We start from the raw sequence: 72,089 nt of genomic DNA, 5'->3' as shown, positions 1-72,089 counted from the left end.
TTTATATAGTGCCAACAGTTTGCGCAGCGCTTTACAACATGAAGGCAGACAGTACAGATATAATTCAATACAGGAGGAATCAGAGAGCTTACAATCTAGGAGGGAGGGTCAAGTGATACAAAATGTAATAACTGTGGGGAATGAGATGATGGAGAAAAACAAAGTACAGTTGTTAGATGGGGGCAGAATAGGCTTCTCGAAAGAGGATGGTTTTTAAGGATCGTTTAAAAGCAAGCAGAGTAGGAGATAATCGGACAGATTGGGGTAGGGAGTTTCATAGGATGGGAGTGTCTTGGGAAAAGTCCTGGAGGCGAGCATGGGAGGTGATAACGAGGGAGCTAGAGGGCAGGAGGTCTTGGGAGGAATGAAGAGAATGATTAGGTTGGTATTTTGAATAAAGGTTAGTGATGTAGCCTGGGGTTTAATTGTGGATGACTTTGTAAGTTGTTAGTATTTTGAAGGTAATTAATTTGGTGAGCGAGAGCCAATGGAGGGATTGACAGAGAGGAGCATTCATGATACACTGAAGAGGGATATCCTATGTAAAGGCAATCCAATAAAGAGGGAGCTGCAGTAGTCGATTTGTGAAATGACCAGAGAGTGAATTAGGAGCTTGGTGGGGTTATTGGTTAGAAAGGGACATATTCTGGAGATGTTGCGGAGGTTGAGATAAGATTTAGACAGTGATTGGATGTGAGGTCTAAAGGATAGATCAGAGTCCAGGATTACACCTAGCATCTTGGCATGCAGGGAAGGGTTGATAGCTGTGCCATCGATCTTGACAGAAAGATCAGGGGAAGGGGCACATGGGGGAGGAAATACAAGGAGTTTGATTTTGATAGATTGAGTTTGAGGAAGTGGTGTTATGTTTAGACTGATGTGTCTGTTAGTAAATTAGTGATACGTGAGGCGACTGAAGGAGATGGGGTGGTAGAGAGATACATTTATATATAGATATAAGTAATTAATTATACAATGTAATTTATACGTTTCTTGTAAATCAATAACTATTAAAAACCTACACTACACAGACAATTCAAAATATTGCAAACTAAGGGGATGATATGAAAACTACAGTAGAAACACAGTAGTTAACTATATAATTATAATTTCTCCAAAAGATTCCAACAATCTGATTACTAATGGTTGCACTTTTGCTCTAGAAAGCAGGGACATGTGCGGACACTGAGGAGGTGGCTGGGACATGTGCGGACACTGAGGAGGTGGCTGGGACATGTGCGGACACTGAGTAGGTGGCGGGGACATGTGCGGACACTGAGGAGGTGGCTGGGACATGTGCGGACACTGAGAAGGTGGCTGGGACATGTGCGGACACTGAGAAGGTGGCTGGGACATGTGCGGACACTGAGAAGGTGGCTGGGACATGTGCGGACACTGAGAAGGTGGCTGGGACATGTGCGGACACTGAGAAGGTGGCTGGGACATGTGCGGACACTGAGGAGGTGGCTGGGACATGTGCGGACACTGAGGAGGTGGCTGGGACATGTGCGGACACTGAGGAGGTGGCTGGGACATGTGTGGACACTGAGGAGGTGGCTGAGACATGTGCGGACACTGAGGAGGTGGCTGGGACATGTGGAGACACTGAGGAGGTGGCTGGGACATGTGCGGACACTGAGGAGGTGGCTGGGACATGTGCGGACACTGAGGAGGTAGCTGGGACATGTGGATGGTTCAGACTCAGCTTTAACAAAAAACAGTTTTCTCATCTTGCCCCATATCACATAATTCGCATGATCCCTACAAAAATTAGATATGAATAATTGTATTATTAAAGATTTCAGGGCTGTATACATGCAGTATTTTTATAGCATCTTCAACTGTCAAACTGTGGGAAGTCATATTTAATTATACCTCACCTTTCTGGCCACAAAACTCTGTACTCCATTATCTTCTCGACAAGGAGAAAGTAGCATTACTTATAATATAAATTTATATTATGAAGCCATACCTAGGCTATAAAATTTACTGTGCTTACCTGATATTTTATACTTTCTGCAACACAATAAATGTAAGTGCTCTGCTACATTCCTCTAGAAGCCTATTGACTCAACATGATTGACTGTATAACAGCAGTGGATATAATGTATTGTGCCAGCTTTACAATACCCAAAATGCGGCTTAATATTGAAAAATCCATTCCTTTTTAGGTATAAGCTAGGAGGACATCATGTTCTACTGTATAGTTAGCAAAATGTTGTTTCTTCAGCCTTTTTCCTGTGGCGTTTAGGTTACACGTGTCAAGTTTAACAATGATTTGCATTTCGGAAACAGTCACTGCTATGTAGCATAACTGTGTGAGCCAACTCTAAGCAGCCGCAGGACAAAAGCCAATTGCACCGCTTGCTTATTTGTAAGCTCTGTGATTGGACACGTGACAATGTTTTGCTTCAGTCAGTCCATTTGTGCTGTGAGAGCCAGGATACTGCAACATTTCTATTCATATGTCCAACCATGAGGTGAAAAGTAAAACCCAGCTAGGAAAGGTGGTATTCTCAACACACAAGTGACATCTTAGCTGAAGATCATACATGTATTCATCCACTGAATGGCAATGTACAGGCCAATCCATGAAGACAGAACCCGTGCTGTGGGAATGGTTAATAAGTCTGATTATGGTGAAGTAGCCAAAAGAAACCAAGAAGACCTCCACCAAAGCACTTACAAACACCACCATTTCTGTAATAGGACTGGGGTAGTAAGACAGGATAACCTTTCTGCCTATGTTGAGGGTGAATATGAATAGAAGGACGTATGTTTTTAGATTTATGAAAACAGACATGTATATACCTACTGTTTCAGTAACCCAACCTTTTATCCTACAACAGTAAGCTGACCAATCTAGGTCATTCCCAATGCCAATTCCACTAATATACCATGTTCTACATCTTGCACAGATGACTAGCAAAAAGTCAGAGGGCCCATTCACACTTTGTTGTCCTGTTGTGTCATGTGCTAAAGTGTGTTTCATTAGGGTGTAGCTATTCACATATGGTGCCCTGAAAAGGTATTCACCCCCTTGGCATTTTTTGTGCTTGGTTACCTCACAACCTAGAAGTTAACATGGATTGTTTGAGGATTTGCTTCATTTAATTTACAGAACATGCACACAACTTTGACTATGTATTTTTTTTATTGTGAAGCAAACAACAAATAGGACAAAATAACAGAAAAAGTCAATGTGCATAACTATTCCCCCCCCCTAAAGTCAATACTTTGTAGAGCCACCTTGTGCAGCTATCACAGCTCCAAGTCGCTTTGGATAAGTCTCTATGAGCTTGCCATATCTTACCACTGGGATTTTTTTCCCATTCCTCCTTGCAAAACTGCTCCAGCTCCTTCAAGTTGGAATGCTTGCACTTGTGAACAGCAATCTTTAAGACTGACCACAGATTTTCTATTGGATTGAGGTCTGGGCTTTGACTAGGCCATTCCAACACATTTACATGTTTCCCCTTAAACCACTCAAGTGTTGCTTTAGCAATGTGTTTGGGGTCCTTGTCCTGTTGGAAGTTGAACCTCTGCCATAGCCTTAAATCACACACAGAGTGGTACAGGTTTTGCTCAAGAATATCCCTGTATTTAGCACAATCCATCTTTCCCTCAACTCTGACCAGTTTCCCAGTCCCAACTGCTGAAAAACATCCCCACAGCATGCTGTTCCTTGGGTGATGTGATGTGTTGGGTTTGCACCAGACATTTTCTTTGATGGCCAAAAAGTTAGATTTTAGTCTGATCAGACCAGAACACCTTCCTCCATACATTTTGGGAGTTTCCCACATGCCTTTTTGCAAACTCAAAACGTGCCATTTTGTTTTTTGCTGAAAGTAATGGTTTTCTTCTGGCCACGCTACCATAAAGCCCAACTCTGTGGAGCGTACGGCTTATTGTCGTCCTATGTACAGATACTCCAGTCTCTGCTGTGGAACTCTGCAGCTCCTCCAGGGTTACCTTAGGTCTCTGTGCTGCCTCTCTGATTAATGCCCTCCTTGCCCGGTCCGTGAGATTTGGTGCGCGGCCTTCTCTTGGCAGGTTTGCTGTTGTGCCATTTGTCTATGACAGATTGGACGGTGCTCCTAGGGATCAGGGGTACTTCTCAACAACATTGTCTCTTACTTGTTCGGAGAATTCCTTGGTCTTCATGGCAGTGTTTGGTAACTGGTGCCTCTTGCTTAGGTGTTGCAGCCTCTGGGGCTTTTCAAAAAGGTGTGTATATGTAATGACAGATCATGTGGCACTTACATTGTACACAGGTGCACATCATTTCCCTAATTATGTGACTTCTGAGTTGCACCAGAGCTTTTTATGGGCTTCATAATACGCCAATTATCATTTTTTTATTTCTGAAAAATAGTTTTATGTATATATTTTTCTAATTTTACTTCACCAACTTAGACTATTGTGTTTTGATCCATCGCATATATTTCAGATTAAAAAAAAAACATTAAACTAAAGACTGTAATGTAACAAAATAGGTAAGAAGCCAAGGGGGGTGAATACTTTTGCAAGGCACTGTATATAGGTTGCTAATGCATCAGAAAGGACAAAAAAATGGACACGCAACATTTCTTTATAATGCAATGCACCATGCATTACCTACAGTTGAGACGTTAATATAAATGGTACCGCTCAAAAATAATGTGCGATCTGCATATTTGCTAAAGCCTTAATACAATGCACAGGTGTGTATTCAGGATGGATTTTTTTAGGTGATAGGGAATGGGTGGAAAGATGTAAAGTATATCTGCCTTTGGTATGCAGCAGCTGTCGTAGAGTCAGATAGAGTAGATTGGAAGTTCTCGGCTCACCAGTATGTGGGCAAGGCGACATATGCCTGTGCACGTGGGGTAATTCTCCCGCGGAGCACATTAATCCTGCCTGGGACCAGGCGGGAACTGCGGTCATGTGAAAAGTCAAACATTAACCCAGTTCCTCAACCTGTGTGCAGTAATAATGCAGAGTTTCTCTGACTTGTCTTGTGTCACTACACACTGCAACTTGTGTTTGCGTTAGGAGGGATGTGCGTAGCCTGTGCCCACTCCAACAGTCCAGCGTACCTTTGTTACCTCACATCAAGTAACAACATGGGGCCCCCGTCGAGCACCTAACATGGACCTCTTGCGTGCTCTCACTTAACTCTGTACTTCACATACAACCTGACCAGGCCATAGATCTCAGTCACACTAGTCTGCTCACGATTGCCATGGGAGGGAGCCAGAACATCGACCCCCTTGCTGCGGGAGGACCTTGCCACACTTAAAGTGATACTAATGTAACACTAACCACCGAAGGAGCTGCTGGCATTTGATTGGGCTTACCGTTCCTTCACTGTTCCACCATATCCGTCATAGGGGTCTCATTAAAGACTTCTTTCCAAAGATTTTAGCTCTGACAGTGTCTCTTTTTCCAATGCTTTATTTAACAAAGACGCATGCAATACAGGGATGAAGGGTTTAGGGGAACTCAGGTACCTTTGAATTGCAGATCAGGAATACTTTCTTTGATCCAGAGGGCAACAGCTCCACAACTGGATTCAGCAACCACCGGATAGGCCTCTCTCACTGACCTAGCAGCTGATGCGATGCTCGGTCATAGTCTCTGCCACAGACTTTAAGATTTGGTATAATTTTTACACAATCCTCTGCCACAATATTGGGTAATTAGCGACTTTTTTGCAATGTCAAGGCTTAATCACATAGTACCAGTCCTCTTCTTCCGAACCTACGATACTGTGTGATAGGCGACCCGGGATACATCCTCCAACTGAGTCTCCAGGCTTTTCTAGAGGCACCACCCTTGTTGCACAGTCCTTTCCTGAAAAGTCCTCCCCTGAATCCTCCAGTCGCTTGGCTTCTTCCCGCAGGCAAGACAGCACAGGACCATCCCTGGATTGGTAGGCCCCAAGACTTTTGGGCCTACCTTCAGTAACGACGCCTCGAGCCAGCCGGCCCTGAGACAATTTAGTGGCTGCAACACACCTTAGGCCAGGAGGGCCATCAGGTCAGAACTCCCCCTGTCACGGGGTCTGTACCTTAAGTACCCTCTCCCAGAATGCACAGCAGACAGACCACACCCACTGACTATTTCCAGGCAAAGAGGCACTCAATACACCCAGCTTGTTGCAATTTCCAACCTTGGCCGAATAATCGGGCACCATCCCTAGGCCAGGGGGAAAACCACACAACCAGCCAAGCTGAAACAGATCCAGAATTTACAATAATGGCAGTCTGAGCTAAACTACAGCTTCAGACAACTAAATTTTTTATTTATAGCATCTGTATTGAAAATACCAGCACTACACTAACATTTTTTGTTTTTTTAAAATAACAAACATGTTATACCTACCTGCTCTGTGCAGTGACTTTGCACAGAGCAGCCTGAATACTCCCCTTCTTGGATCCCCCGTTGGTGCTCCTGGTCCCTCCCTCCTGTTGAGTGCCCTCACATCAAGCAGCTTGTTATGGGAGCACCCAAGCTGCAGCTCTCCATTCAGACACAGAGCTGTGGAAGCATGGAAGCTGTATCTCAGCCAATCAGTAGGGAGAGATGGACGAGGCACTCGTGCACACTGCCGGATCGAGATAGGTCACAGGTAAGTATTAGGGGGCTGCTGCACACAAAAGGTTTTTTTTTTATCTTAATGCCTAGAATGCCATAAAGCGTTACTAAAAATACAACAGTAAAATCTGCCTGTATATGCAGAATAGCATGCTTGTTATACTCACTGTAAAACTTAAGGGGGTTAATCCTCTGTGTTGTATAAAAAGTCTCTTTGATCCTATATGCACAGATCCTCCCCCTCCTGCAGGGTCTCTCTGGGCAAGCCCAGATAAGACACAGTCAGAGTGGTCCCCCTGCACATGCTCAGTTTGGTCTCTATTGCTGTAGAGAATATTTCCTTGTTGAGCTGAGCTAGTCAGGTCACATGGTATTGACATCACACATGTGGACGTGTATACAGATCCTAAATGACAGCCAAGGCCCTCCCTCCTCTTCAATGCCCAGTAACTAAAAAAGAACACAGTGGGTGGGTTGTCACACCTTGATTCATGGATGATCTACCTCCCATAACAGCATGAGGACACAGGCTATAGTGGAAATCTCCTCCTATTTGAACATTGAGCACTCGAGCAAACACTGCAGTTTATCAAGTGGCCATAGTATACAGATCAGTCAAAAAGGTATATAGTCGCAGTATTTTAATGTAAACAGAAGATTTATAAGCTGTGGTACTGTGTGTGTGGGGGGGGGGGGGGGTTAACTATTTTCATATTACTGGGTTTAGTGACACTTTAGGGTTAAAAAACCTGCCTTTAAAACCACTTTAACAGCAGTAGTTTATTCTTTTACTTAGTTATAGCAACTCTTCTTGTCCTTTCGTGTTAACCCTTTGTGGCAGTATTACTCAATGCCCCGTAGTGCAATTCAAGAACTATGTGCTTTGGAATATGCCAGAATTCAACATGCACCCTTTTGAACAACAGACAAGGCTCATAACGGCTCAAAGGCTTTAATGCTAAAACTCAGCCTAACAGTTTAACAGGCAAAGGTCCATTACCTAACTTAACCCAACTGTGGTTGCCCCAGAATACCTGCATAAGAAGCGTCCATAAGTAATTTCAGAATGACAGAAGTCCATGACAATGTTGTCCCGACAAGTCGATGTTCCTTGAAGTGGACCGCAAGTCCCAGCAGCCCTTCTACATAATGGCCAGGTGAGTACGGTGGAAGTCTTCATATGTTTCTTAGGTGGCCCTCTGGAGACCCTCTCCCTTTATAAACACCCAGGATGGGAGGCTGGACCCCTTAAAAGCTTGCAAACTTAGCCCAGGGGAGGTGGTAAATGCATTAACCACACCAGTCCCAAAGCCTTTTTCTTTCTTAAGCCCCTTGAATACCCAAGTGTTTTGTCTTTAAGACAGGGGTCTTCAACCCACGGGCCGCAACCGGTCCACCACCGATGAATGTCTGGCCTGTCAGCGCCCATGATTAATTCACAGGCACCCGGGCCGCGGACATTTTCGCCGCCTTCCTCTTCATTGGGCAGCGGCAAGCGGCCAGTATCACAGGACTGGATAGATGAGGGAACCGCTGGAGTTAGCGATCCTAGCAACCAATCACCAGCCTGTTAATGTGAAAAGTTAACTTCAGCAGTTCCCGCTCCCATCCAGACCTGTGATGCTGATCTCTGCTCTGCTCTACACCTGTACAGGGAGACAGAGGACACTACAGTGGGGGAGGGGCATGGGGAGAGAGGACACTGCTTTGGGGGCACAGGAAACTGGGGGGAGCTATAAGGGGAGAGGGACAGAGGACATTATGGGAGTGATGTGAAGGGGTACAGAGGACACTGCTATAGGGGTACAGTGGACACTGCAATAAGGGCGGGACCCCATCTCCCCTGGGCATGGGGACCCCTTCTTCCCCGGGGACAGGAACCCCTTCTATAAACCATGCTGGCTGGCAGGGCTGGCATCAACCACCCTTGGGTGCCAGGATGAGGGAGAGGGCAGTACAATCCGAATTCCCAGCCACATGCTCCCTCAGGGTGAACTAGCTTTGTATTAGCGAAGCACCTTAAAGTGAGGTAAACCTGTACTGTTATTATTACTATGTTAGGATTATTATTATCTTCATTTATTAGCAGGTGGATGTGGCCCTCCACGCATTCACATACATTGAATTCGGCCCTTAAAGTGGAGTTCCACCCATAAGTGAAACTTCCGCTTTAAGCACTCCTTGTACCCATACATGCCACATTTGGCATGTAATTTTTTTTGGGGGGGGGCGGGTTCCTAGTTTTGAAAGGTACCCAGCTCCCACTTCCTGCTCTTGTCGCCTCGCTGTCTAAGTGATGCCTCCTCTCCACCTAGGCAACTCCTCCTCTCCCCCTACCTCTCTGCAATCTTATGGGACACGTCACAGGTCCCAGAAGATTGCCTGGCCTATTAGGGACCCCTTCTCCCCTGAAAACAGGGACCCCTTCTCCCCTGGAGACAGGGAGCCCTCCTTCCCTGGAGACAGGGACTCCATTTCATCTGGGGATAGTGACCCTTTCTCACTTGGGGACAGGGTCCCCATCTCCCCTAAGGGCAGGAACTAAATTTTTTCTAGGGACTGGAACCCCATTTCCAGACCATGCTGGCTGGCAGGCATGGTCTGGAGATGGGGTTCCTGTCCCTAGAAAAAATGAGGTTCCTGCCCTTAGCGGAGATGGGGACCCTGTCCCAAAGTCAGAAGGGGTCACTATCCCCAGATGAGATGGAGTCCCTGTCCCCAAGTGAGAAGGGGTCACTATCCCCAGATGAGATGGAGTCCCTGTCCCCAAGTGAGAAGGGGTCACTATCCCCAGATGAGATGGAGTCCCTGACCCCAGGGAAGGAGGACTCCCTCTCCCCAGGGAAGAAGGGGTCCCTAATATGAGATGGAGCGGGGGGGCGTGGCTACCGTGCTGCTGGATGGACGTCTGCTAGCACAGCTCCGCTCCAGCAACGGGAAGGCCGCGATCCGCGGCAAAATGGCGCCGGCCCATGCTCACACGCGGCCTCCTCCTCCTTAGACGGCTCTGCAACAACCAGCCCTGAGAACCGCGAGACGAACTACCGTCGGTCCCCGGAGGTCTCCACGCCGCTGTCTCGCAGCCCGGCCAAATCCAAGCCAAGGATGGCTTCGGACACCACACAGTTGAGCACAGGCCGGGATCCATTAGAGGACACGAGGGAGCTCATTGACCCCTTCACTGCCTTCCCCACCACGGACAGGCCTGCTTCTCTCCCTCCGCACCTCCATGCATAATGATATGCTCCATTGCCTTAATAACTTTAAAACTGAGGTGGGAGAACTGGGATCGAGAGTTGATCATATTGAATCTAAAATGGGAGACTTTGCCACCTCACACAATGCCCTGATTGATGCCCATAGCGACCAAGCCGAGGAAGTCGCATGGCTCAAAGCTAAAGTCGCAGACTTAGAAGACAGGTCGCGCAGAAATAATATTAAGGTGCGGGGGGTCCCGGAGGATGTCCTCCCTGCACAACTTCTGCAGTATGCTCATGACCTACTGAAGGCATTCCTCCCCTCCCTGCCCCAAACAGAATTGCAAATTGACCGTATACATAGGTTGCCAAAACCCGCTTTTCTCCCTGATAACATACCTCGTGATGTCTTAATGAGAGTTCACTTTTTTCAAACAAAGGAGCAACTCATGTCTGCTTTCCGCAAACAACAGAACCCGCCTGCAGAATACGCTCGCATCCAACTGTTTGCCGACCTCTCACAGTTTACTATGCAGAAGCGCAAATCCCTTCTGTCTGTAACTAAGGCCCTGCGTAACCACAATATCCCATACAGGTGGGGTTACCCAGTTAAATTAACGGTCACCCACGAGGGCAAAGCTACTGTTGTCACCTCCATTGAAGAGGGCCTCGCATTGTTGTGGTCATTGGACATTCTCCCTGCCCTGACTTCAGAAGGCGCTCCCCCCTCCTCCAGTGATCACCTACAGATGGAGTGGCAAAAGGTGGTGCGCAAGAAGAAGAACAAGTGATGTCAGCTCGGAATGCACATCAGTGGATGTAATTGCATTCTTTTTCTCAACGATAATGTTCCTGTTGCACTGAGAACCCCACTCAGTGTATCTATTCCCCCCCCCCCCCTCAACTATGGGCAGCTGTTATGCCTCTGCGTGCAGGTTTGCACCTACTTTTTTACAGAACTTTGTTTGTTTGCTTTTATTTTTATTTTTTTTCTCTCCCCCCCCCCCTTTAATCCCCTCCTAGAAGGTCTGGTCGGTCCACATGTCTCCGCACTCCTCACTCTGAAAGCAAGTCTTCTAGAAACAACAGGGGACGACTTTCGGGAGAATCTGGAAACATACCCGAGGTACCCTCATTATCTTTTTCTTCTTTAGTGACTATTTATGGCTATTAATATAGTTTTGTTTAATGTCAATGGTCTCAACCACCCTGCCAAGAGGTCTTCTCTTTGGAAAGAAGCTGTTAAATTGCATGCCGATGTTCTCTGCATCCAGGAGACCCATTTTGCTGTTGACTGCATACCCCAATTTCGCCACAAAAACTTTCCGCACATTTTCATGTCACGGTGGTGGAGGGGCACACTCCAGGCCCTGCGTATCTCTGGAGGGCAAATGCTTGTATCTTTCAAAAACCGGAACACTCTGCAAAGGTAGCTGCTAACCTTTCTGAATTTTTCTCCTTAAATGACCAGTCGGTTTCAGATCCAATGTTGCTGTGGTGTTTGCACAAGGCATATATAAGAGGAGTAATGTTACATATCTGTGCAAGAGAAAAGAGGCAGAGGACACAAAAATTTGACCAACTTCTCACTAAGATTAGATCGTTAGAATCACTTAATAAGAAATGTGCAACTTTACAACTTGCCCAAAGTCTTGCCCAATATCGCTCTGATCTCAGGCTTCTTTTGATAGAACAATATGATAAACATGTTAGATATTTCAAATTGTCCCACTATGCCTCCGGAAATCGGGCAGGCAAGTTTCTTGCTCAAAGGCTCAGGACAGCAATAATTAAATCAAAAATTTCGTACCTTATACATCCTCCAACTAAAAGGAAGATTTAGAATCCCAAGGAATTAGCGAACTCCTTTGCTGAGTACTATGCCTCGCTCTACAATCTAAAAAACGACTCCAACACACCTCAACCGAATGAACATACTATAAAGGAGTTCTTAGCAAAAATTAATTTGCTCTCCCTTACCCCTGACCAACTTAACTCTTTGAACTCCCCTATTACGGAGCCTGAGATCAGGAAACTCATTAGGACCCTCTCTCTGGGGAAGTCTCCAGGCCCAGATGGGCTCCCCAATGACTACTATAGGTCTTTTCAAGAAAATCTTATACCAACACTTCAGCACGTTTATTCAACAGCAATGTCCTCTGCCTCGTTTCCTGCAGAAATGCTTAAAGCATATGTAGTCACCATTCCGAAACCAGGGAAAGAACCCACTTCATCAGCCAACTTCAGACCGATTTCTTTGCTTAATTCTGATGTTAAGCTGTATGCGAAAATCCTTGCACATAGACTACTCCCGATCCTGCCTGGTCTGGTCAGCTCTGACCAGGCGGGCTTTAGTCCGTGTAGGCAGGCCTCCGATGCCACGAGAAGAGTTATTAACATTATGCAATATGCCAGGGCCTGTCGGGTGCCTTCTCTGCTCCTCTCTTTGGACGCGGAGAAGGCATTCGACAGGATCCATTGGGGTTATATGAGACTCCCCTTGCAAAAATTTGGATTCTCAGGCCCTATCTTCTCGGCCATAATGGCCCTCTACTCATCCCCCTGTGCACAAGTGTATACGTCCAATATGCTGTCGACCACGTTTACCATATCTAATGGTACAAGACAGGGGTGCCCCCTATCCCCCACCATCTTTAACCAGTTGCCGACCGCCGCACGCCGATGTACGTCGGTACAATGGCACGGGCAGGCATAAGGACATACATGTACGTCCCTTGCCTCCCGCGGGTCGGGGGCCCGATCGGGCCCCCGCCCGGTGCCTGCGGCGGTCGGTATTCGTACGGGAGCGATCCCGGACGAGGGGACGGCCATTCATTCATGGCCACCCCCTCGCGATCGCTCCCGACGAATAGAAATCCCCGGTGACATCACTTCCTCTCCTGTAATGTAAACACAGGAGAGGAAGTGATGTATTCTCTCCTCCGTGTCGGTATTTTTCGTTCCGACACGGAGGAGAGCGGATCAGTAAGTTGCACCAACACTCACACACACAGTAGAACATGCCAGGCACACTCACACCCCCCCTTTACCCCCCGATCACCCCCCCAATTACCCCTGCCCCCCAGTCACAGTGACACCAATGTCATTTTTTTTTTTTTTTTTTTTTTTTTGCATTGGTGTCATTTGTGACTGTAATAACTGTTAGGGCAGTTAGAGTTAGCCCCCTTTAGTTCTAATGTACCCCCCTAACCCCCCCAATAAAGGTTTAACCCCGTGATCACCCCCCGTCGCCAGTGTCACTAAGGCTGGGTTCACATTGCAGCGGTTTATGAGAACGAATGTGATTCGCACCGCACTGCAGTGCAAATCACATCCGATCTCTGTGCGATTCGAGTTCAGCCATTCGCCGCACCCGCCACACCCGCCGCACCCGCCGCAAATTCGCACGGGACCCTTTTTTTGGCCCGCAGCAGAATCGGATCGCATGGGTGTTCACACCATGCGATCCGAGTTTGCAGATCGCACTGCGATATGCGAACTGATCTGGGGGTGTCAGTAACATTTCACTGACACTCCCAGCAGTTCGCATAGGGCAGTGTGAACTGCCGCCGGGAGGCATGCGATGCGGGAACCCGCCGCGGATTCGCGGCGTTTCCGCATCGCTCCAGTGTGAACCCAGCCTAATAAGCGATCATTTTTCTGATCGCCGTATTAGTGTCACAGGTGACGCTAGTTAGGCAGGTAGGTATTTAGGTTCGCCGCAGCTTTTTATAGCGCCAGGGACCCCCATATACTACCGCATAAAGCCCCCTGATTGCCCCCTAGTTAACCCTTTCACCAGTGATCACCATATAACTGTTACAGGTGACGCTGGTTGGTTAGTTATTTTTTTATAGTTTCAGGGCACCCGCCATTTATTACCTAATAAAGGTTTAACCCCCTGATCACCCGGCGGGTGTCATTTGTGACTAATAACTGTTAGGGCAGTTAGGGTTAGCCCCCTTTAGTTCTAAGGTACCCCCCTAACCCCCCCAATAAAGGTTTAACCCCGTGATCACCCCCCGTCGCCAGTGTCACTAAGGCTGGGTTCACATTGCAGCGGTTTATGAGAACGGATGTGATTCGCACCGCACTGCAGTGCAAATCACATCCGATCTCTGTGCGATTCGAGTTCAGCCATTCGCCGCACCCGCCGCACCCGCCGCAAATTCGCACGGGACCCTTTTTTTGGCCCGCAGCAGAATCGGATCGCATGGGTGTTCACACCATGCGATCCGAGTTTGCAGATCGCACTGCGATATGCGAACTGATCTGGGGGTGTCAGTAACATTTCACTGACACTCCCAGCAGTTCGCATAGGGCAGTGTGAACTGCCGCCGGGAGGCATGCGATGCGGGAACCCGCCGCGCATTCGTGGCGTTCCCGCATCGCTCCAGTGTGAACCCAGCCTAATAAGCGATCGTTTTTCTGATCGCTGTATTAGTGTCACAGGTGACGCTAGTTAGGCAGGTAGGTATTTAGGTTCGCTGCAGCTTTTTATAGCGCCAGGGACCCCCATATACTACCGCATAAAGCCCCCTAATTGCCCCCTAGTTAACCCTTTCACCAGTGATCACCATATAACTGTTACAGGTGACGCTGGTTGGTTAGTTATTTTTTTATAGTTTCAGGGCACCCGCCATTTATTACCTAGTCTCACTAGTGTACCCCTAAATTTAGGGGTGTCTACTTTCCAAAATGGGGTCATTTGGGGGGGGTTTGTGCCATCTTGGCATTTTATGGCCTTCAAAACTGTAACGCCCTTAGAAAGCCTGAAGGCGGTGCTTGGTTTTCGGGGCCCCGTACGCGGCTAGGCTCCCAAAAAGTCCCACATATGTGGTATCCCCATACTCAGGAGAAGCAGCAGAATTTATTTTGGGGTGTCATTTCACATATGCCCATGGCATGCGTGAGCAATATATCATTTAGTGACAACTTTGTGAAAAAAAAAAAAAAAGTTTGTAATTTTCCCGCAACTTGTGGCAAAATATAAAATATTCCATGGACTCAACATGCCTCTCAGCAAATAGCTTGGGGTGTCTACTTTCTAAAATGGGGTCATTTGTGGGGGTTTTGTGCCATCTTGGCATTTTATGGCCTTCAAAACTGTAATAGGTAGTGAGGAGTGAAATCAAAAAATTACGCCCTTAGAAAGCCTGAAGGCGGTGCTTGGTTTTCGGGGCCCCGTACGCGGCTAGGCTCCCAAAAAGTCCCACATATGTGGTATCCCCATACTCAGGAGAAGCAGCAGAATTTATTTTGGGGTGTCATTTCACATATGCCCATGGCATGCATGAGCAATATATCATTTAGTGACAACTTTGTTAAAAAAAAAAAAAAAAAAAAAAAGTTTGTAATTTTCCCGCAACTTGTGGCAAAATATAAAATATTCCATGAACTCAACATGCCTCTCAGCAAATAGCTTGGGGTGTCTACTTTCTAAAATGGGGTCATTTGTGGGGGTTTTGTGCCATCTTGGCATTTTATGGCCTTCAAAACTGTAATAGGTAGTGAGAAGTGAACTCAAAAATTTACGCCCTTAGAAAGCCTGAAGGCGGTGCTTGGTTTTCGGGGCCCCGTACGCGGCTAGGCTCCCAAAAAGTCCCACATATGTGGTATCCCCATACTCAGGAGAAGCAGCAGAATTTATTTTGGGGTGTCATTTCACATACGCCCATAGCATGTGTGAGCAATATATCATTTAGTGACAACTTTGTGTAAAAAAAAAAAAATTTTTTTTTTTGTCATTATTCAATCGCTTGAGGCAAAAAAATAAAATATTCAATGGGCTCAACATGCCTCTTATCAATTTCCTTAGGGGGTCTACTTTCCAAAATGGGGTCATTTGGGGGGGTTTTGTACTGCCCTGCCATTTTAGCACCTCAAGAAATGAGATAGGCAGTCGTAAACTAAAAGCTGCGTAAATTCCAGAAAACGTACCTTAGTTTGTAGATGTGACAACTTTTGCGCAAACCAATAAATATACAATTATTGACTTTTTTTTTACCAAAGACATGTGGCTGAATACATTTTGGCCTAAATGTATGACTAAAATTGAGTTTATTGGATTTTTCTAATAACAAAAAGTAGAAAATATCATTTTTTTTCAAAATTTGCGGTCTTTTTACGTTTATATCGCAAAAAATAAAAATCGCAGAGGCAATCAAATACCATCAAAAGAAAGCTCTATTTGTGGGAAGAAAAGGACGCAAATTTTGTTTGGGTACAACATTGCATGACCGCGCAATTACCAGTTAAAGCAGCGCAGTGCCAAAGTGTAAAAAGACCTCTGGTCATTTACCAGCAAAATGGTCCGGTCTGAAAGTGGTTAACTTACTCATCGAGCCCTTAGCGGAAAGAATTAGAACTCACCCTAATATTGCTGGCTTTGATCTTCCACAGAGTTCATATGTTATAAATTTAATCGCGGACGATATCATTCTGTTTCTAACCTCACCACGAACCTCCCTCCCCTACGCCCCCATAGTACACTTACAGAATTTAGCAATATATCCTACTATAAGGTCAACTGCACGAAATCGCTTATTCTCCAATTAGGCCTTCCCTCCCCCCTTTGTAAATCTCTACAGAACGCTTTCCCCTACACCTGGAGCAAAGATAGTATAACATACCTTGGCCTAAAAATTACTGATATTAAGACATTAGCAGATGCCAATTACGGGCCCCTTATAGACAAACTTAATAAAGAAGCCAAACGCTTGGCCAATACTGAAATGACTTGGTCGGGCAGACTTGCTACATTTAAAATGCTACTTCTCCCTCAAGTGCTGTATGTCTTCCAGACCCTACCTATCCCGTTAAAATCGAAACATGTCAAAGCTCTGAATTCTTTACTTAAGAATTTCATCTGGAAAAATTCGAGGCCTAGATGCGCAAAACCTTTACTGACCAAACACAGATCGGCCGGGGGGATGGGTCTGGTCGACATACAGGACTATTATAGAGCCTCTATCCTTACTCAACTGAGGAAGTGGATCCACCAACCATCGGACACTCCCTGGTGCAGTGTCGAGCGAGCCTTAAGCCCGACCAAGGATCTCAAACAGCTTCTGATTGTCGACGCCCTACATCCAATTCCTATTCATGTACTACCTCCCACTCTCCGTGCCTCCCTAGATGCCTGGAGGACTTTTCTAAAACTCCCTCTTCCATCTGACAGGCTGACTACCATTCCAATACCCTTATCGACCCTACAACAGGCCATACCCGATATTTCACTCACAAGCTGGCAGGAAAAAGGTATACAACTTATCACTGACTTATATGATGGGAACTCCTTTATCCCGTTCGACGCTCTCCAACTTCGTTTTAACTTATCGTCCTCTGATAAATATAAATATAACCAAGTCCATCACTTTTGCAGATCCATCACATCACCCACCATTCGTCTTTCAAAGGAGGCCTGGCAATTCTATAATACTACCCCTACATCTTGTAAAGGTATCTCTTTATTTTATAACCTATTCCAATGTAAAATGGACTTTGTTAAATCACTCCCCTATCAAAAATGGGAAGCCGACCTTCAGACGACTTTTACTATTCCACAGTGGAAGGAAGCTTTCAAGTGGCTATATAGAGCCTCAAAATGTGTTAATCATTGGCAACTGTCACAAAAGATTGCCCTTAGGTGGTATCTTACCCCATACAGGATTGCCAAGTTTGGTGGGGATGGCTCACCGTTATGCTGGAGGAATTGTGGAGAAGTGGGCAACTTGCTCCATATGTTTTGGACATGTAAACATCTCACTAGCTACTGGAATTCCATATTCCGCTCGCTCTCCAGCATCACAGGCATTATCACTCCCCCCAGCCCGACCCTGGCCATACTAAACTTAGGAATAGACTCCTTCCCACCAGAATTTAGAGTAGTGGTCACCCACGTATTGCTAATAGCCAGATCCCTAATCACAAGACATTGGAAGATGGACAAGGCCCCTGATGTGGCCGAGGTTTTTACTACTATGCAGACCCATTATACCTATGAGTCACTAATAGCAGCAGCAGGAGGAAACAAAAAATACTTTGATAACAAATGGAAGTGTTGGACAGCTTGGTAAAAAAGTACGGACTGATCAGTACCCCCGCCATCCAAACCGGACCAGACCGCCTACACCCTCCCCACCCCCTCTCTGATTCCCTTTCTTTTCTTGCCCCTTATTACAATTTCTTGCTTGCACAATCCACTGTAGAATACTTTTATGGTTAAATACTGATATGACTGAGCCTCTGCAGCCCAGGGGTGTCGGATTGACAGCTCTGCGAATTGGTTAATATATGTATGATTTACATCCTGATACTCCCCTGGCTGCTTATCTGCCGCAATTTGCACTTGTTGGTTTACCTACATCACTGTACCGATATCCTGTAACTGCTGTTTTTGTTTTTGTTTTTTTATTTTCTTCCCCCCTTTTTTTTTCTTTTCTTTTTCCCTTTCTTGCCATTATGCCTAAAGCCGCGTACACACGGGCGGACTGTCTGGCCAACTTAGTCCGTCGAAACACATTTCAGCGGACAGTCCGCTTGTGTGTGGGCTTCAGCTGACTTTTTCAGTGTGCAGTCTGGCGGACTAAGTATTTCGGAATTTCCGTAATATTGTCCGTCAGACTTTGGTTTCAGCGGACAATCCGCTCGTGAGTAGGCTAGTTCGACGGACTAAGTATGGCGCATGCTCAGAAAGGATTTACACGGCAGAAGGTTGCATTGCTGTGTATTGGACGTCCTATTTCTAGTCCCGTCGTACGTGCTGTACACGTCATCTCGCAAGCTTTCGACGGACTGTTTGTGCATCGTGTGTGGTCAAGTCCATTCATTCGAAAGTAGGACGGACTGTTCGTCGGATTGTCTGATGGACTGAGTTGGCCATACAGTCCGCCCGTGTGTACGCGGCTTAACGTGTTGTGGAGATCGACATCTGTCATTTGCAAGAAAATGTATCTTCTTTTCTTCCTATGTATCCTGTCTTTCTGTATGTTAAAAATTTAATAAAGACTATTTACAAAAAAAAAATATGAGATGGAGCGACTAAGAAAGTGCAGCGCGACTCGCACATGCACAGTGTGCACCTGGCTGTGAAGCCGGAAGCTGTCACAGCAGGTTGCCCACACTTGCAATGCCGGCGCCACAGAGAGGTGGGGGAGAGGAGTGAGGCTTCAGGCGTCCACATTGCTGGACCGTGGGACAGGTGATTGTCTATTTTTTTAAAAGTCAGCAGCTATACTTTTTATAGCTGCTGACTTTTTATAAACTTACAAACGAGTGGAACTCTGCTTTAAGTGGAAAAAGGTTGCTGACCCCTGTGGATGGGTAAAGCTTACATTGAATGAATTTGCTCTATTTTAGGAGAGCTTTATTTCCCTTTTGATGATACACTGCAATAAATGCAGGGAAAATATACAGAATTGCAAAAATTGGAAGTATAACAACAAAACAGAGTTTGCAAAGGCACAAATTAGCATGATGACCAATATTTCACAAGTTTGTGATTGGCAAATGATTCAAATGACATTGCCTTCACTTACATAAACACCATGCATTTTGGTGCACTGCAATGCATGTACTTTGGCAATGTGTTGCCTTTGTGTGTTGGGGTGCTATTCAAAAGGAAAGGGACCACATAGTGCTAAGGCACATAATGTGCTTTAAAGTGGAAGTAAAGAGAAAACCTAACTCTAAACCTATTCTCAACCACATTCTAAGCCTAATCTATCTAGCTCTGTAACAGAAAAATACTTACCTGTTCTGCAGCTGCTCCAGTCCAGTCTTCAGCAGCGCCCTTGGTGTGCAGGAGAAAGTGGACAGCAGCTGCCTCTCCTACACACTAAAGCCACCACTGACAGCTGCCGCTGTGTGTCTAGGGGATACACAGAGCATGGCTCAGTCATGCCCCTCACTCCCTCCTCAATGGCTCCCACTGCTGTGTCTCAGCCAATGAGGAGCAAAAAGAGAGCTGCTGCTCTAGTACACATTGCTATAACGGGATCAGGCTCAGGTAAGTATTAGGGAGGCCAAATAAACTGCAAAATAGTATTTACAAACCATTTTAGGTATGGGGGGGGGGGGGGTGAAAAACACCTGGCAGTCACCAGTCCCCCCATTTTACTTACCTGAGGCCCTTCATCAGGGAGGCGCTATCCCTCTCTCCATGGGGTCTGGGCTCTTCATTGGCTCCCGCTGCTGTCAATCAAATCCAATGACGTGGGTACTGGGGTCGAATCTGCCACTCATCTCTGTGGACGCAAATGCTGGACTCGAGAGCATGCCCGCAAAGTAACCCCCCCAGGAGAGTGCTTCTCCTAGGGGGTTACCTGATGCGGGGAGGAGCCGTGAGGTCCGCCGGGGGACCCCAGAAGAGGATGTTTGGGGCCACTCTGTGCAAAATGAGCTACAGTGGAGGTAAGTATGACATGTTTGTTATTTAAAAAAAAAAAAAAGGATCCTTTACAATCACTTTAACAAGCACTTTAATGCAAGGAATGCTAAAAGTAAAAAAAAAAATGTAACCACTTTAACTCCAATGGTTCTGAATGTAGAGTTGGTTATGGAACACAATAGTAAGGTTTCGTGTGTTTCTATCCCAAATGTTAATAATACAAATAAATTCCTTGTTTGTTTGAAAGTGAAGGCATGCAAGTACATAAAAAAAGTTCCACATGTAAAACCAATTAGTGACGATGGTACAGGTCCAGATCATTCTCTCTTTTTTCTCTAAGGACTACTAGCTTGCTTGATGCTGACTCCGTTTTGTAAAGATGTCTGTTCACCGACATTCAATTGATTGAGACATTTAGGATCTTTTGCACAAACCAGTTATCATTTGTAGGCTTTTTTTTTTTTTTTGAATCTTCAATTACATCTGTTGTTTTCAGACAACAATATCATTTCAATAGGACACAAATTTCTGTCTTTGGCTACCTTAAGGAAACGCCATGTCACAAATTAGACACGGGGCTTGCATAAAGGTTTTTTTTTTGTTTTTTTTTTAAAGACTGCAAAAAATACAACATTGAGCTCTGCATTCTCCTGTGTAATACACATTGCTATCCGCAAAAAAAGGAGGACATAAGTTAATAGCTTTGAGAGGAAGAAAAAAATCTGGCATCACAGAACAAACTGAAAGGTTAAAGAAGGACATTTTTGCTCGCAGAGACAGTTTAGGGACTTTGGGAAAAAGAGAGATTTATAGAGATAGGTTTTAGAAATTTATGGATGGGTTTTACAACATGATAGTCAGAAGTGGAAAACTAAAGGAGATCAAAACACCCAGGAGGAAAACACAGAGAATTTTGTATAAATATCCAACAAAAAAAATCTGTTCTCTCTTGCTGCGGAACAACTGCTCAAACATAAGTGCGCATTCTGCGTATTTGCTAAGCTTTAATACAATGCACAGATGTGTATTCAGGATGGATTTTCTTCAGGCAAAAGGGAATGGGTGGAGAGATTTACAGTATCTCTGCCTTTGGTATGCGGCATCTGTCGCAGAGTCAGAGCAGACTGGAAGTTCTCAGCTCACCAGTATGTGGGCAGGGCGACTGTGCCACTCACTACACGTGGGGCAACTCTCGTTCGGAGCACATTCATCATCAATGCCTAGGGCCAGGCGGGAACAGCGGTCATGTACACGGGACGTTTCTCAACCTTTCCTGAATGCTGGAACAGCACAGCTAGTAATCCACGTTTAAAAACGTGTGTCTAGCAGTGCTTACAAGCCGCGTTTAGCGGTGTTTAGACGCATTTGTGTTCAGGAGTGTTTACTAAACATAACGTCAGGAGACCCTCCCAAATGATTAGAAAGCATTACAGTATTTATTAACTATTTCAGCCATTCTGTGAGAGAACAGTGTGAGTAGCAGCTGAGAAAGCAGTGTGCTTGTAGATAGCTGTTATTTTTTGGTTGGTTTGTGTGACGGTATGCGAGGTGAGATACACGATAATAGGTACATTTCACCTCGCATTCATTCCATTGTAAGGGACCAAACCGGAATCCGGACCGTTTTTTCCAGCCTCTGTGGCAGGCTGGGTTCTGGTCCGGATGTTCGGGTCCACTGGAGTCCACAGTCAGCTGGACTTTAAATATCCAGGAAGAGAGCACAGCACATCGCTCTGGTTTTGAGACTCAGGAAGGAACCTGAGAGAGAGGAGCTCTGGGTGTTGGACTAAAAGGTTTGCTTTTCTGCATGTTTTGTGGGTGACGGGGACCAGCCCCGCATTGTATAGAGAGGAGACTACTGGTTTAGTTAGTGCCGGACGGCAAGGATTTAATTTACTGTTTGTTTTATTTTGCAAACCTCCTGCAAATAAACCTGGCATCTGACAGATTTTTAAGAAAGTGCCCATTTGCTGACTGTCATTCAGAAAAAAGGTGATCCCCACGAGCTAATTCCCCACATTTGTTAATATGGATCCCATGGTGAGCATGTGTGAGGAAATGCTCATGATGTTGCTTTTGCTGAGGCTCCAAAGACGTAGGAAATTGCATGAGAGGACCAGAGTTTGTCGCTACTGGACACATCCATTGATGGCTCAACGCATGTCCACACTCCACAGGATATTTTTCTAATATGTATGTTCAGCTGCGTAATCACTCAGAGAAATTTTTTAATTCTGCACGCATGTCAATTGCCACCTTTAGACGTTCTCTTGGAAAAGGTTAGACCCCATCTAGTTTGCATAACACGTGAGAGATTGATATAGGGTTACAGGCTGGGGGAAGGAAGAGACAATTGTATGAATCTCATTAGCTAGCTGGAAAACTTTATAACACGTTGGGTCATAAAAAAATTCAAACAGCCAGACATTAGGGTCTCAAGCTCAATGTGGGGGTCATCAGGTTAAATTCTCAATGGTTGACGGGTGAGTGAAATTCCTATTCAACTTCAGCATCAAGTAATTCAAGTTGTGTTTTGTACAGCATAATTGGCTGATGGGGGGAATAACACATTGTATATCAAGCTTGCATACAGTGATAATTGAGTTTTTGATGTGTTTTTTAGCATTTTCCAGGCTCAAAAGTAATAAATAAAATGTTTCCCTTTAAAAACGCTACTAGACTAAAACGTGCCTAAACGCGATTAGCCGCATTTGGCATTTGAAATGCCTCTAAACACAGCTTCTGGTCGCATTTTTTTGGGTTCCAAAAAAGCCTCTAAAAGGGAACTGTCTAGAAATGACTATAAACAACCCTGTGTACATGTACTGATAAGATAACATAGAGGAGAGTTCAGGAGCAGTTGAAAAAAATTCCCAACTGCTCCTAAATGTCCGTTTGCCAGCAGCAGTGTACATGAGGCCTACGGCAGTTCCCCAACCAGTATGTAGTAATAATGAAGAGTTTCTCTGATTTGTCCCATATCACTACACACCGCAACTTGTATGTTTGCTCACCAGTAGGTTTACACCTATAAATCTATTATAATACCAGCATTTATTTACCAATACTTAGTACCCAACCAGAGATCTGCAGGCAGGCTACATAGACTTGAGTCAAAGTCAACATGTCCTACAGTTGAGATGCCAACATAAATGGTGCTGCAACACAGGCCTTCTTTTAAACAGATATTGGAATTAACCAATTGAGTCCCAAAACATTTTTTCTTTCTTAAACCCTGAAGTGTTTGTTGTTTTTTGAATTCTGTACTGTTTTCAAAAGCAACATTTTATGTGATTCCCGCTAGTGCAACCTGCTAGGGTTGCCTTTTTAAAGTTTTTTGCAGTAACTTGGATAGGGTTCAGGGAGTAGTGATGGACGAACTTCCGACGGGACATTTCGCGAACGCGGACCGCGAACGCGACCAATAGTTCGCGAACCGTAACGTTCGTGGTGGGCCCCATTGACTTCAATGGGAGGCGAACTTTGCAAACCTACAGGTCAAATTTGCAGCCACAAAATAATTACTAGCTGTGCAAACATAGTCCCACCACATGGCCAATGACATAACACATGTATGAGGTGAATCTGGGATCGACAACTACAAGCATTCTTTTTTTATATGTGAACTTGTTGTGACAATTCAGGACTGTGGAGCGCATGAAGGCAATGGAGGAGAGCGAAGGTCAGGGTAGGCAAAGAAGAGGGTGCAGGAGATGATCACCAGCAGCGTGACATACAGCAATGACACCTGCACCGTGATAGAGTCATCTGACACCAGCACCGTGATAGAGAGCACTGACATCAGCAGCGTGACATACAGCAATAACACCTGCACCATGATATACAGCACTGACAGCAGCACCGTGATAGAGAGCACTGACATCAGCAACGTGACATACAGCAATGACACCTGCACCGTGATAGAGGGATCTGACACCAGCACCGTGATAGAGAGCACTGACATCAGCAGCGTGACATAAAGCACTGACACCAGCACCGTGATATACAGCACTGACAGCAGCACCATGATAGAGAGCACTGACATCAGCAGCGTGACATACAGCAATGACACCTGCACCGCAATAGAGTGATTTGACACCAGCACCGTTATAGAGAGCATTGACATCAGCAGCGTGACATAAACCACTGACACCAGCACCGTGATATACAGCACTGACACCAGCACCGTGATAGAGAGCACTGACATCAGCAGCGTGACAAAGCACTCACACCAGCACCGTGATATACAGCACTGACACCAGCACCGTGATATACAGCACTGACACCTGCACCGTAAGCAGTCCCAGGAGGAAGTCAGCATAGCACAGGGATGGTGGGAGCCCCTCATAATAAGCAGCCCCAGGAGGATGTCAGCATAGCACAGGGAATGTGGGAGCCCCTCATAATAAGCAGCCCCAGGAGGAAGTCAGCACAGCACAGGGATGGTGGGAGCCCGTCACAATGAGCATAGCACAGGGATGGTGGGAGCCCCTCAAAATATGCACAGCAGAGGTACAGCCTCAGGAGGAATTCAGCACAGCACAGGGATGGTGGGAGCCCCTCATAATAAGCAGCCCCAGGAGGAAGTGAGCACAGCCCAGGGATGGTGGGAGCCCCTCATAATAAGCAGCCCCAGTAGAAATATGACACCGCTCAACCTCTTCAAACAGGAGGGTACGGGCATATAGTACGGTGTGCTTTTTTTGGACAAAGAAGTGAGCCAAATGAAGAGAGAAGGTCTGTGTGCTCGATTAAAAAAATTGTTTATAGACATATACATGGTCTACTGGTCACATGTGTTGAATTCCTCCGAGATCCATGCCTCATTCATTTTTAGAAATGTGAGGTAGTTAACACTGTCGTGAGCTAGGCGAGTACGCTTATCGGTCACGATCCCCCCTGCTGCGCTGAACGTCCTTTCGGACAGGACACTGGACGAGGGGCAAGCAAACAGTTCGATTGCAAATTGGGCAAGCTCTGGCCAGAGGTCAAGCCTGCCCACCCAGTAGTCCAGGGGTTCATCACTCCTCAGAGCGTCCACATCGGCCGTTAAACCGATGTAGTTTGACACCTGACGGTCTAGGCGTTCCCTGATGCTGGATCCGGATAACACCTGTCGATGGGTCGGCTGAAAGAATGACCTCATATCTGAAGTCACCAACACATCTTCAAACCGGCCTCTTCTTGCAGGCGCTGTTGGATTGGTACCCGCAACTTCTTCTCTGGGAGTGGGAATTGCTCCTCTGCCAGCGCACGCAAAAGCAGAATGCAGCATTTCTCGAAGCAAGGCCTGGAAGTGCTCCATTCTGACAGCCCTCTGTGACGGCGATAACATTTCCGCCATTTTGTGTTTGTACCGGGGGTCTAAGTACGTTGCCACCCAGTACTGGTCCTTGACCCTTATGCTTTTTATACGGGGGTCCCTATTAAAACACTGGAGCATGAAGGCCCCCATTTGGACTAAACTGGAAGCGGTGTGGTGGCCTGGCTCCTGCTCATCATCCAGGATAATGTCGTCCTCTTCATTCTCCTCTCCCCATCCACGCACAACAACAGGGATCCCAGAAAGGTTTAAAGCATGCTCTTCTTGCTCCTCCTCATCCGCCCCGGCACCATCCTCCTCTGACTCCTCTTCAGACTCCTGTTGTTCACTTGTCTCAGATAGAGTAGCCCCCCCTGGGAATTCATCCAGCATTGCGACTTCCTCATCTTCCCGCTCCTGCTCCTCCACAGCTTGATCAATGACACGACGCAATGCACGCTCCATAAAGAAGGCTTAAGGTACCATGTCACTGATGGCGCCATGGCTGCGACTAACCAGTTTGGTGATCTCCTCAAATGGCCGCAGAAGTCTGCATGCGTCGCGCATGAGCAGCCACTGGCGCGGTGAAAAAAAAACCAGCTCCCCAGAACCTGTTCTGCCGCAGAGTTCATACAGGTAGACGTTAACTGCACGTTTCTGCTGGAGCAGCCTATGAAGCATATAGAAGGTTGAGTTCCATCGCATCGGGCAATCGCAAATAAGACGTCTGACCGGCAGATTGTGTCGCCGCTGAATGTCAGCAAGGCGAGCCATGGCCGTGTAAGATCTTCTGAAATGGGCAGAGATTTTCCTTGCCTGCCACAAGATGTCCTGGACCCCAGGGTATTTGACAACGAATCGCTGCACGACCAAGTTTAAGACGTGTGCCATGCATGGCACGTGCGTAATTTTGCCCTGTTTCAATGCGCTAAGCAGATTGGCACCGTTGTCACAAACCACTTTACCAACTGTCAAATTGAGCGGTGTTAACCACTGATCTGCCTGTGAACGCAAAGCTGAAAGGAGTGCCGGGCCAGTGTGGCTCTTGGCTTCCAGGCACAACAGACGCAGCACGGCATGGCAACGTCTCACCTGGCATGTCGAATAGGTTCTGGGGAGCTTGAGCGGCGCAGCAGAAGAGACGCTAGCAGCGGAAAAGGAGGAGTCAGCCGAGGAGGAGAGGGAGGAGGATGGAGTAGGAGGAGGAGGAGAAGAAGAGCCAGGCCAGCATGCAATCCGTGGCTACACGGGTGCCACGGGTTACATGCTTGACGGCCGTCAGAAGGTTCACCCAGTGGGCAGTAAAAGTGATATACTTTCCCTGCCCGTGTTTACTAGACCATGTGTCTGTGGTCAGATGTATCTTGGCACCGACACTGTGTGCCGGAGATACAGTCACTTGCCGCTGAACATGGCCATATAGCTCTGGGATGCCCTTCTCTGAGAAATACTTCCTTCCTGGGACCTTCCATTGTGGTGTTCCAATGGCCACAAATTTTCGAAAGGCCTCCGAGTCCACCAGTTTATATGGCAGTAGTTGGGGGGCTATTAGTTCTGACAAGCCAGCCGTCAACCGTTGGGCAAGAGGGTTATCCGGCGTCATCATTTTTTTATGCTCGAACGTTAGGCCCACGGAAGCCTGCCTTTTTGCCGAAAAACGTGAGCTTGGCGTGATGGAAGGTGGAGTGGAGGACAATTGTGAGGAGAGAGGAGAGAGAAGGAGAAGTAGAAGACGAGGCTGGACAGTGAGAGCCTGCAGTGTGGCTTTGTGTGTTCCGCTGCTCCCACTGGGCTCGGTGATGGCTGCTCATGTGCCTTCTTAAGGCGGTCATCCCTAGGTGAGTGTTGGGCTTACCGCGACTAATGCGTTGACTGCAAAGATTGCAGATGGCAACGCTATTGTCAGCAGCGGACACGTTAAAAAAAGCCCACACTGCGGAGCCATGTGCCGGTGTCCTGGGAGCACCAGATGTGACCATACATGGTCGATGACTCGCTCCTGATACATTTGCAGTCTGCTTTGTCCCTCCTGTGCAATGTAAGTTATTCCTGCTTCTCCTCCCTATCTGCTGGTCCATATCTCCCTCTGAACTCCCCTCCTCTTCCTCTCTTGTGGGCACCCACGTGACATCACTAGACACGTCATCATCGACGTCACCTTCCCCACCGCTATAAGTAGAGATCTCGGAGTAGGCAGCAACACCGGGGACCAACCTTCTCCTTGGGCTGAACTGGGTACTGTCGTCAGACTGCTGAATAGTGGTTGTTGCTACCTCCTCTTCCTGATCCAATACCAAGAGTGGCTGCGCATCAGAAATGTCTGGATATGGATTGGAAAATAATTCCTGTGACTCAAGCGGAAGGTATGCGGTGGTGGTGGTGTTGTTGGTGGTAGTGTCTTTGGGGGTGCACATAGCAGAGAGTGAAGAAGAGGGTGCAGATCGAGAGGATGAGGAGGGTGCAGAAGAGTAAGGCTGAGTGAGCCACTCAACCAAGTCTGGTGTGTCCTTTAAAGTAATTGAACGCACCTTCTGCAACTTCCCACTTTGGCTCAAGCCTGTTGCTCCTGCCCTACCCCTACCACCCCTGCAGAAGGGCCTGCCTTTTCCTCTGCCTGTCATTTTTAAAATGACCCTGTGACAAAACTCTCAGTCCCTATACTGATAAAGGACTGCTGCAGTATAGGGCAGCAGTCAGCAGTAGTGCACCTCAACCCTATGTATTGTGGACCTATACCAGTCCTTAAGGAATAGCAGACTGTACATCCCTCAACCCTATGTACTGTAGTACCCTAGACCTTACCAGTCCTTATAAGGACCTTTGTGGAACAAGTAGGTTGTGAATGATTAGCAGACTGTACCTCAGTCCCTATACTGATAAAGGACTTCTGCAGTATAGGGCAGCAGTCAGACCCAGCAGTAGTGCACCTCAACCCTATGTATTGTGGACCTATACCAGTCCTTAAGGAATAGCAGACTGTACCTCCCTAAACCCTATGTACTGTAGCACCCTAGACCTTACCAGTCCTTATAAGGACCTTTGTGGAACAAGTAGGTTGTGAATGATTAGCAGACTGTACCTCAGTCCCTATACTGATAAAGGACTGCTGCAGTATAGGGCAGCAGTCAGACTCATCAGTAGTGCACCTCAACCCTATGTATTGTGGACCTATACCAGTCCTTAAGAAATAGCAGACTCTACCTCACTCAACCCTATGTACTGTAGCACCCTAGACCTTACCAGTCCTTATAAGGACCTTTGTGGAACTAGTAGGTTGTGAATGATTAGCAGACTGTACCTCAGTCCCTATACTCAAAGCACTACTGCAGCAGAAGGGCAGCAGTCGAGTATAATATTCTTTCTATATTTGGATTATACGTGTACAAGCCTATTACCATACCAGTCCTGAAAAGAACCTTTGTGGACCTAATAGTAAGAGCTACTGATTAAACTGACTGTCCCTCACTGCCTCACACACAGCTTCCTGCCTGTCCCTATTTAAACTGACAAAACAAAGGCTGCTGGAACAATAACTTGAATAGCACTTTTGTGGACCTAATAGTAACAGCTAATGATTAAACTGACTGTCCCTGCAGCACACAGCGTCCTGTCCCTTTCTCTACACTGACAAAAGACACTCAGGCTGCTGCAACAATCACTAGCACAGCACTGCCTCAAACCTATATCCTGAACTACACCTAACACCTATACCATGATACCAGTCCTTAAAAGAACTTTTGTGGACCTAATAGCTAGCGATTTGGGTCACTGAAGTCTCTCCCTGCTCCACACAGCAACCTCTCCCTATAGTGACAGAAGAAAGAATGTAAAATGGCCGCCGGATCGGGTCTATTTATAAGTTAGGGGGAATGTCCAAGTGTCCATGTGCTGTAATGTCTTAATTGGCTGTCCTGTACCCCATGATGGATGTGTCATCATAGGTCAAAGTTCTTTTACACAGTAAACACGGAAGACCGCCGGGCGAACAGCGGAAATAGTCCGCCGATCAGGCGGACGGCGAACAGCCGAAATTCGCCGCGAAACGACCGCCGGGCCAACTGTTCGGCCATCCCTATCAGGGAGCTGTGGGATACTCCACATTACTAAAGCGGGCCATAGATCGTGCAAATTTCTTTCCTGAAGCCTCGGGTTGCAGAAAAGAAATTTGCACGATTCATCAGCACAGACAGCACTAACAGGGTTATTCCTGCTGCCAAACTAGTGTGTGCTCCGTGGGCAGGAGAACACAATGAATATTGCTAGCGGTTATAGCAGCACCCTTGCAATAAACAGAAGCAAATCTGGCAGGCTGGTTGTACCAAAGTTGATCGATCAACTTGGTACATTCAGCCTGCCCATTAATGGTTCGAATCTTGTATGGTCAGCCTTACAGGTACTGTAAGAGGACACTCTTCCTTGTAGTAGCTCTGCTAAACAGCCCCTTAAGCAGTGGGACATTAAGAGGACAGCACTAGGACACCGATAGCAATGACCCAGGCCAGGCAAGCCTTGTACTTTGGAAGGGGTGATAGAAGTGACAGTCACTGAAATTCTTTCTCTTTTAGGTTAGTACTCACAGGGGGAGAGTTAGTAAACCTGGAACCCAGAAAATCTGGTGCAGCTGTTTATAGTAACCAATCAGCTTCTAAATTCAGCTAAATTGGCCCTACTATGTGTATGTTTGAATGTGAATTAGGGATCGTAGATTGTAAGCTTCTTGAGGGCTTGGTGATCGATTGCCCCTGCCTCTTTTTGGAAGAATATTCCAAAAAATAGAGCAGGAGATCAATCACTGAATTATGAATATTTATCAGACCTCAGCCAATCCCTGGGAAGGGGCACCCAGAAGGTGGGCGGGGGAGATGATACATATTTGGGAGGGCTGATCAGACTTGTTTCTCACTCCTCTTTGGAGGGTTCCATATCCCTTGGGGCTGTTACCCCTGGGAAGCAGCCAGTTTGTGTTCTGAATGGCTGCTGTCAGGTCTTAGAATGCTTTGGACTGAAGGCCCAGAAAAGATCTGACTAAGAGACATTTGCTGGAGGGTATCACCTGTGGAGACTGATCTGGACATGAACCCTGTTCTTTCTCACTGGAAGGTGTCACATAGAAGCCAGGTGGTAGGCAGCTGTCCTTGGACGTTGTAAGTAAAACTTTGATTGTGGTTCCCAGATGTGCATGTGCCTTGGGAAGTTTCAGAGCTTACTGTAAAGACTGAGATTGCTCACACAAAGTTTCAGATTAGCTGGCCATTCTCTCTTACCCCCAGCAAAGGCAGCTGCTAAAGGATTTGTGATTAAGAGACTACCCTCCTAGATCTGTTGTGTTTAGGTGTATCCTGCACCCATATCCCTCTCCTGTTCAAGTTTTCTGCAATAGATCTATAAAAATCATCCCTTAAACTGAGCCAATATTTGCCAGTCTGTTTGGGTCCGCCAGCTTCTGTACTCTAGTAAGAGAGACCTGGGGAAATCAACAGCAATCCCTTTGGGGGAGAGTGCTAAATGGAGTTGAACACAGGCAAACATGTTTCAAGTCCAGTGTATACAACAGCCATGGCTCCTTGCTTGGATACAATGGAGAAATTAGTATATACAAAAAGGGACAGGAAGTATGGTATTACCACATCTTAAGACTATTAAGCTGCAGTATATTAAGTGTTGTTTTTGGATATGGATATGCATTCAATGACAAAGGCTAATGGGAAACAGACTCACATTTAAAAGAATTAGCCAGGTAAACCAGAAAATCCAAACATATATCTGTTGCGTGAATTTGGACTTTAATGTTTGTCTTGTATGCTCTTACACTCAATCCAAAATTATATTCCACCGATAACCACTTTGCTGAATGAGTTGTACAGATCCAATCTTTTAGAACATTATGTATGACAAGAGTCCACTTGACTGTAATCAAAAAGATTTGATTGTTAGATGGTTCTTCTGCTACATATGTATGGCAAATCCATATAAGACTGTATAGAACCCTGTTGGCAGACACATGGGTCACTGTACCTCTTTGCGAAGCCCACAATACACCAATAAGGCAGAAGAGTGGTGGTGGGGCACTAAAAAAAGCCTGTACCATGAGGCAATTATCTCCACCCACAGTACACTGAAGTAAAGTCCTAGCCTGGGAAGAGAGAGAGAGCATACCAGGCAAGTGATCACCATTGGGGAGTTTAATTTTAACTATGACACTGACCCATAGCGGGGGTTAACGTTCACTGCCATGACCACCAATGTGGGGGGGGGGGGGATGGGAGAGGGATTAACTTTCACCTGCGCACAGGTCATGTCTACTGCCACTAATGATGTGAGGTTCTTATTGCATCCATTTACACTAATGCTGGGGGTTCATATTGTGGCCACTGCCATCACTGTTGGGGGTTATAATTGCACTCACTGATACCAATGTTGTAGGTTATTATTGCACTCACTGACAACAAGGAAGGATGTTATTATTGTGTCCACTACAATAATGCTGGTAGTTATTATAGCACTCAGTGACACCAATGCTGGGGGTTATTACTGCACTAACTGACACTAATGTTAGGGATTACTATTACTGCCACTGACACCAGTGCTGTTGGTGATTTTTCAGTGCGCATTGTGATACATTGCATAAAATGCAGAAGGACAGAAATTATTGGGAGTTGAGGTGCATTATAACCCATTCATTTTGAATAAGCTACCCAACAACACAATGCATGAAAATGCGCTGCTATTTGGCGGCCCTCTGGAAGTGTTGTGGGAAGCAATTGGGGCTCTTTATCATTTTAAAATGAACCCCCACTGGTTTAGGGATTGGAACTTGTGGCCAACTTCAGTTTCAACATTCCCACATCGCCATGGTGCCCTTTTTCAGAGTAAAAATTAGGTTCAGACTGGCAGAGTTGGACGTGGCCCTGTGTAGAGCCATGTCCCTCATGATTTTTCTCTACCATTACACACTAAACGGAAACCAGAATCTGAATTTAGAAAATGTATCTGTGCGATGTAATACATTTGCTTTGTTTGCAAATGTGTCTGCCATCAGCCAGGAACTAGGAAATGGATTAAATGATAGTTGGAAATAACACTAAAGTAGAGCTCCCTAAGGCCTAAGCAGACTTCTTGCCCAAGACAGAAAAGTGTCTCCCTACACAGTTCACTGTACTATCCAGCAGACTGTGTCAAAAGTGGGAATCTTCCCCAAGGCAACAAACAAAGCTGAGCTCCCTTCCATAACAAGCACTATGTGTGGGAAACTTGCACTGACCAGCGTGTGCCAGAATATGCAGACATCATCACTTCTGAAAAGTACATACACAGGAATACATACAGTATATTCTGGGAAACTCAATGTGCTGTTTTCCTACCATCATAAAGGAGTTGAAATTGGGTGACACACAGGCTGACACACTAACCAAGTTAAAGTTATATTTTGCCAAGCTAAATCTCCCTTTTAAACAAAAGAAAACTATATTGATGGGACCATTTACTGAGGCAGTGCACAACAATGATGAAGTAACTCCTGGCAACCAGATTTCATGTTTCCTCAATGTGGAGCCATCGGAACATTCAAACGCAAGTGTTGATTGGATGCTATGAGGTTGATTTTCTAAAGGCAAACAGACTCTTCCATTTTCCAGGAAAAAATTCCCTTAGCTTAGTAAGGCAAAATTCTGCAAGGTTAATTTCGTGAATGAGGCGGACTTGTCCATCTTCCAATCATGCACAACCAAAAATACTGCTTTTTTTCCCCTTTTTTAAAGCTTTCCTTGAACACGATCAGGTATTTTTTGAAAAATAGGATTTTTGACTTACCAATAAAATTGTATTTGCAGAGTACAGTATGGGACACAGGATTTCCAATCATTGGGGACAATCACTCCATTAGCATTACTATTACTTTTTAATCCCTTGATTCTATCCATGCATTGTCATATGTATGTTTATATGTTACTGTATGTCTCTCTTCGTATATGCAGCATCCCCTCCTATCCCCGGCAAAGCAACCTCCGAGCTGCAGCCACACACTCAGTGTGGTTAATTCAGCTTCCTGAGTTTGGTGAGCAGGGTTTGCTGGCCACCGTATGCATTTAAAGGGAGCGTAGGTATTCCTCAGTATCACAGGCTTGAAAAAGAGGTGTCGCTGCCTCGAAATGTGTAGTAACACCCACTCCATGCCCTGCAACATCTGATGTCTTTGGTCAAGTTCTAAGCTATCAGACTGGCTTCTGAGCTTATGTATCTTCTGGTTTTGCGCTTGTGCATCTCATAACACTGGCAGTGTTGCTCCCATTTGCTTCAAATGATCCAGGTCCTCATGGGTGACAGCTTTTAACCGGATGTGCATGTTTATGTGAGTGGCTAATTTGTATTTTTCACGAATACATGATTTAATCTGATGCACCTTCTTGTGTCTCCTTCCCAGACATGGCATAGTCCGTTTGGATTCTTGTCGAGTGCCAGTAGAGTAGTCCACCACTGAGTGGACAAATTAATTACTCTGAGATCCAGCATGCTGATGGGAAGGTGGGCCTCCTCCAGCGACCAAGTCTGACATTCATTTTGCGAGTGTTCCATGTTTTTGGAGAAAAAGCCTTCCCTAATTTAGGAGCTGAGTTGGTAATCCACCTTGCTATGGGGAGTCTGGAATTGGGAGTAAGGCGCATAGGTCTAAGGACTGAATTTGTTTGTCCAATACTGCCAGAATGAGTTGCAATGGTCTGGAGTTAAACTGGGAATATGATACAGCCTCGAAGGAAGCAACCATTGGACCCAAGACCCTCATGCAGTCGTGAAGTGAAGGATTCCCTTAGGAAAGACTTCTGTCCTACAGCAGTAAGATTTTGGACAAGGCTGTGTTTTATGTCAGGCTCAGGTAATCCAATCTGTGTGACTGATCTAGTAAGGACTTGCTCAAATTGAGGATTCAACCAAAGCTCTGCAGAGTCTGCTGGATTAGTAAAAGTCTTCTCCTGATGAGGTCAGCCCCTATACATAATAGGCTCTACTGGTGAGTTACCAGGGAAAGCCTTGGCTGGTTTAGGCAATATAAGGGACCCCAAGCTGGACACCTTGGGGTGAACAGACTCAGGCTTTAGGAGACACAAAGACATCCTGGGCATATATATTTAAGGGCTTTCCGATTCCTGTCTCCACATTGTCAAGCAGACTTATTTTATCAATCTGATTGACACCCTCTCATCCAGTGCCCATCAACTCTTCTCTACCTTTAACTCTCTGCTTTGTCCTCCACTGCCTCCACCTACTAACTCACTCACTGCCCAGGAGATCGCCAATCACTTAAAAAATATGATTGATATAATTTGTGATGAAATATTTACTGTACATAGATCTCCCCAACTTAACAATCCATGCCCACAGGTACAGAATACTTTCCTCATTCAAGCCTGCTACTATAGATGAGATTGCTAAACTTCTTTCTTATGCCCACCTACCCACAGTCACCCTCTGGCTCTATCTTACACTCTCTAACTCACAATCTCTCCTTCTCTTCTGGCATCTTCGCCAACTCACTAAAATATGCACTGGTCACCAACATACAGTGGTGTGAAAAAGTGTTTGCCCCCTTCCTCATTTCCTGTTCCTTTGCATGTTTGTCACACTTAAGTTTTTCGGAACATCAAACCAATTTAAACAATAGTCAAGGACAACACAAGTAAACACAAAATGCAATTTGTAAATGAAGGTGTTTATTATTAAAGGTGAAAAAAAATCCAAACCATCATGGCCATGTGTGAAAAAGTGATTGCCCCCTAAACCTAATAACTGGTTGGGCCACCCTTAGCAGCAACAACTGCAACCAAGCGTTTGCGATAACGTGCAATGAGGCTTTTACAGCGTCCTGGAGGAATTTTGGCCCACTCATCTTTGCAGAATTGTCCTAATTCAGTTACATTAGAGGGTTTTCAAGCATGAACGGCCTTTTTAAGGTCATACCACAACATCTCAATAGGATTCAGGTCAGGACTTTGGCTAGGCCACTCCAAAGTCTTCATTTTGTTTTTCTTCAGCCATTCGGTGGTGGACTTGCTGGTGTGTTTAGGATCATTGTCCTGCTGCAGAACCCAAGTTCGTTTCAGCTTGAGTACACGAACAGATGGTCGGACATTCTCCTTCAGGATCTCTTGGTAGACAGCAGAATTCATAGTTCCTTTTATCACGGCAAGTCTTCCAGGTCCTGAAGCAGCAAAACAGCCCCAGACCATCACACTACCACCACCATATTTTACTGTTGGTATAATGTTCTTTTTATGAAATGCAGTGTTCCTTCTACGCCAGATATACTTGGACACACATCTTCCAAAGAGTTCCACTTTTGTCTCATGGGTCCGAAGAATGTTGTCCCAAAAGTCTTGGGGATCATCAAGATGTGTTGTGGAGAAATTGAGACTACCTTTGATGTTCTTTTTGCTCAGCAGTGGTTTTCTCCTTGGAACTCTGCCATGCAGGCCATTTTTGCCCAGTCTTTTCCTGATGGTGGAGGCATGAACGCTGACCTTAACTGAGGCAAGTGAGGCCTGCAGTTCCTTGGACGTTGTTGTGGGGTCTTTTGTGACCTCTTGGATGAGTCGTCGCTGCGCTCTTGGGGTAATTTTGGGCGGCCGGCCACTCCTGGGAAGGTTCACCACTGTTCCATGTCTTTGCCATTTGTGGATAATGGCTCTCACTGTGGTTCGCTGGATTCCCAAAGCTTTGGAAATGGCTTTATAACCCTTTCCAGACTGATAGATCTCAATTACTTTCTTTCTCAATTGTTCCTGAATTTCTTTGGGTCTCGGCATGATGTGTAGCTTTTAAGGATCTTCTGGTGGACCTTACTGTGTCAAGCAGCTCCTATTTAAGTGATACCTTGATTGTGAACAGGTGTGGCAATAATCAGGCCTGGGTGTGACTAGAGAAATTGAACTCAGGTGTGGACAACCACAGTTATAGTATGTTTTAACAAGGGGGGCAATCACTTTTTCACACAGGGCCATGATGGTTTGGATTTTTTTTCACCTTTAATAATAAACACCTTAATTTACAAATTGCATTTTGTGTTTACTTGTGTTGTCCTTGACTATTGTTTAAATTGGTTTGATGTTCCGAAACACTTAAGTGTGACAAACATGCAAAGGAACAGGAAATGAGGAAGGGGGCAAACACTTTTTCACACCACTGTACTTCAAAAGTCCTCATTGATTCCCACTAATCTTAACAACCTACATCTCCTAATAATTCAACCACCAATTCCCCTCTTTCCTTGTTGGTTGAATTATCATGCATTCCGCAATTAATGTGCATCTACATGTTCTTCTCACCTTTGTATAGGAAGGCAATGTATACTATTGTACATCCATAGTAACCTGTGGATTTTAATATGTATATTTTATGAACTTGTACAATAAACATTTACCTTTTATCAATATATTCTGTTCTTTTTGTCTGGCTGCAACAAAGTCCCATGGGTGTTTTAGAAGAGGAGCCTTTACTGGCTGAAAAAAAACAAAAAAAAACACATCAACAGCCCATTCAGGAGACAAGCATTTCAGCATAAAACCACTTGATGCTCCTAAAGGCTTGTAAATGCACCTAAATGTTAGGCGTTTTGAGAGCTTGGGCATTTAGACATCCCAATGTGTACAATTTATTAATATCCTGGCCAATGGAATGAATGAATGTCCATACGCTTGATGCGCCTAAACACCTGTGCAAAAAGCTAGTTTTTTTTTAAAGCAGATTTTCTGCTGCCAGGGGAAAGGGAATTCAGGGGAGATGAGCAAACGCTCGGTGTGCATGAGGCATGAAGGTTTACAACCACTTTGAAAATATACAATTAGGAAACTAAAGAAACCTTGATATACATTTGTGAATATTATGGTTATTATATATTTTTTCACTTTTTCTTTAAAGATAGTAGCGACAGCCTCAAAATAAACATAATTTTGTGGTCAGTCTACACAAATGAGCTGTCAACACAGGACAATATATTGGTGTTAAAATAAAAGCTGTACATTTATAAATGTAAACATTATTTTAGAAAAAAGAGAGATAGGAAGTGAATTTGTCACAGTTCCCATCCTACAAAGAGGACTCGCAATCCCAATGTAATTTGTGCTTCATGAAAGGCTGATTTTTTATTCAGGCTTGGGATAAAATTATCAGCTATTAAGCTTTGTTTTCTTCTCCTGCAGCAGACAGATTTCTGGCTATTGATAAATCTGCTAAATTTGTAGAAAAAAAAGGGTAAACTTCTAAATTAAACAGGTTTCTGCCCATAGTTCTACCCACTCCCACTTTCTAACTTGTTAAAAAACAAAAATAAAAGAAATAATTGTATGCTTATCTTCGTGGTTTTTGCACTGCCACTCAGTGGATACCTTGAACTTGGTATGTTATACATATTATGGACCTTCAGCTCAACAGTCAAGTACATTCTATAACAATTTCTAATGATGCTTTGCAAATGAGTCAGTGTACATGAGCTTCCTTCTACATATAAATGCAATACAAAACAGTAAGGCCACACAGCGATTCTCTGTAGTTCCTTCGTTCCTCCAAGAAAAGTTTATTGGAAGCAAGTAAGCTGGACACTACACCTGCTGGCCTTCTCTGATTCTTGAGAGTCCTATTCTGGGAATACAGCCAGTGTCATCCACTGCATTAATGCTATACCTAGTACAGAGTAATATGTAGCAGTCCTATCGGGTTAGTGTATATATATATATATATATATATATATATATATATATATAGTATTGTCTATGTTGGGCATTACTGTGCTGAGGATGTTGTGTGCATGTGTCCTGCACTATTCTTCTTTAAGAGCGACTTCAAATCCTGAGACTGCCCTTGGTATTTAGAGATGGTCTACAAGTATATTTCAGAGATTTGTCTTCCACTGCTTGCCAAGAACTTCTAAGGCTGGGTTCACACTTATGCAAATTGGATGTGGGTTCCCCTCCCCCTTCTGGTGCCACATTTGGCACCTTTCGGGGTGGGGGGTGGGTACCAGGTATCTATCCCCACTTCTTAGTGATCTTGCCGTGGCGAGATTACTCAGAAGTTCGCCCCCCCCGCAGCTGGACTATTCAGAAAGCGCAGCATGACGCAAGGCTTCACTGCCTGCTGGTTTCCCTTACAGGCAGCACCCGAGAGCCGATAGAAACATCACCTGGGGTGCTGACATTCCTAAATTCTACGAAAATGTATAGTAAACAGGGTCATGCCGCTATTGAGGCAAACATAATGGGGGATGGCAATGAGGCAGGGGTGTCTATACTGAACACGTCATCCTCACTGAATATTCAGCTCTGTGTATGTTCAGCCCATGGGCAGCAAAGCATTATCAATTGTTCTGATGCAGGTGGTCCAAAGGGCCTGCATCCTACCAACCAATGACAACAATACAAGTCTCACAGCAAAATGACACTGTGTGGCACCTCTGGCGGCATTTACCCTCAAGCATGGCCCTGGCTGTAAATTTAAAACATGGTTCTGTGATATCTCATGGGCAAGTAATGAACCAATGACAGTCTCCAGAAGACGTCACTCTGACAAAATGCGTAGGGCGTGGCCACGTTACGTGCATCTTCCTCACAGCTAACAGCGGCCGGCGGCTATTGTAAACAAACAAAGCGATATCTTATGACTTACATATTTAACACGATTGGAAGAGCGAGCACCCCCGAGCGCATTACCAGCAAACGCCAGACAGCAGCACAGTGGCTTATACTGTGAAAACCTATCCACCCCAATTGGGGTAAGAATTCTGGTGAGAGCAATCATATTACCAAATCACTGAAAAGCGCACCGGGGAAAGCTGTTCTCTCCACTGAAGATATCAGTACTTTTGCACTAGTCACTTTCTCTTATCTCTGCATGGGACACTTTTTCAATGATTATTTAATTGAACCTAATAATGTCTGATGGTCACTTTTAATTTTTAATTTCCTTGGAACTTTATTTTTGTCTAGACACTTTACTATATGGACTAATATCACCATTTATTCAGTTTATAATTACTGTTATCATTGTCCACTTAATTAATTTGTATTGGCACCCTTGCTGGGGTTTTCTAGGCACAATAACATATAAATATGAGTATATATAAATAGGGGTGCACATGAAAAGACACACATTATCAAAAAAGTTTTTTTTTTTTTTTCTTTCACGCAAATCAACGTTGTGGATGGGGTTTTATTAAAATATAGAGGTTCTAGGTTTAGCGCCACAATCTACTCCTTTTCTATTTCAGAAAAGCAGAGAAAAGCATCATGGAAATTAAACATTGCAAGAGCTAAACATAGAGATTGCAATCGTTTATAGAGGCACGAGCTCAGACAAAAATGTAACCCTTATTTAACACATGTCCATGTGAAGCCTTCAGTAAAGTAGAGCCGACAATTGGCAGGTCTGACAGTTTTACCTTTACCTTGTAGATGCAGGTACACAGAAACTGAAGTGGTATACTGTCTGATATGCCCAAGATATATAAGAATCTCATTCAACCTAGAAGTGTCTAACCAAAGTTGAAAAACTGACCTTGAAATCTGTATTGTCATACAGATAGAAGGGCCTTAGCTTAAAAGAGCTAGCAAACGCCAATACTAATATTTTGGTCTTGGTAGAGATATAAAGCGGACATGAGCAGAGCTAAACTCACAATATATACTTATCCTTCAATGGTCCAATGTCCTTTTCCGGCATATTTTACCTGGTTTCTTCCCGAAGCTGGACTGTGCCCATCTACATTGGCAGGCATGGGATGATGTCACTCCTGCATAATGTGTTTTGTGCAATAAAGAGCTTGCCTGATTGTAGTTTTTGAAAGTGGGACTTTTGCTCCACATTAAAACACCTGACCGCTGATTATATATTTCAAGTTCTCTTTTGGTGAGATCTCAGCATGAGCCCCAGGTCTGCACACCTGCTGTGACCAGTTGGATGGGGCCCCTGTTCACTTTTGGATCTATGTATTTTATATCATGATGAATGCAATAGTAGGCACTGAAATATACAAAAACATACAACTAAAACTTCAAAATGAACAGCAGCAAACTTGGGAATTATGGCAGGGGGATCTCATGGTTGTGTATTAAGGTGTACAACAAGCCAGGAACTGAGTCAGCCCACCAGGCTGCATCAATAACTAAATATTATATTTGGGTGCACTAACCTATTAAATGGTGCTTTGTGTTCTCTTTCACAAAATCCTTAAAGCTCAGTGTAAGTGGAGATACCGGGTGAGGAGGCATTAGGCATGTTATAGAAAATGTCATGCAAATAGAGTTCTACATTTATTAAAAATGCTGCAACCTTATCAATTAGTCATTGCTAACGGAATGTTAATTAAATGATTGTTGAACCGAATTACTCATTTTCAAACAGAAGTACTCTAAGCTTAACCATACAAAGCTTCGGTTATCTATACACAGCATGGCAACATGATTTTATTAATGATTTGAACAATTAAATGTTGCTTTTTTCACATTTCAAATAAGAAAAAAAATCATGTACACTTAACACAATGCCTTTCTCAAGATTACAGTTTTTTGTTTTTTTTTTAAAGTCCAACCACAATAAAAACATTTATTTATATATTGCTGTCTGTACCTTTCTGTCCACCGATGACATCTTCACCTTTTTTTCTGCTGACATGTTCCTGATACAGGAAAAAAAGGATAGTATTCTTAATGAAATCATACACAATTAAAAACATGAATATTTTTTTTTAACCTTTCCCACTACAGAAAATGAGTACAGTTAAGTAAATAGCGAAATCTTGGGCTTTAAGAGAAACATCTCCCAACATTGTTAAGTGTGCAAAATTTACACTTGCTAGACTCTATTATGAACATAGTTTATTTCAGAAAAAAAGTCAACTTCCTTAATCAGTGGAGCTACACAGAAACTAATTTGTTTTCCCCTAAATTTTCAAGTGAACTGCAAATATTGTATGAAGTGCTAAGTCAGCAACCAGTATCACAACACAATGAATGCTTGTTGTGTCAGAAAAATTACAATATATTTACTACACTATAAATAGTATGCATATTAAATTGCAGCAAAACTACATTCCAACTTAATAAACATTGTTTGGCAAAATCAAAATTATACTTAAATGTCACCAACCACCAGATACAGCTATTTTGCTCCTAACAATAATCTGACACAAATAGGACACAAAGTAATAAGCCAGCCACTTGGTAACAGAGAAGAAAGGGTTATTCAGGAATAATGAAGCACTTGAGGGGTTTGTACTATGATGGGCTTTTACGGAAACGTATGGAAGAGCTTTCAGGCTGAACTCCAGACAAACAGCTAAATACTCAGTACATGTAAATTCAGGAATATATATCTGTGCAGGCCAGTTATGTTCCTCCACCCCAAACTCGCTTATCCATGTCTTTATGGGCCTTGCTTTGTGCACTGGTGTGCAGTCATGTTGGAACAGAAAGAGGCCATCCCCAAACTATTCCCACAAAGTTGGGAGCATGACATTGTCCAAAATGTCTTGGTATGCTAGCGCATTAAGAGTTCCCTTTACTGGAACTAAAGGGCCAAGCCCAACCCTTGAAAAACAACCCCACACCATAATCCCCCCTCCACCAAATGATTTGGACCACTGCACAAAGCAAGGTCCATAAAGACATGGATGAGCAACTTTGGGGTGGAGGAACTTGACCGGTCTGCACAGAGTTCCGACCTCAACCTGATAGAACACCTTTGGGATGAATTAGCGTGATCACTGTGAGCCAGGGCTTCTTGTCCAACACCAGTGCCTGACCTCACAAATGCGCTTCTGGAAGAATGGTCAAACATTCCCATATACACACTCCTAAAACTTGTGGACAGCCTTCCCAGAAGAATTGAAGCTGTTATAGCTGCAATGGGATGGCAAACTCAGTATTGAACCCTACAGAATAAGCCCTTGTACACACGGTTGGACATTCCGACGGAAAATGTCTGATCGGACCGTGTTGTCGGATAATCCGACTGTGTGTGGGCTCTATCGACTGTTTCCGTTACAATATCCGACCGACAAAGTTTTAGAGATGGGCTGTAAAATTTTCCCACAACATGATCCGATCGGACTTTGATCGTTTGTAGAGAATTCCGATCGGACAAAGTGCCACGCCTGCTCAGATCAAATTCCTAGACCAAAGCTATTGGCTACTAGCCTGAACGTAGTCCAGTCGTAACGAAATAACGTCATTACGTTCTGAACGATCAGATTTTCTGACAACTTTGTCCGACCGTGTGTATGCAACACCAGTTTCGGACAAAATCCGTCGGACAAAATCCAATGGATTTGGTTGTCGGAATGTCCGACCGTGTGTACAAGGGCTAAGACTTTTGGTCATATGGTATATATGTAAATACATATATGTGAACTGCTATGAGTGTCAAAGGATTTGTATTTCTATTTAGCCAGCCCAGAAATTCTCACAGAGCAACAGCAGCACACAGAACACACAGTTTTCTTGATAATAACAGGCATCCTGTGTATTTACTCATAGGTAGGTTTATGGATTTTATATTTGGTTGACAGGTATACTTGAAAGCAAAGCTTTAGTGTACCAGGGGAAAAAAAAAAATCCGCTCCAGGTCAATTACAGTATCTCACAAAAGTGAGTACACCCCTCACATTTTTGTAAATATTTTATTATATATTTTCATGTGTCAACACTGAAATAATGACACTTTTCTACAATGTAAAGTAGTGAGTGTACAGCTTGTATAACAATGTAAATTTGCTGTCCCCTCAAAATAACTCAACACACAGCCATTAATGTCTAAACCACTGGCAGCAAAAGTGAGTACACTCCTAAGTGAAAATGTCCAAATTGGGCCCAAAGTGTCAATATTTTGTGTGGTCACCTTTATTTTTCAGCACTGCCTTAACCCTCTTGGGCATGGAGTTCACCAGAGCTTCACAGGTTGCCACTGGAGTCCTCTTCTACTCCTCCATGATGACATCACAGAGCTGGTGGATGTTAGAGACCTTGCGCTCCTCCACCTTCCATTTGAGAATGCCTCACAGATGCTCAATAGGGTTTAGGTCTGGAGACATGCTTGGCCAATCCATCACCTTTACCCTCAGCTTCTTTAGCAAGGCAGTGGTCATCTTGGAGGTGTGTTTGGGGTCGTTATCATGTTGGAATACTGCCCTGCGGCCCAGTTTCCGAAGGGGAGGGGGTCATGCTCTGCTTCAGCATGTCAGAGTATATGTTGGCATTCATGGTTCCATCAATGAACTGTAGCTCCCCAGTACCGGCAGCACTCTTGCAGCCCCGGACGATGACACTCCCACCACTATTCTTTACTGTAGGCAAGACACACTTGTTTTTTTTGTACTCCTCACCTGGTTGCCACCACACATGCTTAAAGGGGTTGTAAACCCTCATGTTTTTCACCTTAATGCATCCTATTAGGGGGCTATCTGATGCAGGGAGGAGCCGCGAGAGCCACCGGGGGAACCCAGAAATGGACGATCAGGGCTACTCTGTACAAAACGAGCAGCACAGTGGAGGTAAATATGATATGTTTGTTATTTAAAAAAAAAAAAAATATGAGCCTTTACAATCACTTTAATATCATCTGAACCAAATATGTTTATCTTGGTCTCATCAGATCACAGGACATGGTTCCAGTAATCCATGTCCTTAGTCTGTTTGTCTTCAGCAAACTGTACGCTTTCTTGTGCATCATGTTTAGAATAAGCTTCCTTGTGGGATGACAGCCATGCAGACCAATTTGTTGCAGTGTGCGGCGTATGGTCTGAGCACTGACAGGTTGACTTCCCACCCCTTCAACCTCTGTAGCAATGCTGGCAGCACTCATACATCTATTTCCCAAAGAGAACCTCTGGATATGACCCTGAGCATGTGCACTCAACTTCTTTGATTGACCATGGCGAGGCCTGTTCTGAGTGGAACCTGTCCTGTTAAACCGCTGTATGGTCTTGGCCACCATGCTGCAGCTCAGTTTCAGGGTCTTGGCAATCTTTTTATAGCCTAGGCCATCTTTATGTAGAGCAACAATTATTTTTTTCAGATCCTAAGAGAGTTCTCTGCCATGAGGTGTCATTTTTGCAGCTATGCATGTTTGCAGCTATAACAGCTTCAACTCTTCTGGAAAGGCTGTCCACAAGGTTTAGGGGAGTGCCTATGGGAATGTTTGACCATTCTTCCATTTGTGAGGTCAGGCACTGATGTGGATAAGAAGGCCTGGCTCGTAGTCTCTGCTCTAATTTATCCCAAAGGTGTTCTATCGGGTTGAGGTCAGGGCTCTGTGCAGCCCCCCCCCCCCCCCCACCTGCTTATCCATGTCTTTATGTACCTTGCTTTGGACCAGTCATGGACCAGTCATGTTGGAACAGGAAGGGACCATCCCCAAACTGTTCCCACAAAGTTTGGAGCATGAAATTGTCCAAAATGTCTTGGTATGCTGACGCCTTAAGAGTTCCCTTCACTGAAACTAAGGAGCCAAGCCCAACCCCTGAAAAAAAAAAAAAACACGCACCATAATTCCCCCCTCCACCAAATGATTTGGACCAGTGCACAGAGCAAGGTCCATAAAGTCATGCTTGAGCAAGTTTGGGGTGGAGAAACATTTGACAATATAGTGTAGCAGTGGATGTTATGCAAAGCAAGATTTATATAGAAATATATCATAGAGATTTGTCTAGGGATGTTAAGTTCATGAGGGCAGACTAAACGAGTAAACAAAGAGTAAGGGGAAGCTCTATATGTCCAAGGTTAAGGGATTGATCACCGGGTTAGCCCTGGCATGGCTATCACATGGATTGGTTAATATAAAAAAAGACACATGATATTTTTTTCAAGTAAAATCATTTTTTTACAAACATATTTCCATGTCACCATAGCAATCAGGCAACTAACCTTTTTTAGGAGGTCGGCAATGGTAGCTTCCCCTTGTCTAAGGATATGTATACCTTAATCTTAGCTTTTATTATGACCAAAAAAATTAAAATTTTAGAATTTTTTTTAGCCTGGAAACAAAATGGTAAAAGCATGAAATACCCTATAGCAAAAATGTTGGTTATAGTGGGGAGATTCTGTGAACCATTCAGTCACGCCAAACGTTAGGAATCCCTGGTGCTCGCTAAGAAACTGCAGCCATTACAGAAAGTTGCACAGAAGGTACAGTAAGCATATCAATGACAGTCAAAAGGACCCTTCATAGCTTTCATAAAGCTCCAATATTTTTATTCCTGCTGAGAAGAGATTTAGTAGTCAAGTCATCGAAAGGTAGATGTAGAAGAAACAAGTCGACTGTAATGCAGTCAGTGTAAGAAGATATATTCTATACCATACTTATCCCGCTGCTCCTTCTCCACATTTGCATTAATTAATATTAGTTCATGTATTTTCCACCTCATTAAATTCTCATCAGGCCTCAGCTGCAACAAGGAATCCTCACAGATTATAATTTTTATCACAAATTTCATTACAAATCAGAACAAATGACCACCTTCAAAATCCACAAAAAAGTATTCAGATTGCCTGTGACTTACAATTTTCAGGACAGTGGATCTTGTAGCAATTTGGAGCACAGAGCCTAACAGCGATGACATTATATATTATATCTTCCCCCCCATTTCCTTTCTTCATTAAAAGAAAACTTCTTTAATTAAAAGACAATATAATGGAACTCATTTGTCCATTTCGTAATGTTATTAAAATTACCTTTCCATTGCTGTCAAACAGGGTCACTTTTCCTGGTAACTATGACAATAGTATTCATGCAACTAGTCCAGAGCTTTTGCCAGAATGCTGTTCAAAAGTGTATGGTCACAAAACACACTACCTATGCAAAGACTCAAAGTGTTATCTTTTGTGAGAAACTTGGCAAGAATATTGCACATGTAAATCACCAAATAGATGCAGTATTTTTTAATTACTATAATGTGATTATAGTAAGCAAGTGCATCGGTATGGCTGTCCTATCTCATTTAAAGAACAGAAGCAAGTACAGATCTACAATGCAGTTTGCTGAGGGGGCCACAATGACCAGCCACATAAATGGGGCCACAATGAACCAGTAGCGTAGAGTGGGGGAGGGCACAACATCTAGAGGGGTGCAGAAAAGTCCCACGCCTGCCTCAATGAATAATAAAAGGCTGTGGGCAGCCAGAGGTTAAGGCTGTGAAGAACGGGGAGCCCTTAATAATCCGTCACAGCAGAACTAGTGGAAGGGATTCACGGAGTGCTAAAAAGTCCACAGGTTAGGGGCACAACTTACTTGTCTTTCCCCGGTCGCTGACAACCCACCCTGTGCCACTACAATGAACAGCAACATATGCAGACAGTTACTCCTGACCACTGCACGATGCAAGGTGTGACACGTAACAGCACTGTATGCAATATTTTGTACACTCAATAGTTCTAGACAATTTTGTACATTACACAGTCCAGACCACTGCACTATACAGGATAATCCAGTTGTATGCTACCTACCGGTAGTCCTGACCACTGAACTCTATATGCTATGATTCACTCCATACTTTATGTTGCATGCTACATAGCCATGACCACTGAACTGTATACACTAACATAGTCCTAGCCTCTGCATGCCATATCCTTTGTTCTAATTTACACAGTTTTTACCTATGAACTCTGTACACTATATTGTAAATTATACAGTCCTGTTTACTTTTTTATATTTGTAGACATGGAGCCACAGACTTGCAAAGAACCTCCACCATGCTTCCCTGTTGCCTGCAGACATTCATTATCGTGCTGCTCTCCAGCCCTTCGGGGGAATAAACTGCTTCCAGCTACAGTCAAATATTTCACATTTTGATTTATCAGCCCAGAGCACCTGCTGCCATTTTTCCTGTACTTCATTTCCTATGTTCCAAGCACAGTTGAGTCACTTAGCCTTGTTTCCATGTCGAAGGTATGGCTTTTTGGTTGCAATTCTTCCATGAAGACCACTCTTGGCAAGACTGCTCAGAGTAGATGGGTGGACCCAGGTCCCACTGGTTTCTGCCAGTTCTGTGCTAATGCCACTGCTGGACATCTTTCGGTGTTGAAAAGAAATAAGAATGATGTGTCTTTCATCTGTTGCATTAAGTTTCCTTTGCTGACCACTGTCTCTACAGTTCTCAGTGTTGCCTGAAAAAAATGCTGTCCTCAATGCTGAGAAATATGGTCAGATAGGAGACTATACACTCCACATAGAATAAAGCCTATTAAAACAATTTAAGAAAGCAAAGTGAATGTACTTATATCTATATAAACTGCGCTGTATAAAAATGTAACAAACTGACAAATCGCACTTCTGGTGATAATATCCCTATACGTAGCTCTGCCCTACACATTTTGTTGAGGTCTTCTGGGGCACGGGATGCTGAAAAGTGAACTATGGTGTTCCTTTTGGTAGCTCTTCAATAGAAGCCTGAGCCCTGCCTATTAAGGGTTAGAAATACATCATGCAATATATGACTTCTCTAAAACTTGAGTCATATATACAGTATCTGGTAAGCCTTCTGCTGTGCTCTCAAGGTGGTGGAGATTCAATTGGAGTGGGATTCACAGTGCTGGAATTTGGACATTTGTGTGCACACTTTGCCTATTTGTGAAGAATCACACGTGTGGACTTTCTTTATTCAATTTAGTTTATTGTGTAATATGTATGTTATAGATGTTTTGATAAAGGCTCAATTAGTGCATCACATCTGGTATACTGTATTTAATAGCTATGGTTAATATCTTATAGCTTGCTGGCAGCTTTTCATTCTTGGATTGTTTCCACCAGCATGGTTTCACTGAGTATATTGCTTTATGTAAAACCTTTGAACCGTGAGGAACATGTTTAGTCTTCAGATCCAGATTGGCTGGGCTCCTCAGCTCATTCAGGGAACTGTAAAAAGGTTCTAATACAAACCTTGAAAAAGTTTCTCTGTTTGTAGAAGGCGCAATGACCCCTTGGGACAAGAGCTGGGCGTCAACATACACTCATGGACAGAGTCAGGGGAATGATGAGAAACCTTAATTTCAATGTCTAAACTACTTGCAATGTGAGTGTATCACTTGGCAAAAGCCTCAGCTCAAGCTGCAAAGTGTAAAAAACAATGAACACTCCATGTAGTTATCAAGGTTACTGCAGGGATCGACAAATCCCTGGCGCCAGGTCATCATAGCAAATAGAAGTTGCATCCTGGTGCCTGGGCTTTTTGTCAGCCATCCACATTCTCCTCCCAATTGCCAACCCCGCTAAAGCCGAAAGACAGCTACATCCTGGTCGTAGGGTTCTGGGAGGGCCTCTATTGAGATCCTCTCAGAACCTTGCCCCCCCTAGGGTGCTCATTGGGCATGCTCTGTGATAACTGTGTCCTTCAGATGCAGCTGATCACAGATTGAGCTAAAAGGCCAATCACAGCAGCCCTTTACCATGTGATCATCTGTGTCCAGTCACAGCTGATCACATGTAAAGAAATGCTCGTTATTGACATTTCCTTTCCTCAGCACTGCCACAGTGCGGTGAAAGGAAAGCCGATAACTGGCTATTCTGTGACAGGGGACATTTTACACTTATAATCAGGGCACTGATCAATGTCACGTCATCAGTGCAGCCTCATCAGTGCAGCCTCATCAGTGCTACATCATCAGTGTCTATCAATGCTGCCTTAATGCAGCAACATCATTGCAGCCTCGTCACTGCACATAAGTGAAGAAGAAAAATGTCTTTATAACAGAAATTAAGAAAAAGGGTTTTTTTGCTTTTTTTCAAAATGTTTTTTTTTTCATTTTGTTTAGCAAAAAATAAAAAACCCAGTGTTGATTAACCGCTTGCTGACCAGCTCACGCCGATATACGTCAGCAGAAGGGCACGTACAGGCAGATTAACATATCGTTGCCCTTTAGGAAGCGGTTTGCAAGCATGCGTGCACGCCCACCGCAACCTCCGTGAGTGTGATCGCGGGTCCTGCGGACTCGATGTTCGCGGAGATACCCGAGATTGTCTCACAGAGAGGAAGAATGGGGAAATGCTGATGTTCACAAGCATTTCCCCGTTCTGCCTAATGACACTGACACTGATCAGCGCTCCCTGTGATCGGAAGCGGTGATCAGTGTCATGTCACACATAGCCCCCCCCACAGCTAGAATCACTCCCTAGGATACACTTAACCCCTACAACACCACCTAGTGGTTAACCCCTTCATTGCCAGTCCCATTTAAGTAAAAAGTAAAAAATAATGCGTTTTTTCAAAATGTATGCTTTTTTTTGTTTATAGCGCAAAAAATAAAAACTGCAGAGGTGATCAAATACCACCAAAAGAAAGCTCTATTTGTGGGGAAAAAAATATATCAATTTTTTTTGCGAGCCACATCGCACGACCGCGCAATTTTCAGTTAAAGTGACGCAGTGATGAATGACAAAGAGTGCTCTAGTCTTTGGGCAGCCAAATTATCCAGGGCTTAAGTGGTTAAATACCATCAAAATAAAGCTATTTGGGTGAAAGAAAATGATAAAAATGCCATTTAAAGTGCGACAGCTCTGAAAGCTGAAAATTGGCATGGGCAGGAAGGATTTAACTAATGTTTTTAATGTCTAAATACTTTTCTCTAAATAAAAAATTATTGTAATTTTTACTTCTGTTCTATTTGTGGTATCAAGACAGTCCTCATTTCCACTGGTATTACACGGTGATATACTGGGAGTAATCCGTGTTAATCCCCCCTTCCCCTTCTGGGCAGGAAGGGGAAATAGCACCCCATAGGCAAGTGGTTAAAAAAACAAAACAAAAAAATGGGTTGTAACTTTTTTTTAGCTGGCTCCTAGATTTAAAGCAAAAAATTTTCAAGCCCTGGTTTACCGGATTAAAAAATGGAGGTTGTTCAGCAGGGATGTTGATTTTACTGACAAACTGCTAACTGTTTGAGGGAGCGGTGTTTGAAATAAAAATCATGACATTATGGCCCACTATGGCACACTTTGCTTTCAGGTAAACTTTACAATAACAACTTAAAATAGGCACTTACTGAAAAGTACATGACATTTTCCTTTTTGTAAATTATAGATCATCTCCGCTCTGTAGCATTTTATTTCTCGAATAAACTATTCCGCAGACTGTACAAACAAGAATTATCTGGCTCTGGCTTAGGCTGCACGTTAACTATCAAAGACTGAGCTGTACAAAGATCACACTGCAGATGCACGCTTATCAGTACAATACGGAATAATGATTACTCAGGTAATTTTATTATATGACCTACAGTTGCACGTCTATTCCATTAGCACATTTATTAATATTCTACTATTACTTCTCAGTCATCATGCAACAACGTGTTAATTATACTATATGTCCACAAAAAATGAAAACAAAGATGTAGCTGGCAGGCCAAGAATCCCATTTCCATAGCAAATTACAAGTGCCTCACCAGATAATAGGCAGACAGTTGGTACATATTTCTTTCCAAGAAGAGCTTCCAATTGGCAGGACTCTGAATGGACAGCATGTTGTGAATTTAAACGGTCAACTCAAAAGATGGAATTGATAAAGGGGAACCAGGGATTGAACTTGTTTGGAAATTATAATGATGAGAGACAAAGCCTTGAAGCTTAGATGAACTATATCAAAACACTTTTTAATCTCATTAAGGCAGGATTTAACCCTTTGCATACACAGTAATGCTCATTATTGACAGCTTTATACATGCATTGCCATTTCTTCTAATTGGCACCCTAATGCACATACAGTGCAAACAAATATACCTCCACCCTTTGGTGAAACGAAGGATTCGCCCCGGGAATATATAATGCTGATGAGAGAAGGTATTTCAAACAATCTAAAACAAAAGGAGTGTAAACTCTTTTCTCCAAAAATACACCTTTTAAGCTGATAGACTCTCTATATGACCCTGAAGGGAGATACCTATTCCTTAAAGGTACCATTCACTCTAAACCTATCACAATCGCAAATGTTTATTCTCCCAATACCAACCAAGTTACATTTTTCCGCACTATATGTGACCTCCTATCCTCCTTTGCATCAGGTATTTTAATTCTTGGAGGGGATTTTAACATTCCCCTCAACCCGATATTGGACACATCCTCGGGTACCTCAGCCATAACATACAAAGCTTTAAAACAAATCAAATTACAACTCCAACATCTCATGCTTCATGACACCCGGAGAACGCTGAATCCGCAAGATAAAGATTATACATATTTCTCTCCTCTCCATCAAAAATATTCCCGAATCGATTATTTTTTCATCTCTCAATCCGATATCCCCCTATTAAAAGAAGCCACAATTGAACCCATGACATTCTCGGACCACCATCCTATTAGTGTTCCCAGACACAACCACCACGACTAAGACATGGAGACTAAATCCCTCCCTACTAAAAGATCCAGTGAACATAGACAAGTTCTCCACTTGCATTAAGGAGTACTTCCAATTTAACGACATCCCTGAAATTCCCGCCCTAATCCAATGGGAAGCCCACAAACCTGTTATCTGGGGAGAACTTCTAAAATTGTCTGCCAACATTAAAAGAGAACGCCAAGCCAAAATCGCACAACTTACCTCTCAGATACGCTCACTAGAGGCCACACACAAACAGACCCTTGCTTTACAAACCTACCATGTATTAACTCAAACTAGGAAACTACTTTTGGAAGAACTACACTTAAAGACTAAGAGGCAATATATTTTGAGACACAAACTTTTCTATGAACAGGGTAACAAAGCAGGTAGTCTCCTAGCCAGAGCGGTTCAAAATAAAAAACAAAGCACCACGGTACACCACATAAACGACAAACGCGGGACCACTCATGCTTCCAACGAAGCCATAGCCCAACAATTTGTGGAATATTACCAAGCCCTGTATAATCTACCTCTCGACCCCAAAAGCACCCATAATCCAGATGCCAGGAAACTTTAAATCAAAGATTTTCTCTCCAAATATGGCCCCACTCCACTCTCACCGGAAGTCACCCAAAGTCTAAACACCCCTCTATCGGAAGAAGAATTTGCAACAGCCATGAAGGAAATGAAAGTCGGAAAGGCTCCTGGCCCGGACGGCTTCTCATTACTGTATTACAAAACCTTTAAAGATATACTTCAACCTCATTTTCTAGCAGCTTTAAGATCCTTTGACTCCAATCCATCTGCCCCCCCACAAATGCTCGAAGCACATATTGCGGTTTTACCGAAGGAAGGCAAAGATGCATCCCTGGTTACAAATTACCGCCCCATTTCGCTCATCAACATGGACGTAAAAATTTATGCCAAGATCCTTGCAAACCGACTGTTACCCCTTCTCCCTTCTCTGATCTCTTTAGACCAAGTAGGATTTATTCCAGGACGGGAAGGAAGGGACAATACCATAAAAGCATTGAACATTCACCATTGGTTAACCTCTAACAATAAACAGGGATTCTTTCTTTCTCTTGATGCTGAGAAGGCGTTTGACAGAGTGGCCTGGGACTATATCGATTTGGTCTTATCTACTATAGGCATCCCGGATCTATTATTGTCATATATACGAGCATTGTACACTCGACCTACCGCTAGGGTCTGGGTCAATGGCCACCTGTCGAACGCCTTCCAGCTTCATAATGGTACTAGACAAGGTTGCCCCCTCTCGCCCCTACTCTTTGTCCTTACCCTAGAACCCTTGCTCAACAAAATACGGCTTAATCCAGACATTAACGGCATCACAATCAAACACCCCACCTATAAGCTAGCGGCTTTTGCCGATGACCTCCTACTTTTTTTGACTAATCCACACATTTCTATTCCCAATCTTCTAAACGACCTAGATCTTTTTCATTCCATTTCTAATCTGAAAATAAACTATTCTAAATCCAACGCCTTGAACATAACCCTACCCACGGAAATGGTCTCACAATGCCAATCCAACTTTCCCTTCAATTGGGCTAAAAACTCAATTACTTACCTGGGCATCAAATTACCCACATCTCTCTCGAACCTTTTCCAAGAAAACTTTGCTCCGGCCTTGAAAGAAACCAGGGATGATCTTAAAAGGTGGAATGCCCTACGGATCTCCTGGTTTGGCAGGGCTGCCCTCCTTAAAATGTCGATCTTACCGCATTTTCTTTATTTGTTGCAAAGGATTCCGATACATATTCCAGTCTCCTTTTTCCATTCCTTTAGACAAGCCTGCTCCTCTTTCATCTGGCAACACAAAAAGCCCAGAATCCAATTTGCTCGCCTTACTCTTCCCAAAGATAAAGGTGGAATAGCCCTCCCTGACCTACGTCGATACTCTTGGGCAACTCATCTATCCAGAATAGTGGACTGGAATATACATCAGGACGTGAAAGATTGGGTTATCTTAGAGCACTCCACCACTCCACAACCTCTAGGCTCGCTACCCTGGATACACCCACGTCACATTCAAATGCACAATAAACAACACCCCTTGATTGGAGCCACACTGACTACATTTCACAAAGTGGCTAAAACTATTATACTGAACCCAGAAATAGGCCCTCTTACTCCATTCCGTGGTAACCCGGCATTTCCCCCAGGAATGAGCAGCGATTTCCTTACTCACATCTGGCCTTTCAAAGACCTCCAAGCTCGACACTTTTTTACTAAAAGAGGTTCCTTCCTCTCCCTGGAGGATCTGAACACTAAAACGTTCCCCAACCGCATCCCTAACTGGACATACAGACAAATTCATCATTTCCTGTCTAGAAGGAATAACGTACAACATTGGGCGAGAGAACTAAACACATTCGAGAATTTATGCTCCCAAGTTATACCTCAGAGACACCTCATATCTATCCTCTACTCATCACTCTTCACAGGTAGCTCAGCATTCTCCAGCGCGCCATTTTCCTCATGGGAACGGGAACTTGACGTTAAGTTCTTGGATTCGGACTGGTCCACAATTTGTACCTACATACACAAGGGTTCACTCAATGTAGCAATACAAGAATGCGGATATAAAATACTTTCAAAATGGTATAGGACCCCCTCACTGCTCCATAAGTTTTCAAATTCCTGCTCGGATAAATGCTGGCGATGTGGTGCGGATGAGGGTAACATGCTCCATATTTGGTGATTGTGCCCTCTCATCCAGAATTTTTGGAAGATGGTTCACAAAATCATCCTTGCGGTCACATCCCAGCGCAATGATTTCTCCCCTGCTTCCTACTTACTTCACTACACCGACATCCCCAAACGGCAGTACCTTAGATCTCTCAATATGTACATGATCAATGCAGCTAAACAATGCATTCCTTGTCACTGGGGTACCTCTTCTGTCCCAACGAAGGCTGAGTGGTTTCGCAGATTGAATGGCACTGAGGCCATTGAAGAACTGATTAGCATTTCGCATGAAACAGTTTCCAAATTTACTGCGACATGGTATGACTGGCAGCGTTTTAAATTTACAGACGCATACCTTAGGAGTGCTGGCTAATTATATCACACCTATCTGGCTGAACACCCTTGTTTGTACCCTTGTCCCTCTTGTCCCGCCCCCTCCCTTCCATACTTATCACAACTACTATTGTCTGATATACTCCTTTGCTTACAGTATAAGATAGCAATATAGGTTTCTTAGAATCACTTTACAATGTAATCCATTCTTTTGGGGACCACCGTCTCTAAGACTATAGTTTTTTTTTTTTGTCTTCTCTTTCATTTTACCCTTATTGATTACAAATGTGGCCTTATATCTCACTTGTTTTGATACCACTCTAGCTCGTCTACTTTAAAGTATATGTTATTACCACATATGTCTTTTTGCTCTGTAAACTCTCATGGAAACATGTACTTGCTTGTTTTTCCTTATATCAATAAAATTTTGTGGAAAAAAAAAAAAGAGAGAAGGTATTTAGCAGTTTATATTTACAAAACTATTTGCATTTTCATGTTCTGTGCCTTTCTTCCAGTGCTGTGGCTGTCAAAGTGAAGGATCATTTTGTGCACCCGTCTACTCTTCTCTCCTCCATTCAAAAAGCCTGGTATTCTTTTCACAGAATGCAAGGTGTTCTGCAAATGGACAGGAAGAAAGGAGGGGTAGGTAAACGACAGGACTTTCCCTTTTTTGTTCTCAAAATGCCTTGAATTCTGTGAAAGGAATACAAGGCTTTTTGTGCATGGATGAGATGGGATGAGGGGAGATGAGGAGAAGGGCAGGGCTCAAGTCCTGCGGGAATGCGTGGGAACGGAGTTCCTGTACTTTTTCCACAACAGGAACTCAGTTCCCATTAGCAGCAGTGTCCTGCAAGACTTTGAAGTATGCGAGCTGTGTGGCAGGTGCTACACCAACAGTTGCCGACATAGCTCACAATAGTAAGTGCCACATACCTGACCATGCAGGCTTTTCCAGTAGGGGGCCCCATGACAGCTTCTGCTTCGATCTACCTGTCAATCACAGCTAGCTGACGGGTAGATCAGGTCTAGGTCTAGCTGACGGGTAGATTAGCTATTCTGCTCACAGGACATGCAGGGAGAGAGGTGAGCTGAGGGAGGCACATCAGTTTGGGGTGGTAAGCTGAGCACAATACCTGGCCAAGTTTAATGCCAGGAGGGAAGTTTATGTGGAAATATGTGAAGGGTTGGAATAGCAACGAGAGTGTGTTAGAGCCCTGCAGAGTTTGCAGCCCCCCTAACATACATCTCCTAAGCAGGAACACATCACTATCTCCCCAAGCATTCTGTCCAGATAATGTGCAGTTAATTTATGACCTTTCCGTTTAACCCTGTGTTATCCAAACTCTGTTCAATGAAAAGTGTAAACTCACCACATAAACACTCTATATACAAAATAAAATTCCTCAAAGATCAGAACATGATGTTCACATTTGCATGGAAGCACAATTGAATGAATGCTGATTATTCAGAGAATTACTGTATTTATGTTTATTGAGGATTGTTTTTTTTATGTACTAACAGTTAAGCTTCATATACACAATACGAAAATTGGATGAAAAATACGACTTTTGAAGTGTTCGTGCATATGAGCGTATCATTTTTTTAATTTTTTTTTGGTGGGGGAGTGGATCTTGGGTGGGAGTTCCCACACTTTTTTCCCCAGGACTTGACCCCTGGAGAAGGGTGAATGTCAGGAAACGTTACTGGATGAGAGCTAGGACTCTCCTTGTCAAAAATTGTTATTAATTGAACAATTGATAACAAGAATATCGAGTACATGTTAGATATAGGAGATAATATAATAACAGAATAATAAAACTCATTGGTATACAATTTGTGTATAGAAGGAGTATTAATACAATATATTTCAGTTAGTATATAGCAACTAGCTATCCAAGGGTTTGGAAGAGGCTATATAGAAGTAGAATTGGTTCTATTTTATTGAACCAGACCCTTTGGAGATATTGTGGTAAATGAAATGCATAGATTATGTTTAATAAGAGAATGCGTTTAAGGAACAAAAAATAAAAAGAAGAGTAACTAGTAAGAAAAAAAGTAAGTCCACAGGGTTGACTCAAGCACCAGGGCACGCCACAGAGTGATTTTGTAAACACTCAGATTTTCACACAATCGAGTATATAATCTCCCAGATTGTTAGAGATCTGTAATTACAAAATTCAGATATTTAAATATGTCTATCAGCTACCATGGCTTGAGGACTGAATTGGTAGGTGATATTTTATCCAGGTGTTCCATGTTTTTTCAAATTTGGGAATTTGGTCTCTTTCTATCTCCAGCATTTTGGCATGAGGCATCAGTCTATGTTTTGCCTCAGTCATCACTGGGTTAGGGGTCCTCCATACCTTTGCGATCGTCTGTTTTGCAGCTGTAAGGAGTTGAATAAAGAGTTTGAATTGCTTATGTGTTAGGCAATCTGGTATCAAATTAAGTATTGCAGTGGCAGGATCTGGTTGCAACTTTAGTTCAAACATTCTGGAGGCAATTTCAAATATTTCTTTCCAACATTTTTGGGCTGTCGGACAGGGCCACCATATGGGCAGGAGAGTACCTAAATCTGGACAACCCCAGAATCATGGAGCTGAATGAGTAGGTATAAATTTGGCCAACCTAGAGGGTACAAGGTACCAAGGAGTCAAGACTTTATAATTAGCTTCTACCACCAGAAAGTTGGGTGAAGAAGATTTAGTTGCAGACCACATTTTAGACCAATCAGCAATTTCCAAGGGTCGTTCCAAGTCCTCCTCCCATTTACGGGCCTAAGGTGGTTTGTCTAGGCCAGAAATAACTGAAATTTTGGTGTAGATGGATGATATCATACCTCGAGTGGGGATCTTTCAGACATGTAGATTCAAAGTTAGTAATTTGGGACATGGAGGTATTTGTGTTTACAAGGGGTGAGTAGAAGTTTTTAATAATTCATAATGTGGCAGATTGTATCACAAAGAAGGAGAGAAAGGATGTGGGGGAGATCCATTTGTTTAGCCTAATAATGTCCAATGAGGTCCAGGCTTTGAAAGATTTGGGAGAAACAGGGTTTTTGAGGAAGGATAGAAGGGGGTTGTGTGAAGACTGTATGTGATGTTTGAATTTAAGTTTGTCCCATAAGGATATATAATGTTTGGTGATAGGATTACTCAGCCCTTGCAATCTTTGGAGTGATGCCATAATAGGTTCGAAATTGAGAGAGGGTCACATTCTGATGCTTCTATGATCACCCATAAGAGAATTTCTTGTGTTGCGTGATATTTGGAGAGACTAGCAATATGTGCCGCTCTATAATAGTTTTAATAATTTGGAAAGCTGAGGTCCCTTTTTAATTTAGGGAGATGCAGTGTGTGTAGAAATATATACGTGGTTTGGAGGAGCCCCAAATAAATGTTGTTGATCTTTTATGTACTAGTCTTAAATAATAGGAAGGGATTGGTATTGGCAAAACTCTAACTAAGTATAATAGTTTTGGCAGGATTGTCATTCTACTTGCTTGCGTTGATTTTGCCAATTTTTGTAATCTGTTTCAGGATTGCGGGGTAACTTGCTGAGAAAAGGTCTGAAAAAGAGGCTGTTAAATTAATTCTGGGATAAGGAATAGATTTTTCAGCCCAAGTAAATGGAAGCACATTTTTTGCTAAGTCCAGTTTCAATCTGGAGAGAGATACATCGAGGGCTGTGCATCTTTTAGGATTAATTGAGAGACCAGAAAACATCGCAAATTTGTTAAAAATGGGCAGGAGGTTAGGACCTGAGGCTTGTGAAGATGACAGAAATAACAAGATATCATCTGCAAACATACAGAGCATATGTCGATATCCACTGGATTCTATACCAGTGATTGTTGGATCAGATCTGATTTGTTGGGCTAGGGGTTCCACTAAAAGGGCAAATAATGAAGGAGTTCGATTTTATTGTATAGTACTGCAATGCATTTCAGGAAGTGGGGACCAAAACCCCATTTCTGTAAAGTGTAATGTAAATATGGCCAAGATACAGAATCAAAGGCCTTTTTGATATTAAGAGAGAGAAAACGGAGGAAAGAAGGGATATGGCGAGCTTTAGCCATATGTGCTGGAAGAACTGCCCGACGTACACTGTCGCCAGCTTAGTGAGTCAGCATGAAGCCTACTTGGACTCTGTGGATTAGATTGCCTATGATTCTGTTAAAGGGGTTGTAAAGGTAAATGTTTTTTCACCTTAATGCATTCTATGCATTAAGCTGAAAAAACATCTCACTCTGCCTGCGCCCCGAGCCCCCCCGTTTTACTTACCTCACCCCTCAAAAATCCTGCGCTCGCCCCCGCCGTCCTTCTTCACCACTCAGCCTGGCCGCTGATTGGCTGGAGTGGATGGATGACAAAGCAGAGTAGCCATTGGCCTTCGCTGCTGTCAATCACATCCACTAACACGGAGCGCCGGGAGGCGGGGTCATTTGATACAGCGAGTGGCTATAGCTGCCGGCTGTATCACGGGAGCGCGCCCGCAGATGCTTCTCACCATGCGAGGGAGCTCGCATGAACGTGAGAAGTACCTGCGAGAGGAAGCAGAGACAGCCGCCGAGAGACCCCAGAAAAGCAGGTTTGGGGCCACACTGTGCAAAACGAGCTGCACAGTGGAGGTAATTATAACATGTTTGTTATTTAAACAAAAAAATAAAAATTAACTTTGCAATCCCTTTAAGTCTTTTTGCTAAAATTTTTGCGAGGATTTTAATAACCGAGTTTAGAAGAGAGGTTGGACCATAGTTTGTGCAAGAAATATCATCAGTAAGAGGTTTGGGGATCAGACAATGGCCGTTAGTGATTCTTGTCTAAAGATCGTCCCTCTAGTATTACATTAAAAGCTTTGGCTAAAATGGGCGAGAGGGTTTCTGTAAAAGTTTCGGTAATATAAGGCAGAATAACCATCTGGGCCTGGTCTTTTATTTATCTTTAGTTCTTTAATGGCATTGGTTACATCTTCTGCTGTGATAGGTTCTATTGGTTTAGAGATAACTCTAGTTTATACTAGAAAAGAAGGCATCTGCTGCGTTTGAGTCAAAGTCATTAGTTGATGCATATAAAGAGGCTAAGTGGGAGTGAAGTTTTTGAACAATTTTGACAGGGTTAGTTGTATATGCATCTTTTGATAGTTTCAAGCGGATTGGCTTGAATGATTTATTTAATGAATTAAGTGTGCGTCCTAGGTACCTGATTTATTAGATTTCATAAAATAATTGTGTTTAAAGGATTTATCAACAGATTCAGTTAGGAATAAGTAATATGCCAGACCTGCATTATCTAAATGGGATTTCGTAACTAGTGATGGATTGTCTTGATAGGATATAAAGGCGGTATTGAATTCAGATTCTAATTCAAGCAAGAATTTTTCGTTCCCGTTTGAATAAGACAAATTGTTTTCGCAACACGCAACATGGGCTTATGTGCTTCCCAGAGTGTTAATGAGGGCATATCTGGGCTGGTATTAAGTGATAGGTATTCTTTTAAAGCTTGTTCAATGACTAGACAGTGGGTTGGGTGATTGAGCATGATATGTGGGAGATACCAAGTAGAATCATGTGCTTTAGGTATTGTGGATGCAATAGAGGTGAGTACTGTATTATGGTCAGACCATGGGATAGGGACTATGTCAGTTGTAAGTATTTCCGGTATCATATCAATAGTCAGAAATATGACTATCCAAGTAAATGTTTGGTGAGGGTGCGAATAATATGAGTATCTTCGTTTTGTCGGATTGTATTCCCTCCAAGAATCGACTAAATTATATTTGGACAGGAGCTGGGAAAAGGATCATTTATATGTCTTCAGGGGTGGGGTGTTTGGAGATTTGTCCAAGAATGGGAGAAGGACCTGATTGGAGTTGCCACACATGATAACTGTTTCTATTTTATGGTCATTCACAACTTGTAGTAGATATGATAAAAATGGAGTTGGTTGTTTGTTGGGCTCAGAATATGAAATAACAGTAATCGCTGTATCTGTGAGGATTATGTAACGCCTTTCTGGGTCTTTTTTTTCTGGATCCAATTTGAGATTGGAGGGTAAATGTTGTGGAGCAATGAAAGGCTATGAGGGTGCCTCTTTGTTTGGTGGTGGCTGAGGCTGTAAAAGTTTGTGGCTAGAAATGAGACATAAATTTAGGGGTAGCATTGTTATTGAAATGTGTTTCTTGTAAGCATACTATGTGTGCTTTCTGGGCATGGAATGTTTGGAAGGCTTTGTTTAGTTTCTGGGGTATGTTAATTCCCTGAACATCCAGGGAAAGAATGTTTAACGGTGCTATGGTATCTGATTTAAGGAGATGAGACTTACCAGGTAATGTGCTGTTCTGGTTAGTTAAGTCAACCCATGTGGACTTTGAGAAGGTAAAGAAGAGGAAGAAATTGGTAAATTCTGAAGAAAAAGTTTAAAACAGAAATGATTAGATAATATATAATGTGATTCAACATAGAGATACGGTATGTTCAGAGGTTTCCCGTGAGAAGGGATATGGATCCCCTTCAGGGGAAGAGGAACTTCCTTCGATCTCCCACATATTATATGTGGGCAAACGAGGGAGGCAAAGTAAGGCACACAGATCTTCCGCAATGTGGGAGAAGAGCCTTATAATAAAGTCATCATAAAGATGTTCATGTATGTAGACCGCATGGCCTAAGGTAATACCTGTATTACTAATAGTGATGGACGAACGTTTCGCCCGGCGGTCGTTTCGCGGCGAATTTCCGACATTCGCGGTCCGCACGTTCGAACGCCTTTTTCCGTCGTTCGCCGCGGCGGACTTACGTGTTTAATGTATACAAGAACTTTAACCTTTGGTGACACGTTTATCATGTGATACAGGACAGCCAATTGAGACATGACAGCACATGGACACTTGTACATTCCCCCTAACCTATAAATACACCCGATCCGGTGGCCATTTTACATTCTTTCTTCTGTTACGATAGGGACAGGTTCCTGTGTGGAGTAGGGAGAGATAAACCACTAGCTATTTGGTACACAAAAGTTCTTTTCAGGACTGGTATAGGTGTTAGGTGTTGATAGGTTTGCTGTGCTGCTGATTCTTGCAGCAGCCTGAGTGTCTTTTGTTAGTTTAGAGAAAGGGAAAGGACGGTGTATGCTACAGGGACAGCCAGATTAGTCTTTCATCATCATCATCATCATCATCATCATTAGCTGTTACTATCAAGGTCCACAAAAGAGCTGTTCCAGTAACCACTAATCGTTCTCTTTTTTTGCCAATTTGTATAGGGACAGGAAGGAAGCAGTGTTGTCAGGCAGTGAGGGTAATTTTAAAGACTTGCTGTTATTATTAGTTCCACAAAGGTTCTTTTCAGGACTGGTATCAGTGGTACAGTAATAGGCTTGTACATGTATAATATTCTTTCTTCCAAATATAGAAAGGATATTATACTTGACTGCTGCCCTTCTGCTGCAGTCTGCTAAACATTCACAACTCACTTGTTCCACAAAAGTTCTTATAAGGACTGGTAACTTGGTATAGGGTGCTACGGTACATAGGCTTGAGTGCGGTACAGTCTGCTGTTCTGTAAGGACCGCTATCGGTCCACAATAGATAGGGTTGACGTGCACCACTGCTGACCGCTGCCCTATACTGCAGCAGTCCTTCAGCGGTATAGGGACTGACGTACAGTCTGCTAATCACTAACACACAACCTGCTTGTTCCACAAAAGTTTTTATAAGGACTGGTAACTTGGTATAGGGTGCTACGGTACATAGGCTTGAGTGCGGTACAGTCTGCTGTTCTGTAAGGACCGCTATCGGTCCACAATAGATAGGGTTGACGTGCACCACTGCTGACCGCTGCCCTATACTGCAGCAGTCCTTCAGCGGTATAGGGACTGACGTACAGTCTGCTAAACACTAATACACAACCTGCTTGGTCCACAAAAGTTCTTATAAGGACTGGTAACTTGGTATAGGGTGCTACGGTACATAGGCTTGAGTGCGGTACAGTCTGCTGTTCTGTAAGGACCGCTATAGGTCCACAATAGATAGGGTTGACGTGCACCACTGCTGACCGCTCACCTATACTGCAGCAGTCCTTCAGCGGTATAGGGACTGACGTACAGTCTGCTAATCACTAACACACAACCTGCTTGTTCCACAAAAGTTCTTATAAGGACTGGTAACTTGGTATAGGGTGCTACGGTACATAGGCTTGAGTGCGGTACAGTCTGCTGTTCTGTAAGGACCGCTATCGGTCCACAATAGATAGGGTTGACGTGCACCACTGCTGACCGCTGCCCTATACTGCAGCAGTCCTTCAGCGGTATAGGGACTGACGTACAGTCTGCTAAACACTAATACACAACCTGCTTGGTCCACAAAAGTTCTTATAAGGACTGGTAACTTGGTATAGGGTGCTACGGTACATAGGCTTGAGTGCGGTACAGTCTGCTGTTCTGTAAGGACCGCTATCGGTCCACAATAGATAGGGTTGACGTGCACCACTGCTGACCGCTCACCTATACTGCAGCAGTCCTTCAGCGGTATAGGGACTGACGTACAGTCTGCTAATCACTAACACACAACCTGCTTGTTCCACAAAAGTTCTTATAAGGACTGGTAACTTGGTATAGGGTGCTACGGTACATAGGCTTGAGTGCGGTACAGTCTGCTGTTCTGTAAGGACCGCTATCGGTCCACAATAGATAGGGTTGACGTGCACCACTGCTGACCGCTGCCCTATACTGCAGCAGTCCTTCAGCGGTATAGGGACTGACGTACAGTCTGCTAATCACTAACACACAACCTGCTTGTTCCACAAAAGTTCTTATAAGGACTGGTAACTTGGTATAGGGTGCTACGGTACATAGGCTTGAGTGCGGTACAGTCTGCTGTTCTGTAAGGACCGCTATCGGTCCACAATAGATAGGGTTGACGTGCACCACTGCTGACCGCTGCCCTATACTGCAGCAGTCCTTCAGCGGTATAGGGACTGACGTACAGTCTGCTAAACACTAATACACAACCTGCTTGGTCCACAAAAGTTCTTATAAGGACTGGTAACTTGGTATAGGGTGCTACGGTACATAGGCTTGAGTGCGGTACAGTCTGCTGTTCTGTAAGGACCGCTATAGGTCCACAATAGATAGGGTTGACGTGCACCACTGCTGACCGCTCACCTATACTGCAGCAGTCCTTCAGCGGTATAGGGACTGACGTACAGTCTGCTAATCACTAACACACAACCTGCTTGTTCCACAAAAGTTCTTATAAGGACTGGTAACTTGGTATAGGGTGCTACGGTACATAGGCTTGAGTGCGGTACAGTCTGCTGTTCTGTAAGGACCGCTATCGGTCCACAATAGATAGGGTTGACGTGCACCACTGCTGACCGCTGCCCTATACTGCAGCAGTCCTTCAGCGGTATAGGGACTGACGTACAGTCTGCTAAACACTAATACACAACCTGCTTGGTCCACAAAAGTTCTTATAAGGACTGGTAACTTGGTATAGGGTGCTACGGTACATAGGCTTGAGTGCGGTACAGTCTGCTGTTCTGTAAGGACCGCTATCGGTCCACAATAGATAGGGTTGACGTGCACCACTGCTGACCGCTGCCCTATACTGCAGCAGTCCTTCAGCGGTATAGGGACTGACGTACAGTCTGCTAAACACTAATACACAACCTGCTTGGTCCACAAAAGTTCTTATAAGGACTGGTAACTTGGTATAGGGTGCTACGGTACATAGGCTTGAGTGCGGTACAGTCTGCTGTTCTGTAAGGACCGCTATCGGTCCACAATAGATAGGGTTGACGTGCACCACTGCTGACCGCTGCCCTATACTGCAGCAGTCCTTCAGCGGTATAGGGACTGACGTACAGTCTGCTAAACACTAATACACAACCTGCTTGGTCCACAAAAGTTCTTATAAGGACTGGTAACTTGGTATAGGGTGCTACGGTACATAGGCTTGAGTGCGGTACAGTCTGCTGTTCTGTAAGGACCGCTATCGGTCCACAATAGATAGGGTTGACGTGCACCACTGCTGACCGCTGCCCTATACTGCAGCAGTCCTTCATCGGTATAGGGACTAAGAGTTTTGTCACAGGGTCATTTAAAAAATGACAGGCAGAGGAAGAGGCAGGCCCTTCCGCAGGGGTGGTAGGGGTAGGGCAGGAGCAACAGGCTTGAGCCAAAGTGGGAAGTTGCAGAAGGTGCGTTCAATTACTTTAAAGGATGCACCAGACTTGGTTGAGTGGCTCGCTCAGCCTTACTCTTCTGCACCCTCCTCATCCTCTCGATCTGCACCCTCTTCTTCACTCTCTGCTATGTGCACCCCCAAAGACACTACCACCAACAACACGACCACCACCACCACCACCACATACCTTCCGCTTGAGTCACTGGAATTATTTTCCGATCCATATCAAGAGGACATTTCTGATGCGCAGCCACTCTTGGTATTGGATCAGGAAGAGGAGGTAGCAACAAGCGCTACTCAGCAGTCTGACGCCAGTACCCAGATCAGCCCAAGGAGGAGGTTGGTCCCCGGTGTTGCTGCCTACTCCGAGATCTCTACTTATAGCGGTGGGGAAGGTGACGTTGATGATGACGTGTCTAGTGATGTCACGTGGGTGCCCACAAGAGAGGAAGAGGAGGGGAGTTCAGAGGGAGATATGGACCAGCAGATAGGGAGGAGAAGCAGCAATGACTTACATTGCACAGCAGGGACAAAGCAGACTGCAAATGTATCAGGAGCGAGTCATCGACCATGTACGGTCACATCTGGCGCTCCCAGGACACCGGCACATGGCTCCGCAGTGTGGGCTTTTTTTAACGTGTCCGCTGCTGACAATAGCGTTGCCATCTGCAATCTTTGCAGTCAACGCGTTAGTCGCGGTAAGCCCAATACTCACCTAGGGACGACCGCCTTAAGAAGGCACATGAGCAGCCATCACCGAGCCCAGTGGGAGCAACGGAACACACAAAGCCACACTGCAGGCTCTCACCGTCCAGCCTCGTCTTCTACTTCTCCTTCTCCTCTCTCCTCACAATTGTCCTCCACTCCACCTTCCATCACGCCAAGCTCACATTTTTCTGCAAAAAGGCAGGCTTCCGTGGGCCTAATGTTTGAGCGTAAAAAAATGATGACGCCGGATAACCCTCTTGCCCAACGGTTGGCGGCTGGCTTGTCAGAACTCATAGCCCGCCAACTACTGCCATATAAACTGGTGGACTCGGAGGCCTTTCGCAAATTTGTGGCCATTGGAACACCACAATGGAAGGTCCCAGGAAGGAAGTATTTCTCAGAGAAGGGCATCCCAGAGCTATATGGCCATGTTCAGCGGCAAGTGAATGTATCTCTGGCACACAGTGTCGGTGCCAAGATACATCTGACCACAGACACGTGGTCTAGCAAACACGGGCAGGGAAGGTATATCAGTTTTACTGCCCACTGGGTGAACCTTCTGACGGCCGTCAAGCATGTAACCCGTGGCACCCGTGTAGATTTGGTTTTACCGCCACGGATTGCATGCAGGCCTGACTCTTCTTCTCCTCCTCCTACTCCATCCTCCTCCCTCTCCTCCTCAGCTGCCTCCTCCTTTTCCGCTGCTAGCGTCTCTTCCACTGCACCGCCCAAGCTCCCCAGAACCTATTCCACATGCCAGGTGAGACGTTGCCATGCCGTGCTGCGTCTGTTGTGCCTGGAAGCAAAGAGCCACACTGGCCCGGCACTCCTTTCAGCTTTGCGTTCACAGGCAGATGAGTGGCTAACACCGCTCAATTTGACAGTTGGTAAAGTGGTGTGTGACAACGGTGCCAATCTGCTTAGCGCATTGAAACAGGGCAAAATCACGCACGTGCCGTGCATGGCACACGTCTTAAACTTGGTCGTGCAGCGATTCCTTGTCAAATACCCTGGGGTCCAGGACATCTTGCGGCAGGCAAGGAAAATCTCGGCCCATTTCAGAAGATCTTACACGGCCATGGCTCGCCTTGCTGACATTCAGCGGCGACACCATCTGCCGGTCAGACGTCTTATTTGCGATTGCCCGACGCGATGGAACTCAACCTTCTATATGCTTGATAGGCTGCTCCAGCAGAAACGTGCAGTTAACGTCTACCTGTATGAACTCTGCGAAAGAAACGGTTCTGGGGAGCTGGGTTTTTTTTCACCGCGCCAGTGGCTGCTCATGCGCGACACATGCAGACTTCTGCGGCCATTTGAGGAGATCACCAAACTGGTCAGTCGCAGCCATGGCGCCATCAGTGACATGGTACCTTATGCCTTCTTTCTGGAGCGTGCATTGCGTCGTGTCATTGATCAGGCTGTGGAGGAGCAGGAGCGGGAAGATGAGGAAGTCGCAATGCTGGATGAATTCCCAGGGGGGGCTACTCTATCTGAGACAAGTCAACAACAGGAGTCTGATGAGGAGTCAGAGGAGGATGGTGCCGGGGCGGATGAGCAGGAGCAAGAAGAGCATGCTTTAAACCTTTCTGGGATCCCTGTTGTGCGAGGATGGGGAGAGGAGAATGAAGAGGACGACATTATCCTGGATGATGAGCAGGAGCCAGGCCACCACACCGCTTCCACTTTAGTGCAAATGGGGGCCTTCATGCTCCAGTGTTTTAATAGGGACCCCCGTATAAAAAGCATGAGGGTCAAGGACCAGTACTGGGTGGCAACGTACTTAGACCCCCGGTACAAACACAAAATGGCGGAAATGTTACCGCCGTCGCAGAGGGCTGTCAGAATGCAGCACTTCCAGGCCTTGCTTCGAGAAATGCTGCATTCTGCTTTTGCGTGCGCTGGCAGAGGAGCAATTCCCACTCCCAGAGAAGGATTTGCGGGTACCAATCCAACAGCGCCTGCAAGAAGAGGCCGGTTTGAAGATGTGTTGGTGACTTCGGATATGAGGTCATTCTTTCAGCCGACCCATCGACAGGTGTCATCCGGATCCAGCATCAGGGAACGCCTAGACCGTCAGGTGTCCGACTACATTGGGTTAACGGCCGATGTGGACGCTCTGAGGAGTGATGAACCCCTAGACTACTGGGTGGGCAGGCTTGACCTCTGGCCAGAGCTTGCCCAATTTGCAATCGAACTGTTGGCTTGCCCCTCATCCAGTGTCCTGTCCGAAAGGACGTTCAGCGCAGCAGGGGGGATTGTGACCGATAAGCGTACTCGCCTAGCTCACCACAGTGTTAACTACCTCACATTTCTAAAAATGAATGAGGCATGGATCTCGGAGGAATTCAACACATGTGACCAGTAGACCATGTATATGTCTATAAACTATTTTTTTAATCAAGCACACAGACCTTCTTAATTCATTTGGCTCACTTCCTTGACCCAAAAAAGCACACCGTACTATATGCCCCTACCCTCCTCTTTGAAGAGGTTGAGCGGTGTCATATTTCTACTGGGGCTGCTTATGATATCCCTGTGCTGTGCTGACTTCCTCCTGGGGGTTCTTATTATGAAGGGATCACACTATCCCTGTGCTGTGCTGACTTCCTCCTGGGGGTTCTTATTATGAGGGGATCACACCATCCCTGTGCTGTGCTGACTTCCTCCTGGGGCTGCTTACGGTGCTGCTGTCAGTGCTGTATGTCACGGTGCTGCTGTCAGCGCTGTATGTCACGGTGCTGCTGTCAGCGCTGTATGTCACGGTGCTGCTGTCAGCGCTGTATGTCACGGTGCTGCTGTCAGCGCTGTATGTCACGGTGCTGCTGTCAGCGCTGTATGTCACGGTGCTGCTGTCAGCGCTGTATGTCACGGTGCTGCTGTCAGCGCTGTATGTCACGGTGCTGCTGTCAGCGCTGTATGTCACGGTGCTGCTGTCAGCGCTGTATGTCACGGTGCTGCTGTCAGCGCTGTATGTCACGGTGCTGCTGTCAGCGCTGTATGTCACGGTGCTGCTGTCAGTGCTCTGTATTACGGTGCTGCTGTCAGATGCCTCTATCACGGTGCATGTGTCATTCCGGTATGTCACGCTGCTGGTGATCATCTCCTGCACCCTCTTCTTTGCCTACCCTGGTCCCTGACCTTCCCTCTCCTCCATTGCCTTCATTAGCTCCATAGTCCTGAATTGTTAGAACAATTTCCCAAATAAAATAAAAATGCTTGTAGTTATCGATCCCAAATTCACCTCATACATGTATTATGTCATTGTCCAGATGGTGGGACTACGTTTTACCCCCTAATAATTACCACGTGGCCGCAAATTCGACATGAAGGTTTGCAAAGTTCGCCTCCCATTGAAGTCAATGGGGCCCGCGGCGAACGTTCGGTTTCGCGAACGTTTGGGTCCGTTCGCATTTCGCTTTCGCGAAACGTCCCGTCGGAAGTTCGTCCATCACTAATTACTAATTGCAATAGTGTTAAGGAAGGGAAAACAGGAGGAATGTGAAATATGAGAATGGGAACAGCCAGGTTTAGGGTTTTAGGATAAGAGGATGGGTCAGGCTAAGAGAGTGAACAAGGGAGGAAGAGGATAGGAAGGATATGGGAAATCGTAAACCTATAATCCAAGTTAGAGCTTTACAACAACCTGAGAATATTTAAGCAAAAAAAAAAATGAATTCATTTATGACAACAGAACAGTAGTGCTTCATTGAATTGAATTATAGGATATAATATAAAGAAATTAAATGGAGTATAGAATTTTTATACTAGTAATATGCCGTTTTCAATTAAGGAATAAACAATCGGTCTTTGGCAAAGACCATCGTCATGGTAGGTATTGAGCGGAAAGTTCCGAAATTGAATTTACTTTCAGTCCTGAATCTTCCTGTTCCTGAGGAGGGGAGGCAAAATGGCCTCTCTTGTGGGACTGATGGTTTCCATTGTTCAAAGTGGTTTGAAAGGAGTTACTGGTAGATGAAGAGGATGTTGATCTTCTATGTGTTGAAGTAGAATGTGGTATAGGATCTAGTAGGTGTAGGTTTAGGAGAGTTTGTTGAAGTTCTTCAGTAGATCGACAAGTGTATTTGCTCTAGCTATGCATGTCCGCACCACTGGACTCCGCTCTTTTCCCTCCCGAGAGCTAGGACTCTCAATCACAGTGTTGGAGAAAGAGTGCTGGTAGTAGCAGACATCTCAAGTCTCCAGCATTTGACAGGGGCTCACGGAAACCCATAAGTGTGGCACAATCTCATAGCTGAGCCTGCCTGCACTGTCACTCACTGCCACAGGAGGCATTTGAACAGCAGCTGCGAACGAAGCTCCCAAGCTTGGCTCTCATTGGTCCATGGGTGGTACCTGCGTCAGCGAGAGGGGGGAAGAGGGAGGTGGGCCCCGTGCAGTGAAATCATTCCCGTGCGTGCACTGCTATTGGTTGCTAGGCTCTGCTAATTTTCCTAGCAACTGAGCGTATTGAGGCGGGTGTACAGAAGAGTATGACGGCGATTGGATGGCCGGAGAAGCTGGGCCGTGGCTCAGGCTTCTTTTGTCCTCTCTGACTTTACTACATTCAGCGATGGCCCGGAGTGGAGGGCGTAGGCCTCATTCACACGGGCAGCATGGAACCTTTATTTATGTGTGGTAAGACCTCATTCACATTGGCAGCATGGAACCTTTATGTATTATGTAACTATCTGCCCCTCACCTACATGAACATGCCTCGGCAACACGAAGCAACAGCTGATCATTAACTCAGCTGTTCTGCGGCTCCGTACTGTGCATGCATGGAAACATTACGTGGCCCCGCCTCAATAACCTCAATTGTTAGGCAAAGTAGCCGAGCCTAGCAACCAATAGCGGCACACAAAGGGAATGATTTCATTGCAAGAGCCCGCCACCCACTTCCCTCCTTTCGCTAATGCAGGCACTGCCTATGGACCAATGAGAGCCAAGTTCAGGAGCTTTGTTCGCAGCCACTGTTCAAACGCCTCCTGTGGCAGTGGGTGACAGTGCAGGCAGGCTCAGCCAGGAGATTTGCTGCACTCGTTGGTGTCCGTGAGCCCGCTGTCAAATACAGGAGACTCCCGCAAGTCACGGGAGACTTGAGATGTCTGCACTGGTATAACTGCATTTAATTGGCACTGATCAGGCTGTATTTAATTGGGGTGGGGGGTGGGCGGCGCCGGCGCAAAGTGCCACCTCCCTGAAATCAGTTTTCCACCTCCCTGAAAGGAGCTTTTGCAGGTTGGGATGTCTGTAGTAGTATCCAGCAACAAAGAAGCAATGCTTTTTACAGAAATTAAAAATGATTCACATCTAGGAGAACTGCCATTAAAAGGTAGCTTCTTTGACTTGTGCTGTGAAAAAAAAAATAAAAAATTCCTGGAGTTCCACTTGAGAAGAAAAGTATGAACAAAGCATACACTGTATGTCTCAGTGGTGGTGATATATACAGTATGTGAGTGTTAGCATTTTTGTGGCATATGTTTTTTTTTCATTTTTGGTTATGTTTTTATGAGGCTCTTACTGCATTGGACCTTGTCAGTTTTTTAAAATAAATACTACACTGTACGGTACCTTTTGTTAAGAATTTATGACATGAGGTGGGTGAGAGCCTCCGTGCTGTGCTCCATGGAAAATATTGGAAGGATTCTAGCATGATCTGCATTGCTGTTGGAAGGTACTCTTTTGCACATTTTTATTGAGCGTTTTTGAGACGAGTTTTTTTCCACAAATTCTCCCCTCAGTTAATTTTTCCTTTTTTTTGAGAGGAGCTTTTGAGCAGAAAAGATGCCTAAGTGCTCAAAAACGTGTAAAAAAAAAGTGCAAAAAAGCGCAAAAAAGCTTGATGACGCATCAAGCTTTTTTGCGCTTTTTTTTTACACGTTTTTGAGCACTTAGGCATCTTTTCTGCTCAAAAGCTCCTCTCAAAAATGCTAGTTTGATGGGGGGACCTGGGGGTGGGGATGGGGGTTCTGCCCGTAAGAGTATATGCCTGTAAACTCCTGAAAAAGCCCTATTGTACATGGATAGTGTGCATGGATACATTGGCTAACATGAAAGGGAGTTTCCAGGCAACAAATATGAGAGCTAAAAAAAGCTCAAAAGCCTGTAGCAGCCGATTCTTTGAGATGCAGTGTGTAAGTCCTTATTGCTGCTGTTTGGGCAGCATATGAGGATGCACACTACATGCAGGTGGCGGTTGGGGTGGTGATAGCTCTCACTGGTGTTCGTGTCTCACATATGTTTTGCGAGTAACACTGCATGCACGGTTGTGGTACATTATGGTAATTTTATGCAGTATTACACTATATAGTCAAACTTTCTTCCTATGCCATATCT

At 44.5% G+C, this 72,089-nt stretch overlaps 1 long non-coding RNA gene across 1 annotated transcript; it reads right to left on the bottom strand.

The window, feature by feature from the left end:
• Positions 1–36,878: 36,878 nt before the first annotated feature.
• Positions 36,879–50,599, bottom strand: LOC143929987 (uncharacterized). The gene is made up of 3 exons (XR_013262682.1): positions 50,479–50,599; positions 41,078–41,126; positions 36,879–36,957 (listed from the first exon to the last, which is right to left on the bottom strand). It is a non-coding gene; the product is annotated as an uncharacterized LOC143929987 (long non-coding RNA).
• Between the last annotated feature and the right edge of the window lie 21,490 nt (positions 50,600–72,089).

Source organism: Lithobates pipiens, unplaced genomic scaffold (genome assembly GCF_037356315.1).
Source record: "Lithobates pipiens isolate NorthernLeopardFrog02 unplaced genomic scaffold, aLitPip1_a1.2 Scaffold_25, whole genome shotgun sequence".
NCBI classification, from domain to species: domain Eukaryota; kingdom Metazoa; phylum Chordata; class Amphibia; order Anura; family Ranidae; genus Lithobates; species Lithobates pipiens.
This window is presented reverse-complemented; position numbering and strand designations above follow the sequence as displayed.